The following is a 72,089-nucleotide window of genomic DNA, read 5'->3' as shown; positions in this document are numbered from 1 at the left end:
ACTGAAGTTTTTCCAGCTTAGTCTGTCCCAGGAGAGCTAGACGGGGAAAAACAAGACACTGTGAAGGAAGCAAAAAATAAGAATAAAAAAGAAACTGAATAGTCTCAGAAAGGGAGAAAAAAAAAAAGAAAAAAAAAGAATTTAACTTGAGGCAGAATGTCAAATAGATATTTGGAGTTCAGAGTGCTACACCATCCTGACTATACTAACCTTTGACCACCTACAGCAATTTTTATATCAGCAGCTTTGTGTCATTAAGTAATTAATGTTGCGGTGATGTGCCATTTTCTCCTGTATCACTGCACTCACTACACATCAGATGGCCATCATTTCAGCTTCTATTGCATTAAAGTACTTAACAGGAGACACTTCCTTTCTGACTTGATATATTCTGTGTATATGGGTTGTGTATTTTTTTTTTTGCTTTCTAGAGAACAAGAGATCCAATATGCCCAGGAGGCCTTGGAACCACATTTAGCCTATCTATAAGGCCAAAAAGCTCATCCTTAAGAAGGCAGACAAGAACGCCCAAAAGGGAGACATAGGCTCTTTTTATCTTTATTTTTTGCCCCATGCAAAACATATCATATCTTCCTACATATAGCCATAAAATGACACAGGGAAAATGAGGTTACTTACACACACAGGGTCATTTGGCTTTATAAAGCTGTGCAGCCCGGAGTGACTTTCCAAAAGGGCTATGCAGTCAGAGTATTACCCTGCCCGTACAACAGGCAGAGGAAACATCCTTGTTTTACATTTGAGATGGTGCCAGTTCTCCCATTTAATTTCATCTTGCCTCCCTCTCTAGTGCCCATGGAGTAATGTGCAGTAATTGCCACAGCAGGGTGAAACAGTTTCTCCATTGTGGCTTTGGTTCTTGCCATAGGAACCAAGGTGACTTTCTTTCTTTCCCCTACAGCCATCATACAGGCTGGAAACAGAGAGGTCTTTTAGTGGGGTTTTGGCTGACTGTATTTAGATGATATTTAATTTTATAAATTAACTTCAAATACTGTTAAAGAAATGATAAAAACTTGTCTGAAAGGGAACATATATATACATATATGTATATACGTATATAACATATATGTATATATATGTGCAAGTGTGTGCATAAAAGAAATCACAGCACCTTGCTGGACTGGCTGGTGTTAATGGCAGTGGAATAGGGGAAGTGTTAATGCCCCCTTGACCGACCCAGTAAATCCATACTTGAAAAGGAGGGGATTAAAATATCTTAAAAATCATGTGCTGGAAGCTGAGACAGCTTAACGTTTTCCTTATGCTGATGTCAGGTGACTTTTCCAACCCCTACATCGATTATACATACACCAGCAGGTCAAAACAGAAGCACATAAGTACTTCTATATTAAGATTGAACTGCTTGTAAGAAATGTTAGGTGTCTTGACATGGCATGGCTTTGCCTTGCTATCTTTGTCCAGGGACTGCCATGAAACGTCTGAACTGCCTTCAAAGGTTATCATCACCCTCATCTCCATTTTGACCACTTCTCCATTTAATGAGTGTGGGTATGCATGAATGTGTGAGAATCCCTGTGGAAGAGATCCTTTTCAGCTTCACAAACCAGTCATGCTGGTCCCTCATTCAGCTCTTCCTGCAAATGGAGTGGGAGATCATCCAAATTCCTGGCTTCGCTTATCAGAATAAAAAAAAAAAAAAAAAAAGATAAAAAGAGAAAATGCAAACATAGCTGTAACCTACCTGGTGGAAGAGGAGAAATATTAAACTCTACAAAGAAGTTCAAAAATATTGAAAAGTTCAGTGTGGTAAAAGGAGTAGAGATAATAATCAATATCCTAGAATGAGATGTGCTAACAATTACAGGGAAACATTTAATAAGTTCCAACAAAAAGGAAATCTAAAAGAGAAATTCAAATAATCTAAACTCAGAATCTCCCAGAAAGAAAATCCTTTTGCATGTTATTAGAAAATCTCTATGTGACACTGATAAAACCTTGTCTGATATTAGCAATAAATATGAAGAGGAGATAACATTACCCAAAGCATCAGCAATCTGCTTCTGTTCAGTCTTCCAGTAATGCAGTTATAACTTCTGTGACTAACATGAATGAGTGACGAATTTTACAGCCACCCTGTCTGCACAAGATACAACTGCAATGAAATTGCCTTCTTACTCCAGAGAGACACAAAATTTAACTTGTAGCCATCAAAAAGCTGCCTGCAGAGAGGCCAGAAACAGTGAGTCACATTCATACTGAGAAAACAAAACACAACAAAATCGCACACAAAAAATAGGCTCATATTTTGGTTCACATCATTTAAATTCTTTTGACATTATATCCACAGGATCTTGGAAATGACATTTATAACTCCTTATTACTTAATGTATGTGTGTACATGTATACATATGTATATATATAATCCTTTAGCTACAAATGAATGGTAATTTTGTCTGATTCCATTAGAAACCCCTCCAGTTCCATCCACTGTGACTGAAACCAGCAGCTGCTTCCTTGCCAAATTGGATGCAGATTCAAATCCCAGTTGCCCCAAACAGGTAGTATCCAAGGTAGCATCAGCTATTCCAAAGCCATATGAGGAATTCACAGCACCTGTTGGTCCCTTCTGCTCTATACTATGTGTACATCAATTTGTGGCTCACTGGCTGGTACTTACAGGCAGTTCTGCCACCTGTAGTTACCTTGAATTGCATCTCTGTGAATAGCCTTCCTGCAGCAAAGCAACCACCTGTAAGATCTGGAGCAGTGTTTGCAGAAATTCAGCATTGTTTCATCCTAATGTGGGTTTTGGACCTGAGCACCCAGCCACTATGGGTGCTAACCAGCACAGGCAGAGGACTGTACCTTTTGCTCAAAATCTGATTGCAGAGTCTGAACCAGAGAAGTCTGTGGGCTGTGGCCACATGAGGCTGCACTGTGAAAGGGCTGTGCAGAGTGCCAACATCAACAGGAGGCAAAACAAAAATGGGTTATGTTTTATGCTGCTAACTTTTGAGTGTGTTTTAAAAGTTTTTTTTTTTTTTTTTTTTTTTTTTTTTTGTTCAATTAGACTCAGTTCTTATTTCTAGTGGGGGTTGAAAATATTTTCAATATATGACTATTCTTCCAAACAGAAGAGTTACTTATTAGTCTGATATTCTTTACCTATAAGGTGTTTTTAATTCTAAACAAGACACTGTATACTGTACAGCATACCAGAAACAGTATACATATCTTCATAAAACTGCAGACATACAGGTCCCTGGATTTTTCAGAATAACCTAAAGCTTATTTTTAGGATGCTTGGTATTTCTCCTGTTTGGAAACTCAGTATGTCTTACTGTATTTGCAAGGGACTGGAAACAGCTTAAGTAGATACATTTTTGACAAATAACTTTTATCAACCATGGAGAAAAAAAAATAATGAAATAAACACCACTAAAAACTAGCACTATTGTAATTGTATACCTTGTAAAAATGAAAAAATAATTGTGTCTCTCTCTTTGACAACCATCCATCTTCAACATTAATCATCCTCAGAAAGTCACACAATAGTCATTTATTTGAAAAATCCTTTGAAGAGCTTCTCTACTGTCCTCCCACATGAGAAGACTTGGCCCACTCTGCTATACAAGTGCAATGCAGATCTGCATGCACTCTGTGGGAATTTGGGTAGCGAGGCACTGGAACAGACTGCCCAGAGTGGTTGTGGATGCTCCATCCTTGTAAGTGTTCACAAGACCAGGTTGGATGAGGCCCTGGGAAACCTGATATAGTGGGCAGCATCCCTGCAAGTGGCAGGGGGGTTGGAACTAGATGGTCTTTAAGGTCCCTTCCAACCTGAGCCATTCTATTATTCTCTTAAATCAATATGTGTTACTTTATTTTTTTTGTGTATTAATATTATTGTTGAGTGATATTCTTCACTTTATCAAAGGACACATACATCTCACTTCCACAAGAAATCACATTACAGCAGGACCTTACACATATTGTAAATAAAATGAGAAACCTCATTTAGTGGAGCAAGATGGAGCCACTGTTTGGATGGCACCCAAATACACAGAGGTTTGAGAAGTGGCTCCCAAAGATTGCAGGGAGGTGGGAAGGAGATTTAGGGCCGGCTGCAGTCATCTCTGAAAGAAGATGGTGAGTGCCTTGCAGAACAGGCCAATGGGTATCTCAGAGGGCTCCAGCTCCATTGCCTCCCCTACTGCGTGGTGGGGTGTGGATGAGAGTATCTTGTATGTACAGGGAAACATGATGGAGCTCATATTTTGACTGCTGTGAGGACAAAGTGTGAAGATCCTCTTTGTACCATGTACCCTGCTCTATGCCAGTGCCCAGCTCCTGCTTCCTTCCACCTTGAACTTTCCTGACACACAGGGTCTAGGAAAAAATGTGGAGGCCCCTTGAAGGAAGTATACAGTGCTGTTGCGAGTTGGAAAATCAGGTAGGAGTCTTTGTTTACAACCTGAGGGAGAATTAGAGATGCAGCTCTGCCATGGGAAAGAATTATAGGAAGTCTTCCAGCTGTGAAATTTTTAAAACTCCATATGACTTTCAAATGTTCTTATTGCTGTATTTTTGGAGGTCACAGTTTCCAGTTTTGTTTTCAGACATCACTATAATCCCATGTAGTGGACCCTGTTGACATCTCTTGCTGTGTTTCATTTGCAACTGTATGGCATACATAGCAATTAGCTACTCATACACTTTTGTCTGGTATCTAGTCTTCAGCATAATTGATTGCACTTGCATTCTCCATATGCCCTAGGAAGTTTGTCAAAGTCCTAATCTCCTTACACATACACACAAAACAAATATAAAACAAAGCAAAAATAAACATACAAAAACTGAACTCTAAATGCTGGTACCAATATTAAAATATTTCATGGAATTTCCATGGATTTGCTCAGATGTGTGTGCATGTGCCCATCTATGTATGTGTATGTGTGCATTTGAGAATGCACGTGTGCTTGTGTGAGGAGGACAGAGGGAAAACATTCTTTCAAATCCAACTGACCAATTCAGGAGAGCACACTTGTTTGTGCATTTGGCAAATATATTAAATTAAACTGAATAAATAAATTTGGGGTTATATTTGCAAGTATCAAATAGTTACCTTTTTCTGAAGGTGAGTTTTTATAATAAACATGCAGATTCTTTCAGAGTAATATAAGCCAACATCAGCGTGGCCCCAGCCTTGCATTAATTTTTATGACACATATTGTGCCTTGTAAACAACAATTTAGTGCCATGTCTAAAATAAGAATGTAAGAACAGGGTACTGTGACTAATTAAAAATTGCAAAAATAAGGTCAGAATCTTAAAAATGAAGAATATGGCCACTGGAATGTCTTTCATGAACAGGGTTATAAAGCAAAATATCAGTATATATATACATATATATAATAACAAACAATATGTGTATAAATAAAATATAATAAAATAACAATAATTAAAATACAAAATATAAAAAATTAGAGACAGCATCAGTTATATAGATGAACCTTTGATTCCACCAAAGCAAGTAGCAAAATTCATTTCTTACTAACATGTTAAAGAATAAAAGATTTCAACACAGTTTCCTTGTATAAGGACAATAAATGATTTTAAAATTGCTTTTCAGTAAGCACATTGCTTACTTAAAACACAAACTGGAAATACGTATAGTATTGCCTAGTGTTTTTATGTGTGTGTGTGTGTGTGATAGAAATAGAGATGAATGTAATCAAAAGTGAGGTAGTTCCAATAAAAAGGAATGAAATAATAATAATAATAATAATAACAATAACAATAACAATAATAATAATAATAATAATAATAATAATAATAATAATAATAATAATAATAAATATTTTTTCATTAGGTTCACTTTCCACTGTCTCCCTTGCCAATGACTTCCCAGCACCTTTACTTTCTGCCAGTGTATGGCTGGGACTTCTGATGAGGACCTTCAGCATCTGGACATGCTGAGACTTCACTGCTGCCTTTGTCCTGATGCAGCAAACTGTCTCCTTCATGACATGTGTGTGTTACCAGCAAGTCAGGAAGTAGTTGAGACCATGGAGGTGAAACCTTGTGTTTCTCACAAACGTGGTATTGAATACAGGTGTCACAGACAGAGGAAATCCTCCCTGGCAGCCTTTGGGACAGTCTGATTGTGTTCACAGTATGATAGGCACTCCCATGCCTTAGTCACCTCTGCATGTAGATGCCACACAGGCATTACAGGATTTAAGTTTCACAGCATCTTTGCAAAAGGATGTGCCACCTTTGTTTTATACAGAGCAAACTAAAACAGAGGGCAGACTGCAAGCAGAATTTATTTAGATAGAAGTATCCATCTGTGCCATGGATACCCAGTACAAACGTGGCCACCCTGGGGCTCTCTTTCCAGACAACAGAAAGAAGCAGTGTCCTCTGGCAGACATTTATCTCATCCTGTTAGAAGTAGGTCTGATGCACTGCGCTCTTGAAGTGTCCATTTCTCTTCATTTCTTGCTTCTGAAGGGAGACAGAAGTGACCAGCTTGGATGCACACTGTAGTCATTTATGGTGAGAGGACACAATTTCTGCCTTACACAGTGAACTCTTACAGAAAATTTGTATCCCAAGAGAGAAGTGTACCCTGGTCTCCTTAGTCCCAGACAAAAGCTGCCACCAAAACCAGTCCTCCTACTGCTTGGCAAAGGCATAAATGGGACTCTGTGGGTCCCTTGAAAGGCTCCTGGCTGCTCTTGCAACAACTGCAGTTGTTTCAAAAAGAGAGAGATGAGGGAAATCAAGAAGCTAATATTTAAAGGCCTTTGGGCCTCTTCTGTCTCTGCAAGGCTTTTAACAAAATGGAGGAGAGAGTTCGCAGCAGAGGGCTTGTGCTGGGTGTAGCCCTGCTACCCCTAGCATCCTGGCCAGGCAAGTAGGATGTGCCTGGACCAGTCCACCCATGTGTAAAACAGGGCACTAAGCTGCCACTGTTCTCAGCAGACGATGCATGTACCTGAAGTCTTTTCTCACCTCTAGCTTGGTCTCCCTGGTATCTGCTGAAGCAGCTAGTGGGAGATTGCAGTGCTGCTCCCTCTGTCAGTAGATAGTGTCTGATGCCAGCAGTCCCCACATGCCATAGGGATCCCGAACTTTACTGCAAACACTGAGAAGAAATGCTGAGTTTTAGGAACTGGATATTTTTTTATTTTGTGTCTGTAAGAAAGGCTGTTTGTCATGCTCAAGCAAGGCCACCACAAGAGGTTGCTTAGTTATATGTCCGGATCAGAAGCTATAGGTACAAAGACATAAACCCTTGGCTCTGCCTTTGTTACTAGCTCCCATCATCTTTCTTTCTTCTGGTATTTTTATTTAGATCATCTCTCTCTCTATATAGTCACATTACCTTGTCTCTCACTCCTTTTCTTCCTGTTTTCCCCATTGCCAGAGGAACTTACAATTATGCAAATGGGAAAAAAATATATTTTTCAGACAACAGCAGGAAAATCCTGTGTGGGCTCATCTTTTCCCTTCCCAACCAAGCAGATCCTGGACCTGTGCATACCAATGTGAAACCTAGCTGCATTTGAGACACAGAGAGCAGAGTTTGTGTCTTGTTTTCCTGTTCCCCCAGCAAGGTAGAGGCTGAAGGATGATAGATCAACTTGATCCTCACCTCATTGTTGGAGTAAAGGGCTGCACCTTACAGGAGAGACATGCTTCGTCCCCTCTAAGTATTGTTTGTTGCTCCCTCCCGGGAGCAAGAGGAGGGCTGAGGAAGTGATCTGGGCCACCCCTGAACTGCAGGACTCTTCAGGCAACCTAAGACCTTCTGTTTTTGAAGTATTGTTCTGGCATTATGTCTGTCTGCCCTGTTTTTTCTTCTCTACAGCTTTTCTTCCTGTCCTCACACACCCTTCTACCATCCCCTTCTCAGTAAAATGCCGCACAGGGAGGCGAAGCAGCCTGGCACTAGCCTCTCAATATATTTAAACACTAGCAATTCAGTGAGCTGGAAAATTGTAAATCTGCAATTTTATTAAAAAAAGTGGTCACCCTGTTCTTTGGAGCCATGTTCAGAGACAGCAGGATAATTAATGAACCCTGATGTGATACAGAGGCAAAGAATGGCAAATTTTAATAAAATTGGTAAGATGAGTTTTTTAAATTTTAAGAAACAGATTTTCCGTGTCTAGTTTTGCTTATTCTTACAAGAAGAGAAAGGCTGTTAAAGCCATTCTGTGCAGGTTAAAACACTGTCACACAATACTTTTTTCCTCTGAACTAACATGGGGAAGGGGGGTGGGGCTGGGACAAACAACAGAGATTCACATTGAGGCATTAGTAGTGTCTGATAACTGTGTATTCAGTGCCTACCCTGCACTGTGTCTAGACACCTTCCTACTATTTCATGTAACAGCATTTCAAACCAAAACAGAGACAGACCAGAGCTGTCATCACAGCTCATTTTAGTTATAAAGTACATCCTTACTTGATGTGCTGCTAGGAAAGTTAAGCAAGACACACAACCAAAGTAAAAAAGCTTTCAAGTGGGCAATATAAAAGGGGACGCAAAAGGCAACCAAATTGGAAAATAAAGGTGAAAGGTTTCAAAGGTAGGAGAGGAGGCTCTCACATAGAGGGGGAGCATAACTAAAATGAAACAGAACTTGTCATCATCCTTTTAAAGAAATGTGGGCATACTGACAGAGCTGTACTGAATTATGTATAGCGTTGTGAATTATGCGTGCAAAGAAGTATTACTAAAGTATTACTATACAGATGACATACCCCAGGCTGGTGGAGAAAAAGGCCATGAATCTGTATAGCTTGGCTACAAACATAGAAGAAATGGTAAGAAAAGAACTACCAGCTTCTTGAGGGAAATACATTTGAATTAAGGGCAGAGTATGAAGTTACAGTGGAGTACCTCCTCCTGAATAACTAAATGTGCATGTCTCGTTTTTTGTACTAGGAATACTTTTTCTGAATTATTGAAGCTGCTTTAGCAGGAATATGTCTTCTAGAATGAGCCCTTAAGCAGTTAAGCCCTGTGAGAAACAAAGGACTTTGCAGACAAGATGGGCAGTAAGGCAGTCCCTTGGTTGCTGATGGTCACTTGCCTTTGCTAGATTATTCCAATTTCCTAACAGCCAAATGAATAGTTGGCTGGGGCCTGCACCTTCAGTGCTCCTGGGAGGAGCTCTGCTGAGCAAAGAGAAAAGAAACGCTAGGTTGAAAACTTCCACCCTTCCTGTTTCCTTCCAGCTTTGTCATTCAGCTTTTTTTAACACACCCATCATTCAGGAGCTGAATCTTGGCAGAGCCAGCCCTGAAAACATTGGGCATAGCTGAAAGGGTGTGAGATAGTGGTAACTGTCAAGAGTAACTATTAATTCAACCCCATGATACTTAAAGTAGAAGAGCATATCATTTTTTTTCCCCACTTATGTTAAGCTGCATCATTTATGAATATAGTCTGTGTACTAAAAGAACAGCATCTGCTGTGAGCTTGGAAAACAAATTATCACCCATTAGCATCTTTACATAAATATTTTGGGAATTTGTATTTTAATTTTTTATTTCATAAAGGATTCTCTCTTCAATTAGCCCCACAGCCTCTTCGGGTTCTTCCTGTCTGTGTTCTCAGCAGTTATGCACAGCTATAGCAAATCAGACCTCACGAACCACAGGCGCTTGCACGCTTGTTTCCATAGCTGGGTGCAGCACTCAGTGAGAGAAGCCACTCAGGCATATGGCCTGTAATAAGGTGAGCTCCAGCGAGCTGGAACCTCCTGCTTCAACAGCTATTTGGCCATTTGTTTTCTTGCTGCAGCTCTTTGATTATTTCCCTCCCTTTGACAGAATGATGAAAGCAGCCACAGGGTTTATGTGCCACCTCCACCAAATGTTGCCCATATTCCAGTAATCAGGCACAAAACAGAGGAGATGTGCAGGGATAAAGTGCCCACTGAGTCTGGAAGTCCTGGAGATTAAAAGGCACATACTCTGCTAAAGGAAGGATTAATGCATGTACAATTAAAACTGCCCAAACCAGATAGCCAAATCAGGCTTAAAATGAACACTGAGGGTCAGATGAAACAAAAGTTTCATGGAGGCTGCCCATGCAGCAACTGGCAGTCTCAGATTTCTCTCTTACAGAGAGAAAGTCCTGTTACAGGACTGGTGATTATTATTATTTTATGGCATATCTGCTCATTATTACTTTTTTGTTGTTGTTATTTAAAGACATATAAGCTTAAAGGCAGTTGCATATTTCAATACATCTCAGTGAAAAATATCACATAAACAAGTGACATGCCTTGTGCAACATCGGAATTGGAAATAAGCCTGAAAACTTTCCAAAAAATTGGGTGAACACAACATAGGGCTTTAAACAACATAAACAGCTAAGGAAGAAACAAAAAGGAAGAAAAAGCTTCATCCTTGGCCTAAAGAATGGTAAGTTTTAAAATTTCTGAGGAGAATTCAAGGGGACTTTCGGCAAACTAGGCCTTGTTTTCTCTCCTCTCAAAACTATATCTTGAACACATAGGCCAATCAGACATTAATTGTTACTGAAGATACAGAACAACTGCTAGCTTGCCTTCTGAGCCCTGGCACAGTAGAGAGGAAGCTCTACATTTCTCCTAATTGGACACAATGGAAAAATGTTTACATCAAACTGTTTTGCAACAGAGTGGAGCTTTCAGTGGCAGTGAATTTTTCATTCAAGGTTTCTGCTTTCCACATAACTTTTCAATTTTTTGTCAAAAAAACTGAGCTGGCAAACCAAGAAAGTAGACAAAATACTTCAATTCTGAAGGACGATTACAGCACTCCAAAGGTCTCAAGTCTCTCCTGTTTTTGTTCTTGATCAGGGACCTGGCCCCTCAGCCAAACTGCATTTCCCAACAAAGTTCTGGCCAGGCAGCAGCACTGATGCACGCCCTTCCACCTGCACAAGAGGAGAATGTTGTTCATTATGGATGATGTAATGAAATCAAGGAGACAGCACTTTATGTTTATTTGTTGGGACTTTCAATCTCCTACCACCTAATTCAGTCACTGATAAACGAACAGGGAAGAAGAAAGCGTGAGTATCAGGCAACCTGGAAGAGAAATGGGCATGGATCCTTTTAGCCTAGTCAACTGCAGAAGCTATTTTGTGTAGGCAATGAAGCAGTGATAGAGGGCCCTCCAAAAATGAACAGGACAGCCACCGAAGTATGAAAAACCAATTGAGCGGAAAAAGAGGCCACTCGGTCTTGCTCAGTGACAGCCATAGGATGTGTCAGCCAGTTTTCATATAGAGACCACCTCAACACCCAGTCTGAGAGTCAGGGTGCAAGAGAAACGAAAGTGCTGGATGAGAGTTTACACATAAGAAGTGCAAAGAAGACCACATAAAATATGGAGAAGATGCAGGAAAACAGTCTTTGACATCCTCAAGCTGAAAGTGTGCACTGACAGGAGCAGCAACTTAAAGACAACTGATGACTGTACTTACTTTCCAGAGAGGATTGCTTTTGATTTCTCCAGCTAGAGTCTCAGCTGGTGTAACTTAGATAGCTGATTTCTGTAAAATCCATGTCAATTTACCTGTTGAGCCTCTTGCCCTTAGAGAACTGGCATATTATCTAAGGTGAAAAATACATGCTTGGGCTTTGCTTCAACTTCTGTTCAAGCAGAAAATACTGTGAGCTGGAGGCTTCAAAACTGACAATGCTTACTCACAGCTATGCAAAAACAGAGGTAAAAAGACACTTTTACTCCTGAGAACAAAAACAAATCTGGCATTTATTTTTGAAAAGAAAATGGAATCTTCTGAAGCAAGGTGAAGGGTAGGAATGTTAATGTAGGGAAGCTCTTAAACATATCTGCAAAGAGGATCAGAAATAAACATGCAAAAGGAACTTGACACATTTCTCGAAGGGAGAAGTTATGAATGACTGGATATGTTTGAAACTTGGTGAGATGACTTTCAGAACCAAAAGATCAAGAGACTCCTCATCAAGGGAATCTAGGAACAACAGAAAAGGAAGGAGAGGTCAAGGAATATAAGCCCATAGTGAAATCTCTCTTGCTGTATTTCAGGCCTATATTCTTTCTGGTTAGAGCTTGGAGGAAAGAGGAGAGAAAAGGACAGAGGTTTCTGAGCACCTGTCTTTTACAGCTGAGTGACATCCACTGAGCCTGAGGAAAAGGTTTGATTAGGCTCTGTTTGATGAACAAACTCTGATCAATTCTCCTTTGAGTGGCCCTCATTCACTCACCATTCTGTAAAAGGGAAAATAATTGGTGGGCTGATTAAATAAGGAAATGCCAAACAAGGTACCAGATTATAGCAAAAAGCTGATCTATGGGTAGGATTAGACTCTTGATTCTCTAAGTCACACAGAAAAGAAGAGAGAGACAGAGAAACTTATCAGTCACTGGTGAGGAACTTGCTGAATTTTTTTGACCGTATCCTGTGGTAGCAGTATACTGCAGGGCAGTATGCTCAACAGTGCTTCTAGTGCCGTTCCAAAAAAGCTTGGCATATGGCCCCCAATCCAAGTTTAACATCAGTGGACATGTGTGCAGATAATGTGGGAATGTAGGTGGCTCAGTCATTGGTAGGAGCTCAGTGATCATCAGCAGAGTAGTGCAGTAAGAGATCCATGGCTACCCTGCTTTTATCCGTTCCTGTTCCCTCAGTACTAGCTATGCAGAAAATAGCTGAGACAGCAGAGAAGTGCCTGGCATGACTGACATTGCCTACAGCATCTCCGTGGGCTGTTGAGATCTTTTACAACACAGAAGCCACAAGTCAGTGCTTCGGGCCTGGCTGCCACCTGTGGCTCCATCCCAGATTGAGGGCTCACTAGCTCAGCTGCTGCTGCTGCAGCGGCTGTGCTTATCTTTGATCACCTGATCTTAAAATACAAGTTACTATTGAACCAGGCACTGACTTTTCCTTCTCAAAGATGTAGATGCTGGCAAGTGTTTTAGAATTTCATGATGACTATTCCACTGTGTGTGTGGTGTCTGTGTGTATACTCTTGTGATTTGCAATATCCGCTTAGAAGCATTAAAGCAAAATGCCTTTGTCAGCTTTGCCTTTTTCTATTTGACAACTGCTGATGTCATTTTACTTTTGTTTGTGAACCTCAGCCTGCTTGCTGCTGAGTCACAGGAGAAGGCAAATGATAATAAATATAGTCCCTTATCTACCCAGAAAGCTGTGGACCTTTGGAATGACAATCAGAAGGGGAGCCTTTTTTAACCAGATATAGCTGAACAGAAGGTTAATGTTTCCTATGCAAATTCCCCTGTCACTCACAAGCTTTGACTGATGTGGGCTGTATCCTCCAAACAGAAAATGTGAATACCAAGAACCACTAGCTGAGACTGCCCTCACTTATGTTAATAGGAGCAGGGGAAGCACAGGGTTCAGGAATCTGAAACACAGAAAGACAACTGAACCTTTGACATCCATGTTCTGATTTCCACAGAAATCATCCCTCATCCAGCAATCCTCAGTCTTTCACCTGGTTTGCCTGAGCCAAGTAATACTCAAACCATTTTCCTAATTTTTAAGTTTCATAAAAACTCTACTAGCACATTTCAGATTCTCTGAGTAATGGTGGCATCACAGGAGTTGACTGTGTATCAGAAAGGTGCTGGAGTAATTGCTGCTTAATTCTCTGAGGCTGACAGCAAGCTCCACACTGCATTTTATCATAGAATCAAAGAATGGCTTGGGTTGGAAGGGACCTTAAAGACCATCTAGTTCCAACCCCCCTGCCATGGGCAGGAATGCCACCTAGTAGATCAGGTTGCCCACGGCTTCATCCAATCTGGTCTTGAACACTTCCAGGGATGGGGCATCCACAACCTCTGGGCAACCTGTTCCAGTACCTCACCACCCTTTGAGAAAGAAATTCCTTCTGATTTCTAGCCTAAATTTTCCCTCTTTTAGTTTAAAACCATTCCCCCTCATCCAATCACTCTCTGCCTGTGTAAAAAGTCACTATCCATCTTTTCTATAAGCTCCCTTTAAGTACTGAAAGGTTGCAATGAGGTCTCCCCAGACACTTCTCTTTTCTAGGCTGAACAGCCCCAGCTCTCTCTCTGCCTTTCGTTGTAGGAGAGATGCTCCAGACCCTTGATCATCTTCATGGCCCTCCTCTGGACCCATTCTAACAGATCAACATCCTTCTTGTGCTGTGGACCCCAGACCTAGATGCAGCACTTCAGGTGGGGCCTCACAAGGGCAGAGCAGAGAGGGACAATCACCTGCCTCAACCTGCTGTTGATGAAGCCTAGGGTGCAGTTTGGCCTTCAGGGCTGCAGTTGCACACTGCTGGCTCATGTAGAGCTTTTTTTGTCCACCAGAATCCCCAAGTCCTTCTCTGCAGGGCTGCTCTCAATGAGTTCTTCTCCCAGTCTGTACTCATGGGATTGCCTTGACTCATGTGCAGCACCTTACACTTAGACTTCTTGAACCTCATTAGGCTCACATGGGCCCACATGGGCACTGGTATCAGAATGGATCCTTGAGGAATATCCACAGGATATTCCTCAGGATATTCCTCATATTCAATATTCCACAGGATATTCCTCATATTCAATATTCCTCATATCCAATATTCACATGAGGAAGCCACATATCACTGGCTTCCACCTGGACATAGAATCTTTGACTGCAAATCTCTGGCTGCAACCATGCTGTCAATTCCTTATGCAACGAACAGTCTACCCTACAGATAAGGATGTCACGTGGGACTGTCTCCAAGGCTTTATAGAAGTCCAGGTAGATGATATTGGTTGGGCCTCCCTTGTTGACTGATGCAGTGACTTCAACATAGGAGGCCACCAGATCGGTCAGGTACTATTTGTCTTGGTGAAACCATGCTGGCTGTCTCAGATCACCTCCTTGTCTTGCACGTGCCTTGACATTACTTCCAGGAGGATCTGTTCCATGACCTTGCCAGGCACAGAGGTGAGGCTCACTGGTCTGTAGTTCCCCAGGTCTCCTTTCTATCTTTTTAAAAATGGGAGTGATGTTTCCCTTTTTCCAGTCACCAGGAACTTCACCTGACTCCAGAACTTTTCAAACATGAAGGAGAGTGGTTTGGCAATCACAAGAAGGTCTCTGGGGTACTCTGAAAAAGAGTGGTCACAACAGGGTAGCTTCTGGATAAAAGTATAAGAAGAATAATGTGGGATCTCTGGAGTGAAACTCTTGCTACAAACACAAGTCTCTTTATGGGTGTTTGGCTTGAAAATATTCGTTGTTTCTCATGGTCAGGTTTATTCTGCTATAAAGGATTCACTCAAGCAGGCAGCAGGGTAATGCACAGAGACTTCCCTCAGGGCACAAAGAGCAAGGAAGTATCACTTCCAAAACTGTGATTGGCAAATCACAGCAGTTGAAGGTTGCAGTGCTAATGTAGATTCTCCTACGTGCACAGCTAGCAATATAGCATGTTTGGAAGGCTTCCACTGCCTACTATTCTCAGCTCTCTCCTTCCCTCTTTTTACAAAGTTGCATGAAACACAACACAGTGCTACTACTTCCAAAGTCCAGTCCCCTGAGGAAGCCCAGAAAATCATTCTGTTGTTCCACATTTGATTTGCATCCACACTGATTACTCAGGCAGTAATTGAAGGTACATTGAATATGTATTAAAACTACGTTAAAGGTGCAGCACTGCTGTTTTCTCTTCTTAGATGACCTGTAAAGAAATATAAAGAAAGAAAGAAAAAATAATAATTACATTCATGTTCAAGTTATTTAGTCTGACGGCTTTCATCTGAATATTTTTTTGTAAAGGGTTGTAGGCTGAGTTTTGTTGTTGTTCTTGCCATGGCTAATTTAGTTCTCTGCATGTGTTTTAAGCATTTTGCTAAGGCACCACATTGTTTGTAATGACATTGATGGTGACAGAACATCAGCCCCTCTCTAAGGTCCTACACTGGCTGAGGGGAATGCTCCCAGAATCACAGTCTTCTTGTCAGGCCAAAAGGTACATTATAGCCCATCTATTTCAGAAACACATGCCAGCAGGATTGAAATCTGCAAGTTTGTCTGCTCAATATGAGCAGCAAAGAGAGGCTGATCCCCTGCCAAGCAGGAAAGTTGAAGCGACGAGAACATTAGCCCGCTAAGGCACAGTGCTAGACTTGATTGCAGACTTAGCAAGGATAAAACACATTTTATTCACTCCAAAGTGATAGCTTCAAACAGATATTCAAAATATATGGCTGAAATAATTTCTTCTACTCACACTCTAAAAAATATGTCATTGCCTCAGTGCTGGTGGAGCATGGTATGTTACATACTTACCCTTTTCATGGGTTTGACATTAATGCAACTTTAAGCACAGGACTGACAGTTCATTTATTTATTTATTTGAGACAATTCCATGCATTGAACAGGAAAGCATTAGCATCAGCTGGCCTTAGGGCTTTCTAACTGTTTACTCTTCCTAAAAATATGTGCAGTTTCTTAAGAGAGGTTTTGTTGTTCAGTGTGAGCTATGGATTTCCTTTGTTATGGGTTATGGTAGCAAATTTAAATAGAAGCACTTCTGAACTCAAAAGGAAAATAAATGATAGCAACTGAAAGTTTTTCTGGTTTCAGGTGCTTCAGTGACCTCAGTTCAACTCGTCCAAGGCTCAGTAACTTTCCCACTTAATACAGTGGTTAAACACCCTTAGATTTAATGGCACAGAACTCGAGCTTAAACAGAAACGCTTAGCACTGTCTGTCCACCTTCCACAACTGGTGTTGTGATACTTTACAAAAAAAAAAAAAAGTGTTTTCTTTTTGACTGTCCCTCTTACCCCAAGCACACACAAATAACAGCATTTTGGCTGTTCCAGCATGCCCATTGTGTTAGAGCACTGGTTTTTTTGTTTTGTTTTGTTTTGTTTTTTCCCCCATGAGCATCAGCCTGTATAGTAAGTGAGATTCATTTCATGTTACTGGAGCTGTGGAAAAAGTAAGGATGTCTCATCCATGTTGTTTGGTTTTCCTCCCTTAGGAGGGCAGATCTTTCTGTTTTAAGCTGTTTTCCAAGTAGCTGGGATTCATTAACCTCTGCAGCTGCCTTTTTTGCTGGTGCCTGAGAGATTATGGCAGACCAGACATCCAGCTTTTTGACAGCTGCGACTAGAGGAGATGAATCCCACTTTATGTACCAGTCTCTGTTTGGTTGTTGTTGTTAGTTGGGGACACTTCCAAGCCATTCCAGCATACAGTTCTTGCTCAACCTCTTTTTTTGTCTCAGACCTTAATCACAGCAAACTCTGTTGCAAGAAACTCAGCCCCCAGAACTCCGAAGCCATGTCCTCACCCCTAGAAAACCTCATCTGTGACTCTTCATTAAAATACATAAATAAAAATGTTGTCAGAGTTAATTCTGTGTGTGACATGTGCTATCTGAAGTTCTGTATTGCATTTTCATAGTTAGCCATTGCTGCATGCACTAACTGAAAAATATTACAAATATCAAGTGCTTTAAAACTAGCAAGTGTCAAAAAGAATGCTATCTTCTACATGTCGCCTTGCTGCTGGCAACCGTTATGTGCTGTAACAAAGATCTTTTAAACCTTGTCTAACTGTCTTCCACAACTCCTCCCTGACAGAGCTTTAGCTTTTCCATGCTTTTACTCAGGGTATTTTCTTCATGTTACTCCTGTTAACATATCTCTTTGAGAAATCGCTGGGCCGAGACATCTGAGAGAGGTCTGCTGCTGTCAGTGCCCAAGGCCTGACCGACTGGCACTGGGTTTTAAGAGTTGTGTGAGCTTCTGCAACACAGCACAGCCACCAATAGCACTGGCAGACAAGGGCTCCCTGATCCCTGACTTGTTAGTCACAGGTATGCTAGGGACTGATGCAGGTATTTTCTCTTTAAAGTATTATCAACTCTCTTGATGGTGTTATATTCCCTGAGCTGACACTGAGGCTTGTACTTTCATTCTGGTATATTGCATGCTTGATAAATATTTTGGTCTGGATGTCACAGCAGGTAACAAGAAGACTAGACGGATGTTGAGATCAAACTATCTGAAATAGCACCCACCTCTCTGCACAGGGCTGAGGTGCTGTCTGTCTGCATTGCAGTCCATGCTCCCATGTCTATCTGGATTGGGGAATTTGTTACAGGATGTTGTGGATCCCTCTCTATCTCTACCCAAAATAAAACTTTTTTTTTTTCTTTTTTTTTTTTCAGAACAAAAATATGAGGCAACAGATACTAAGATCTTGTCATGACATTGAGGGAGTGAGGCATCAGGCTACAATACAATAGTGTGGTGTCTGGATGAAACAATGTTTGGACGATATGTCCTATGGTGTAGAAACCATCATTGTTGTGAGTGAACACAAACTGTTAACAAATTGGCCCTGTAACTCTTTCTAACACAAAACTGTTGAGTTTCTGACTCTTGTTCTATGATGCAAATCCAGAATGATTCTGTTGACCTCACTTCTGGGGGTCACGGTCAGCTGCTGATTCTAAATACAACTGCAGTTGTTTGACAATTTAGGGATAAATCCCATGCTGGCAGAACAGATGGGTTTACACAGAATAGTGTAATTATTTCGGTTTTGCACTGCCAATGGATGATGAAGAGCAAACCACTCTGCCCCTTTGCTTGTTATTCTAATCAGGTTGCAGTATATTTGATGTATAAATCCAGTCCTCCATTTATACCGCAGCATATATCATTACTGCAACTAGCCTCATATCTATGCATATTTTTATTTATAAATGTGTGTACTCAAACATATATACATATATATTTATATATACACACAAAGAATCTCTCTCATACACACGAGTATATAACAGTATAAACACCTTTGAGCTCTTGTGACCTAAAATACAGATTTACAAATAAGACATAATAAGAAAAATATCAGGCAGAGAATAAATGCAATTTTCTCTCTCTCTCTTTTTTTTTTTTTTTTCTTTCCCTAGAACAAGTTATATGTCCTCTATGTGAATCTGTGAATGGAGCTAAAGTAAAGCATTATTTGCAGCATGGAAAGGAAATGGTTTTGATGTATATGAATCACTACTGTCAAATTTGTACAAGTAAAATACAGTACAGTGGATGTATATATGCAGCAGCCCCCTTCATGTTTAAAACATTCTGGAGAGCTTAACAAGTGATAACCTAAGATAAAGCTACTGTTGGGTCAAAGAATGAATTAAACAAGTGTTGCCTTTAGTCTTGACATGAAAGCATTTACAGAGCCAATGTTCTAAATCTCTTCTGGCAGAATATTCAGAGGTGGCAAACCAAAGAGCACTTAAGATGCACAGGCTCTTTCAGCTATGGATTTATAATGATATTCCTGTAGAGCATTTGTAGAACACAAAACCTGACTTGGGCAGTAAGGAAGTAATACTTCAGCTGGATATGTACAGCCTTGAGATTAGATAAGCACCTGGAAAACCTTCAAGAGTTAATGAAAGCCCAAGAACAGATCACCTTCCGGGGGACCAGTAGCAATAGCAGCTGACTTTGTGATCCTTCCCTCCCCTTTGCTGCTTTTTTAAATTCATACAACTCCAAACTTTTTTCCACTTACAAGCGAGCATACTTCCTGATTATACAAGTGCCAGACTGAAAGCTCCTAAATGGGTTTCACTGGCACAACAACCACAACCATAGTTAATCCAAGAAACTGCTGCTGTTATCTCCTGAGTGAATCAGCAAGAAGCAGGGAAGCAGGGAATTTACCCTCTGTGCCTGGTCACTGAATTTGGCTGAGCAGTTTGCTGTGCTGCTTTCAAAAAAATGGGTGTCTGTCAGCCAAGATTCAACCTTGGTAAGAGCTTGGTGGACACTCCTTCCCATAGAGCATCAGAAAGCTATCAGATGTTTATGACTTACAGCTGTTCCTCAGCTGGCCCCAACTCAATCCAGCTCTTTGCTGTTGATTATAATCTGCCATTCTCTTGGTCTCTCAGGTTGCGTTGGAGGGATCCATTTGTTCCTCCTTGAACCCAAAAATGTACTTATAAGCAATTTGCATTCACTTTTGAAAACCTCAGACACATTAAAAAACAAACAAACATACAGAAACAACAACAAAATAAACAAACAAACAAAAAAACACCCCCAGGAAAAGAGAGGTTAATACCATAGAGCTCTGAAGACATTAAGAGGTAGGCAAGACTTCAGTCCTAGACAGAAGCCTTTCCTCATTATAGTTTTGTCATGTAAACTGTAGTAGACAGAGCCATAGATTAAATTGTCCTCGATCCAAATTCTGTTTTGTCATATGTCCTTCTGTTTTGAAATGATGTGTTTCAGGAGACTTCTAATAAAAAGTGAAAGTGCCTGAAATTGGAAGAAAATGGATTTAAGCGTTTTTAAGTGATAAAGTCCAAAATTGCTATCAAAATCTCCCTTCCTGACTACACTCTATCAATGACTTGCATTTTGTTTTCCTTTCCTTAAGCTCTAGAGATACCCAAGGTTCTGTTTCTCTGACTAAATAAAAGCACCTTTAGTTTGAGCATAGAATCATATAATCACAGAATTATTTAGGTTGGGAAAGACCTTCAAGATCATCAAATCAAACCATCAACCTGACCTACAGAATCCCATCACTGAAACACATCCTTTAGTGCCACATGTACACATCTCTTAAATACCACCAGGGACAGGGAGTCTACCACTTCCCTGGACAGCCTGTTCCAATGCTTTACCACTGTCTTCATGAGCATCTCCATCCTAATCAGTCTAAAACCTACACAGATGAATACTTGTCTTAGACTACACCCCAGACAGAGGTACAGGTTCAGACACTACACAACAGAGACAGGCAAATGTATTTTGTATGAGAGCCAGCCCTTTAGGAAGCGGCAGGCATGGGAGTTATGCCCTCTATAGCCTGCCAGGGTTCAGGCTGATGTGTCTGTACTATGGAAGGGGGCCCTAACCTTGGCAAGACAAGCTACACTAAGCAGAGACTCTCTCCACTGGGCTTACTGCATCTATACCAAAAAAAAGAATATCAAAACTACTGGATGAGAGACAAATGTCACGGGAGGAGAACTCAGGTAGTCAGGGCACTCACCTGCACTCCTGTAGATGCTGGGGATTCAAGCCCTCACATGCCTAGGATGACAACAGACCTGCTACCTGTGAACAAACAATTGAATTTCACAAAACCAGCCCTTTGTGTAGCACCCCATTGCATTCCCAGATCTACTTAGAGTGCTGTTTCATTTGATATTTGTAAATGGCTTTTAGAGTGCTTACCTGAGCGGCAGATGTTTGCCAAGTGATGAGCAGCTGCTTGTGACATCTCGTTAGCACTGCACACCTAACACCAAGGAGCTCACCTCTAGACAGTGTCAGAGCACACCCCTGTGTGGTCACGTTACTGAAAGCCTGTGTATGCAAAAACTACTTGAAAGGCTGCTGCTAATATGTATTAGAGGTTAATTCCAGAAGTCAGGAAAGCTGATGTTTTATCTGAAAACAAACAGAATATATGTTTGTACTGGAAGTTGTAAACAAGGAGGCATGCTGGGTAGGTAGCCTCAAGCTAGCAGAATTTTTTAAAAATCCTGAGACCTGTCTTTACATTATTTATAGGCTGGAGAAGATTCATTGTTTGTGAAACAACAGGCAGCCCTTGTGCTACATCTATTGACACAGCGAAACCTTCTTGGATTGAAATTTGCTTTGATATCCTGTAGAGATTTTCTCCTAAAGTCTGAGTTTCTTAAATACACTGCACTCAGAAGCGTGTGCTCGCCCATTCTCTGGTATATGTGCTCTCTCTCCGTGCTTCATACATTGCATATGACACTTCACAGTGAACCAAACCCCATGTGGTGGAAGAGAATTATCAAGGGTGTATGGTATCTTTAAAGAGCAAATTAGTAAAACACTGATTCTTATTAACATGAATAAAAGCAGATTTCAAAAGAGCATTAGCAAAGAGTGAAATAACTATTTACACAAGTTTGTGTGTTCTATGCAAATCTCAGCATGAGCTAAAGACGCAACATTTATAATATTAGCAGAAAGCAGGGAACAAAGCAATAAAGAGCACCAAAAGACTAATTTCTCCCCCATGAAAACAATACAAAACACTGTGTCCTAAGAGGATACACTGTACTCACTGTCATCCATTATCCTCCATGGCAATGTGAGAGCAGACACCAAGGCTCAGTGGGACAAAGTCCATTCCATGTAACTCCTCTGAAGTCAAAGATATTACACCAGAAATTAACACAGCCCTTATCAGACTCAAAAATGGTTTTGCATTTTATTTACTGTTATTTATTGAACTGGAGTAGCCCCTAGAGGCTCTCAGAAGGACTGCTGTCCCGTTGTGCACTGAGAACTGATGGGAAAGGACGATGAGACACTTAGGCACTCACTTTGATTTCCTTGGGGTTTAACACCAGCTCAGTCTTCTTCCTTACTTCTCTTCCAGAGATCAGCTTCATGTCATCTTTTCGTACATATCAATGAGTGAGATCCTCCGACAGAAAGATCCCCAAAGTTGGTGGAATTACTACTACACACAGGTTGTTATTGGCTGCAACACCACCAACTCATCCTCGCCTGTTGCAAGCAATATCTCCATTGCCCAAGAAAAACAATGTCCCTGGCATATCATTGAAGGGCTTCACAGCAGAAGAGCTCCAAGGAGGAAAAAATAATAATAATAAAAAAAAAAATTCAAAGTTAGCAGTACATTCAGCTGTCAGAAAAGCACTGGGATAGTCAAACAGGAACCTCAGTCTTTTCCCCCTGGGTTCGAAAGAGTGATGTTTTGTCATGTGGAGCAGTTAAGAACAGACTAATTAAAAGCTAAAAAAAAAATAATAATAAAAGGAGACCCACAGGAGTACCCCCTCCAAAACAGATGTTTTAAATTGGCAAAGATTGCTTTTATTTTATTTGGGGAATGTCCTCCTCTCCACCCCCCCATATTAGAGAAAGTAGCTTCACTACTCCATGAAGATATCACTACATATTGCAATGCTGGATGCTTCTGGTGAATCTAAATATAGCCCTTACCCCTGCCTATTAAACATATAGGAAGAGAGCTTCTGGTGCAGCTGGCACTGGCTATTACATCTGACTAACAGGCAGTTTAACTTGCTCACTGTTGAATCATAAATCCACTTGTGCACAATTATAAATGGTCTGAATAGGGCTCTTCTTTCCACGGCATCATGAAGTGTTTTGTATAAGTAACATTTTCTTTTTGTAGTAGGCTTCTTTGAAGGATCCTAAATCATTTTAAAAACTTCATGCAAACCCTGAAGGTCCTGCAAAATCAGTAAATGCATTTTAAATTAATCACAGTGCAATAATTGCAGGCACCGTCATTTCTATCACTGAGATACCTGGAGGTAGATGTACTATAGTGTGTTTGAAATCCAGTGGGGGTTTGACATTACTGAGCATAGCTACTCAATTGGTTGGGAAAGGATGCACACAACAAAATTGCACACATCAAACTGATAGCAAAGGCTGCTCTTGTTTTCAGAAGATAACCTTCAAGACTAAAAGTGACCTGTAACAAGAAGCCTTTCTGACTAACCCAGTTTGTCTGAAACAATCAAGGGATCTTGGCAAGAATCTTAATTTTCTCCATAATCCAAAGATCGAGTCTTTTAGCACGTGGTTTTGTCCCGATCCAAAGGGATTAGGGCTTCCTAGTCACCTGCCAACATCACTTCTGCAGAGATTTCCTAAGTGGCTTCTTCTATTGCATGTCATTGCCTATCAATGCCTACTGAGGCTGGATGGAGCTCGTGGCTGAAGATATTCTGTTATGGCAATTTAGCACAAACTCCTCTGCTGGCTGTGACATGAGGGCCTCAGAGGGAGATGTCGAAGGCATTTCTTTGTATCTGTTTTTCTCAGTAGCAAGCCAAGGCTGGTTTCTGCTCCTCAAAGATAAGTAGTGAGAGGAAAGGATAAGACAAACTGGAATGAGAAGGAAAAATCATCCAAGCACATCCATGGGAAGGTCATAGTTAATGATGAGAAAATGTGAAGCAAAGAAGGATGTGAAGAGCACAGTCTGACTGAGCAGCCTGACTTAGAGTATCACTGCAGTAGGCCCAGTATAAGTACCTAAGAGTTTAAGTAGACAGAATGGATATAGAGCAATCACAGCTTTTTTTTTTTTTTTTTTTTTTTTTTTTTTCCCTGTAAATTTCTTCTCCTTTCAGTTACAGAAACTTAAATTTCAAATTAACTCACTCTATTCCAACCTGGCTCTCTAGCAGATGCTGTGGTCAGGTAAAGATAACTGACAGGTTAAGGACACCCAGGACTCCTTCCTGGGCACCCATGTAGTGCCAAGCACAAAACTCAGGACAGAAATTTGCCACAGACCAAAGTAGTGAGGAGGAAGTCTCTTTTAGTAGAGCCAGTAGCTCTACTTTAGTAGCACTTTAATAGAGCCGGTCTCTTTTCGGTTGTGCCCAGTGAGAGGATGAGCAGCAATGGGCACAAACTGAAGCACAAGAAGTTCCAGCTAAATATGAGGTGGCACTTCTTTACTGTGAGGGTGACAGAGCACTGGGACAGGCTGCCCAGAGAAGCTGTGGGGTCTCCTTCTCTAGAGATATCCAAAACCCACCTGGATGCTATCCTGCCCAATGTGCTCTAGGTGATCCTGCTCAGCAGGGGGGTTGGACTAGGTGATCTTCAGAGGTCCCTTCCCACCTTGGCCATCCTGTGATTCTGTGAAAATAACACAGAAAGTAAATTTATACTGACAATCCTTTCTCATGTCAATCTGTGCAATGAGTGGTATTAATAGCATGCCTAACGATTTTGTTAACTCAAAAAAGATGCTCTGGAGTGCTATTACTAATGATAGGACCACATTGCCATGTAGATAAAGCTTCAGGCCAAAAAAGATGAGTGGTGGAGTTCATGCTACATTTTGTGGAACAAGGATATAACTAGCCTTCCTTTAAGCCCCATTACAGGGCTGACTTATTTTGTCCTTTAGATCCAGGATACTTGGTGTTACCCTTGTATCTGCTGTCACAGTGTACTTAGTGAGCTAGGGAAAACATTAAGATCCAGCTGTGAAGCTCAGCTGTGGTGTGCTTGTGCAGCACAGTGCGAGGTGCAAGTTCCCTGAAGTGGCCACCAGGAGTCAGAGAGCTAATACACAGGTGCAGTGGCAAACATCAGCCTTTATAGGCAAGTTGATGGCTATGTGCTCAAAGAATTATGAAAGCTGCAAAGGTCCTCAAAGATGTGCAAGGACAGTGTGCCTCGGCCTCCAGTGGGCTCTTCTGAGACACAGAAGTCCCTGGAAGGAGGACTATCATAGAGATGTTCTTTTTCTCTGCATCCTTTCTTCTGTGTTTCCCACAGAGAGGAACCAACTGCCACAGAGAGGAACCTACTCCCACATTTTTTTTTTCATGTAAACTGAGCAAAAACTAAGCATTATAGTTGAATACCCCCTTATCCCCATCCACCACCACCACACTAATATTTCCAATGGGCTTCAGAGTTTTTTCATAGACAACCACTCAATGGGAATGAAAACCAGTTTCTTTAGCATGTGCTCAGAACTACAGTTAGCCAACTACTAAATAGATTTTTACAATCCTTTAGTCCCATTAGCATTGAGAAGTGCTCAAAAAAAAAAAAAGTATTCCCAGCAGATGGTGATACTTGGGATCTGCCTGGTTTCCAGCTCAGAGCTCTCCAAATCTGTGCCAGAATTGATATCGTGGGCCACTACAATCTGAAGTTGAGAGCAGCACCCAGTATGCATTCAAAAATAAATGTATTCTTTGGGAGTTTAAATTTTCCTTCAGCTCAGGCTGTGTAGCTAGTTTGCAAAACACAATTAGCAGGATTTGTTACTGCAACAGGAGTTTGCAGTAGTGGTTCAATCAGGAGATGTGAGCCACAATCGAATCTAATTCATTTTTTCCTAACTGTATGGACTCCTCAATGCTAGTGGGAGTAAAGGATTGTAAAAATCCATTTTTTTGTCATTAAAGTAAAAGCTTTGCCTATGAATATGTACACAAAGCACCCGTTGTAAAAGAAGCAGCCATTTTACCTTGTCACTTCTGGAAAAGAATTTGACTTCCCAGAGTTAGAGAATGCAACAGAGGATGATCATGGATTTTATTCAGGATAGCATCTTCAGCAATAAAGTGGTGGGTGTAATCCTTAGAGAGAGGTTCTACCATTTTAATCGCAGCAATAGAGTGGTATGACTCTGTGTGTAGGCAAGCTATAAAATAAATTTTGAGAGCCTGTTTTGAACTACGGCATCCCTGCATTCTCACTTTATACTTCTTTTTTTCAACCTCCACAAATTAGGATGAGTTACTGGCTAATATGAACTTGAAGGCAGAATTTGCAAGCAGTGCATGCAGAGAGGGGTTTGTATGTTTTGGGAGTGTGCTCTGTAACTCAGATCCACCGATTCATTTCTGACTTGTAAATAGCAAAACCATTTGTTATTCAGTTTTCACAGACAGCAAAATGTGTCAGTCTGTTACACACTGTAAGTCAGCTGCCAATAAGAACTTCTGAAACAGACCATCTTCACTTACTGGATAGTAAATAACTACTAAAAACGAAATGCTTGCTTTTCAAGTTAGCTGAGAAAGAAAAAAAAAAGATGAAAAAAAAAACAAATCTGAATATTAGCCCCCTCCATGGAGACTCTTTTTTGTGCTGGCATTCAACAAACTTTTTGTATATTACTTTTATTCTGGCATCATTAACTACATCACCATTATGTTTGTGTTCTGGATAGTGTGGTTAAATTACTGTGAATGCTATAGTTAAATTATTAAAGTTGCCTTGGTTGCTAATCCAGTGCTGACTGCCTGTTACCTTGGAGTGTGTAGCTGGTTACAGTACACTGCCTTTTGTCCCCATCTTCCCAGGGTACTATCTCTAACCAATTACCAAGTCTGATGCTTTCTTGTTGTTCTTGCTAGTTATTAGGCAGCTCTCTTAGCTTTCCCTTTGGCATCACAGTGACAGTGCTAATGAAAAGTGCCTGGATTGGGCCTGGAAAATGAAAGCTATATTTTTACCCAGAGAGCAAGCACAGCTCAGTCTGCAGCACAGTAGGTTTCCCCACTTTGCCGTGTCAAACTTCGGCCAAGATGCCAAAGTAGACTAATTAATGCTAATTCTGTTGCTGTCACCTACACCCAGGGAGGTAAGCTCATACCACACAGCTGAAGTCATGCTATCCACTTTTCCTTGTTCCCATGCAGGCCCCCTGGATTTGAACCAGCAGCCCACAACTGAAAGACTCTATAGCCTGCACAAATTCCTAGGGCTATCTACTGTCTTTGCCATGGATTGTTTCATTGGAGTCCAAAAATAAGTCGATAAACCAGTGTACAGAGCCAGCTGGGAACTGAAATTTTTGTTTGCAGGCTATTCCTCATTTCAATAACTCTAGTTTCCAGTTAGAATAAAAGCTACTTGTGGAATAAGTATTTCCTGCAATTGCAAACTCCTAAAAAAATAAATCAGTAGAGGACCATTTAAAAATATTTTGCCCTGAATCATTTCACTTTGGTTTTATATGACAATCTGTCTTGCAATAGTACATCTTTGATATGTCTAATAGTACACAGATAATGTATAGTATTAATTTACAATACTTCAACTGACATATCAAATGAAATGCTCCATCTTTATGGAAATACTGTTTTGAATTTTTGCCATAAAAAGTCAAGAATCAAACTTCTGAAAAATACTTTGATTTAAATGAAGCCACATTTTTAATGGAGAGTTGTTTTTCACCAACAGCTACAGGCAATACCAGGATATATTTATTTGGCATATGAGAATGAACTTTTTTTTTTTTTTTAAACATTATCTTCCTTAACACTGACAGGATAAGCATGCATACCTAGATAAGCAAAGGCTACTTACTCTATAGATCTAGAGTTTCTCTCCTTTCCATGTTATCTTCTGGCTTGATTTGGCTGGTGTCTGGCCATGCTGGACCTCAGAGCCCATGCCTCCTTTCTGATCACTTTCTGTCAGGCAGAAGCACAGATGTGACCGTCCCAATAGGCTGGCAGTGACCCTCCTGCACTGGGGCACTGAACTGGCTGATTGACACTGCCTTGCAGCCCAAGAGACCTCCTTTTTGCAATGAAATGTTTGTGCTAAGAGGTTAGTTTGTGTTTTGCAGCCCACCTAATACCTACTTGTTACTTTCGTATGCTAAGAACTCGTGGTCAAAGTGGAAGAGACTTACCTTGAAGTAATTTTTCTATATATGTACATGCATATGTATTTTTTTAATTTGTATGGGCATATTGATATAAAATCCTCATTGTATTTAGACAGTTTCAACCATACTTTATATTGAGGGAAAAGATATTTTAGTGAAACCCCAACCCTTTTTGCTTTCCTAGCTAATGTTATTGTTATTATTGATGTTATTCCTTGGTATACTTAGGAAACAAAAATTGGCAGCTTCTGTCAAAACAATAAGGAGGATAACCACAGTCTTCCAGAGCAAAGAGCACATGCCAGCCCACCCAGCAACACCTCTACTGTTTAAAGAAGCCACCCCAAAGCAGCCCATGCCGATCCAAGAGAGGCATCACTTTTCTCCTTCTCACCAGTCCATGTGCAACCTCCCTCTAGTGCAAGTTGTCTTCCTGACTCCTCCTCTTGGCAGGTGCCTCAGCTGGAGAAGATTTTGTACCAAGACTGTCAAGCAAGCCAGGATACTTTACTTCAGAGCTGCAGCTAACAGGAAAAATTAGCAAGAGCAGAAACTTAAAGGCAGAAGACAGGTGTATTGCCTCCAGCTACCAAGACGTTATCAAAGACCCACTGCTTGACATCTGTGTCCATAGGAAGTCCTCTGCTTTAGATGCTGAAGCAGATGCCAGGCCTTCTTGGATCTTTGACAAGAAAGAAGACCTTTATACTTGGCTGCTTCCTATGTCTTAGATGCACTTCCTTATCATCTTGTCTCTGCAACAATTTACTGCTTCATAAGAGGTGATAGCACCAATAAGTCAAAAACCTCTGTGCTTTGTCTTTCTCTGTGGGATGATTGTCATGTGAAGTCTGCTACTTTCTGCACTCTTGGCAGAGCAACTTTTGATGCTGTCAAGAGGATAGGAGCAAAAAGAGCATTTACTTGTAAAAGGGCAGGCATAGGGATTCATCTCAGAGGAAGTATTTATTTTTTTCTATTCCATGGAGAAGCAGCACGCTAAAAAGGAGAGCTACAAGATACAATTGAATTAATGGTGAACAAAGTTTTTTTGAGTGACAGGCAAATGATACTCAGTATATACAAATGTTAGATGCTACCTTGCAGTAAGCCGTTCACTCCAATCTGTACTTACAGACTAGCACCAGGTCCAGGGAGCCGTGCTCATCTCTGCAGTGAACAACATGAAGGACTTCTTACTGGTACCAACGAGAGCACTGACCCAACATCCCCCACTAACCTATGCCAAGTCACCTCGGTCAAGGCTAAACAAGAGGTCTACACTAGGTCTGGAGAAGAGAGGAACATTTCTTTGTCTCACAAGGAGCACAGGCTGAACTTGATGAGAGTGGAAGAGTGGAAAATGTTCCTGTCCAACAAACAAATTGCTTGGCCTTCAAACATATTTTGGCTAAATTTTTACAAGAAAACTAACCTGTCATTTTAAATGGATTTTTTTTTTTTTTTTCGTTTTTACTATAGAAAACTTGCCTTTGAAAAATGCTTATAGCTTTTTTTTTTTTTTTTTTTTTTTTTTTTTCCTAAGGAAATAAGATTTATAGCATCATACTGCATCCGTATCATTTTGTGTCTGCTTACATCTTTCCTCAAGTTTTGAATCTCTTGCTTGAGCTCAACCAAATTTGACAAAGATACAGAGTCCTCAGAAATAACAAAGCTTGCACAGATTTCTTGACTATCTTCAGAAGAGCCCTGGGTGGCTGTGCAGAAAGAGTGAGACCCTGTCAATGCTTCTGGGAAGAAGAGGCAGCAGTGTGAGTTCCCCCATTAGACTTCAAAGCATTCACAGGAGAAACAGATATTATGAATATTCCAGCATTTAGAGATTTTCCTTCACAGTTCTAAACAACCGCATATTCAAATCCATAGGAAAACAACCACACTAAATCTACATCTTACAGAACTTCTTTTCTCTTTTTCGTCATACTTCTTTTGCTTTCTATCCCTAACTGTATTACGAAAAATGAAAGGCACGTGACATTCTATTTTCTCCAGCTTCCTTTCTTTCTCTGCTCTTAGTTTTTCAAAACTCACCCCAGTCAGGAACAAGTTTCCAGATGGAAAAAATGTGCAAGAAGATCTGCAACTGATGTTTACTAACTTTAAAAATAAAATAAGATAAAATAAAACAAAATGTTTTTGAAAGAAGACTTAGAAAAAAATAAGCTTTGACTTATGGAACCTTCCCACCCCCCCTTTTTAGGTTAGGAAAAAGGTAAAATTTCTATAAGAAAAAAAAAAAAAAAAAAGAGAATTAAAATCCTTAGTTTCCAAAACAAAAATGAGATTGTGAAAAAAAACTAATTCAAAGGTTCATTTGAATGCCTTGAAGTGAATAAAATTTAATATATATATATTTTTAAAGTTTTAAGCAACAAAATTGAAATGCCCAAGATATTGGTCATTCCTTATTTCCTATATAAATGCAGAAGCATCCCCTCTAATAATTTTCCTGTGATAGGCTGTTCTTTTAAAACATATGCTTATCAGTGACACCTGATATATGTGACTGCAGCTTTCAATCCCTGAAGGCGGTCTGTTAAAAGTATGCAAGTTGATAATGGCTAACATGTATTTATATCTTAATTTTCAGTGCCCACAAGGCACCTAAGTCTTTCCCTATAAACAACATTTAAATAAAGTTATTGGATGCTAGTAGCTGTTTTGCCATTAACTTCTCTTGGGCCAAGAAGGCAATGAAGATTTTAATTATGCAGGTCATTTGTGAGAAGCCTTCCCAAAGCCCAGCGATGTATGTCTTGCTTATTGGAATTTTCATTTTTTCACATATCTGAATACAAGCCAATTTTTTTTTCTTGTTATGTGGAGAGATGATTTGCTTTTGGATCAAAGCAAGGACTGGGATATTTAAAAAATAGTTCACCTAATTCCTGTTTGTCTGCTCTTTTGTGTATCATTTTTTCTTTTTCTTATTTTTCGTATGAATATCTACTGTCTTAAAGATAACCTAAGTTTTCTGAGACCAACTGATCTGGGTAGCTTGATGAGATTATTTTCCAGGAAAACAATAAAGTACACAGTGCAAATGGATAACTTTAACAGCTATCAGGATAAGATCTGTGTAAAATTTCCCCGACTGTCTCAGCTGTTCTCACTATATGCCAAATCACAGTTTCAGATGGTTGAAATAGATTCATTTCTTCACACTTTGATTTGTCTGCTACAGAACTCTGTGCTTTGTGAAAGCGCCTTCCATAGTCTGATACAAATTCTCAAGAATTTGGATTCACAGCATAAAGTTGTAAGAAAGCAGAGTCAGACCATATGCCCTATGGCTCTTTCTCAGGAGTATCCCTCTTTGGTATTGCACTGGCAGAGAAGAAAAAAAGGAAGTGAAAATTCCTGAGTGCCAGGTATAAGCAGTTCACCTATATAGTCTGAGTACACTTCAGCCTCACAGAGTACATTATTTAGACTGTCTCTCTAGACTGTATTCATTGGTAGCCTGCTGTGGTGCTGACCAGCCCATGATGTCCTGCATGTGTTTTTCCACTCATTTGGCCTCATCTGCATCCCTCCAACAGCATAACTTCAACACCCCAACCCACAGGGGCACTGGGGCCTCTCAGCTCCCTCTTGCAGCCTACAACTCTGGACTGCTGAAATGGGCTGCATTAGACCTCAAACCACAGAGCCTCAATCAGTCTCATGACAGCATTTACAGCTAGCTCACATTGAGCTCCAGAAAGTCTTTGAAGTTTTGCTCTGTGCTGGTGAGCACCGTACTGGCTCTGAAGCATGTGATTTTCCCAGATAGTCCTGATAATTCTATTTTTGTGTCTTTCCCCCCCCCCCCCCCCCCACTGTCCATGAGTTCACTAGCTCCATTTCAGAAGATCAAGAGCCCTTGAATAGTAGTGACTTTTAATTGCTACCTACCCATATTAGATTTGAACCGGTGACCTAGAGAAGAAAAGAGCCATTCCTGATCTCGTTACTCATCTCTTGAGTCCACCGTTCCCTGAAGAATGTGACTCATTAACTGAACTGCAATTTTGCTGACTGTATTTTTCCAAGCACTTCATAACCTACATGAAATTACAATATTTTCCCCATTCTCACTCTATGTATGTCAAATACTTATATATTTCCAGTTCTTTTGCTAGCTGGCCTCGTAGGAGTTGTGTAAATGGCATTATCAAAATTGCATCTCCCTGATTCATTATTTCCAATTTTATAAAATAGCTGAGTTAGTGAAGACACTATCAAAGGGTTTTTTAAATAAACATGCTTAATCTTCTGGAGATTAAAAGAGATAGTATGGGTGACATATAATGATTATTTTACCCAGATGCCATCAGAAATACAATGTGCAAGAAAAACACATCAAACAAATAAGCACAATAGAGAGCATTTCAATGAGGAGATAATCACACTGCAGGATTTTCTTCAACACGATGGCCTAAATATTGCCCTGTATGAAAAGGAAAATGAAAATGAAAGAGGAATATATAAAAAAAGAGATTTATATCCCACAGTCTACTTAAAAAATGAACTGCAGCTAATATCTAAACTTGTTTATTTTTAAATTACTATCTAGCATTTAAATTTGTTCAACAGACACAAAAACAATTTAAGAATCTAGAATAATTTAAAAAATAATTTAAGAAGCTAGAAAGAAAAAATCAAGGTGATCAATTTCTAGCAAGATGCATGTTTTTATTGATAAAAGTAAAATGATTAAGCAATGTGTCTCTAACCAGATATCAAGAAAATTCCACCGACTGTCTGATTATCTTAATATTTTTCACAGAAAATATATTGGTGTGTAGAAAAAACACAAGATCTGCCAGTATAGAAATTCATGGGAGACAGTGTAGATTCAACTCTGTAGAAAAGGAATTCATTTAATAAATAACAAATCCTCCTGCTATTCATTCTGGCTACAAAGGGATGTCTGAGCCAGAATAATGCCCAATTTTCATACACCGTGCTGGGATATTAGGTGTACAGATGCTGTTAGGTTCTGTCCAGGTCCAGTTGGTGTAACTGATGTAAATCAACTGAAGTTAATTGAGCTATGCAGATTTACCAAGGTAGCTGTGAGAAAATCACATATTCATTTATAGCATGCCTGAGAAGCCAGAAGAAGAGTATTTTAAGGCATATTGTGTTCTTTGAAATTAGGAACCTGATTAACTCTTTCCAGCAGATGCAGCTTCTTTGTGACTAATGGCTTTTCCACTGACTAAATATTTGGACTCATACTCCATAGGGCTCAAGCTTCCTGCCAGATTTTCACTGAGAGAAGATCACATTTCTACTGTGTAATTATTCTGTTAATTAAGTTTTCACACATTTCAGTCATGTGCACTGTGGCATTTCATCTGCCCCAAATCACTCTATGAAAGTAAAAAGCCAAAGCAGGAAAAAACACAGAAACGCTACCTGGATATATGCTTTCATTTAAAATAAAATAAAATAAAATAAAATAAAATAAAATAAAATAAAATAAAATAGGTCATGCCTCTTGCCAGCTGATCATCCAAAGAGCAGTCTGACTAGCACATAGCCTAACTCAGTACCCAGTGTTTTCGAAATTGCCAAAGCCAGGGGTCCAAAAGATGCACAGATCACTCACAGTACTTGGGAAGGGAAGAGCTTTGCTTGTTCCTTGTAAAAGACTGGTCTGGAATCCACCCCCACCCTGCCCCCTACTACCCCACAAACCCCCAACCTCTGAAGCATTTCTGCTACAACAGCCTCAAGGGAAGCATGATTGTCCTCTCACCTCCTGTAATTTTGTTTGCTTATCTGGCATTGCAATAAAAGCCTCTCCTCACAGAGGAGCTCCACCACATGTTTCTTAATAGTCACCACCTATGATCCATAAATGCTACCTCAGCATCAAGGAAGGAGAAATAAGCATTAGGTCTCAAATAGGTCAGGGTCTCAAATATCCAAATTTCCAGTGTGCAGTTATACTTGAATACAAGGAGGGTACAGAACCTCATAGCTTTTGGACATTACTTCTTTTCATCCCCTATATGTTTAGGAAACATGAAGTAGACCAGACTTGACAAATACGTCTTGCCAGTGATGGTTGGACGATTCTTACAGAGTACTGGTTGTTCGATGTTGTCAGGCCAGATGGCTCTTGATAGCTAGTGTCTTCCTCTCCTATTAACCAGAGTCAAGAGATACCTATATAAACTAGATAGAGGAATCTGGCCTGTAGGTTTAGTGTCAGAATTTAATTTTCCTGTTGTTCTGTTTTATACAGTACAAATAGTACTTCTCAGAAGTAGTAAAATACATCAGATTCTTGTTGGCATGAAAAAAAATACCAGCTGTTCGATATTCAAACACGACAGTCACATATTTGCATTGACATGAATGAGAAAGGTTTCTCAGTCATTTCAGTGGAGCTTGGATGAAAGAAACAGATCTAAATGTTTCTTCTACTGCTTTTTTAACACTGCCTGCAAGGTACTTTTCTGACTTCTCTTTTTTTAGCTTATCAATATGTATTTCAGATTTTTTTACTTTTATGTTTAACACATCTTTTTTAAAAGGGAGTATGATCAGTTTCTAAGGATGTTACTTAGAGGTACAGTGGTACAAAAAGGCAGCCACAGACTGGGAGGAAAGCTTTCAAAAGCCCACGGCAAATGACAGGGATGGAAATCTGATCTTTCCATGGCAAACCTTTCCCTGGCACCTTGCAGGTTATAACCAGCTGGCACATATTGTAGTCTTTCATGGGAACCAGGCAGTGCTCTGGACTAGGATAGGTCTCTATTACCAGTGTGGAAGACAAGCCCAACATGGTACAGTATTACTGTCACACATCAAAATGATCACCCTGAGTTCTACTTTTCCCTTCAGAAAGCACTTGAGTTCATTTATCTCACTTTTTAATCAGGCACTACTTCTCTTTTGACTAAAGCTTAACGAAAGGGAAAACATGAGTACAACTGGGAAATGAATCCTACCTGACTGAAGTCAAAGAAGAGTGTTTTTCTTCCTGATTTGAGGCAAGAAGCAGTTTGATCTTAATAATATTGTGCTACAACCTGCTCTCAAATTAGGACACTCAGAATTCTTCCACTTTTGTTTCTGCAGGTCTGCAGTAGGTGGCTCAGGTTTGGAATATGATTACCAAGCTGTTCAAAAATACGAAGCTTAGAATAAAAGAGGCAATTAAGGTTACATTCAGGTAAGTGTGCTAGTCTCTAAAATAGTAAGAAATCAAATAATTATACAGTTCAAGGATAATACATAATGGTGTCTCCCCTGAGAATCTTCAGTTCATCTCCTGGTCCTTACTTCTAATTAATCCTTCAATCCTTTTGTAGGTTAATACAATTAACAATAGCGATAGACCCTCTGTAATGTTAAATCAATTGGATTTGCAGAACTTGCTTTTCCTCACTATGACCAGCAGGGGTCTGAGGAAACCCTGCCGCCCTCTTAAACCTTACTTAATTCTAACATCAACCAATGCCACACACTCAAACACCTCCTTTTAACTGCACCGAGGGTACTGAAAAGGGGAAATCAGATTAGTTCAATATTTCCTTAAATGAACATTACACAAATCATGTTTTAACCCCCCTGCCACCACACACACATCTTTAAATAGTGCTACAACTATACAAAATTCATTTCATATTACAGTTGCATATTTAACAATGAAAATTTAGATTTTCCTTTTAATCACCTACATATGTATAGTCAGGACCTGGTGTAGTTTTTTTTTTTTTCCTGATCACAGACAAACAGTATATGTAATATTGGGTCCCATGCTCCCTTTCATACCTCCCTTTTATGTTTCCGCTTCTTCCATACTCATTAAGTTATCCAGTCCTTCAGGGTCACACCAGACATCTCAGTGGAGAATCTCAAATGGCAAATGATTGGTAATAGGTCCTTAGGTCCTTTAGTTTCCTATGTCCTACTGACCTCAGCACCACGGATGAACTAATTTGCCTTTCCATCAGCTCTTAGGCATTCACAGCCCCCTGGATCACGTCCTTTGCTTCTAGATAACTTCTCGCAGGTGAGTATGCACCTCTAATTGAGTCTGTCTCCCATCAACAAGAGACAGAAAGAGAACTACTGATGGAGTACCTCTCTAAGACTCATATTTCCCCAAAAGGGACTGGTATTGTAATTGCCCCCTGTAAACTGCCCTGTCCTGGGGAGTCTGAAGGCCTGCAAGCAGTAGGTGTTACTTATTCTCCTTTTTGCAGAATCTCAGAAGGTTTCTAATTGGATGGTTTGTTTTTGCTGGCCCATGGTGAATCTGTGTTTGTTTGTGTGGGTTTCTCTACATGCATTCAATAAAAACAGCAGAATGACACTAGCTATTCTTACTTAAGAATTGGTTATGGAATATGAACACTGAAAATTCAGAAGGAAAAGAGACACTTTTAAGGGTTTTTGATTATCTATATCTCCACTGTCCCCTATCACTGTGTCCAGCCTTCTGTGGTTTCCTTCTCTATTTTCAAAAACATCTGTAGAGCAGTGAAGGACATATAAGGTAACAACCTTCATCTGTGTGGTTATACATTCACAATGTGACTGTGGAGTAGAAGCCTGAAATGAAAGAGCTTATTAATAGCATTTTTTATTCATACAGAAGTAAAAAAAAAAAAAAAAAAGTCTTTGCCTGTTCATCCCTTGATTGTCTTTTTCTTTTCAATTACCTTTTCTAAAAGGAAGTTTAATGTTGTCTCTGGATTCCTGCAGGTCTCCAGTCTAAAAGAAAAGGAAAGAAAACCAAACAAAACACTTTCATCTTCAGGTAGGTTTTCCTGTGACTTTTTCCCCATTATTTTATCTCTTTGCTAAAAAAGCATTTGGTATATACTAACTTGAATATAGAAAAGTTTATGTTTGTGGCGGCCAACAGAGCTCATGTCTCCTATTCTGGTGACACTCCCCCACACTGGCCACCTAAAACCAGGACATTTCCCCAGGCTGGGACCTCAAAGGTACCTGACACCTGTACTTACCAAACAGGAGACCGGATCCTAATTCTCCCCTCTCACATTGCTCCTTCTCCTCCTGCCTCCACCAGCCTCCACGGTTTATACTCTTAAATCTCCAGTGGATTATGCCCTGTAGAATTCTCACAGATCTCATGTTGCTGCAGTCCTGATTGTACCCTATCTTCTTCTGTGCTGGGGCAAAACAGGCCATAATTTGTGAGGCTTTCACAATGAGATGAGGGTCTGTAAACTCAGTGAAACCTAATTTGAAATTGTAATGCAACCTTCTACCAGAATACAGCAGGAACATGCCCAACCTACACAAATTTACTTTCCAATCAGCCTGTGTGCAAGACTATCCTATAAAAACAGTTCAGCAGGATACAGAAACTTTCCATTGAAGTAGGTCATACGCTTCAGGACCCATTGAGAATGTAAGGTGCCCCAAAATCTAATATAAATGAATATAAAATCTTCATGATTCATGGGCCTTGGATAGTGTCTAAAAGGAGATTTGAGTAGAAAGAGGAGTGCATCCAGACAGGTCTGTACAGGTGGTAAATGATCCTTGACCCATCATTTCAAACTGAATTTCTAGCCCAGGGCAGAACTTTCTGGCAGTATGCAGAAAGACATCTCACAGTACTGTGACACTGAAATAGATCATCAACATTAATTAATTTATCTTTAGAGTATTTCTTGTCTAGCTTTACTGTTTGTACGGAATTGACATTAATACTAGTTTATACATGTATTACAGCAGATCATCTATATTTCAGCTTAGTGACAAAGTCCAATAAGTGGAGTTTGTTGAATACTAATTAACACTAGCCCCCAGCACAAAACATGTTTTTCTTCTTTCTTAACAAAAACAAAACAAAATTTAAATAATATGGTGTTTTGACTAGTATAAGAGGAAAAGGCACTTTTTTTTTTTTCCTTTTTAATTGGGATTGTTAGTAAAATAATTATCAAATAAAAGTTTCTTAAATGTACTTTCTGGAAAGCAAACATTAAAAAAAAAAAAAAAAAAGGATACCTGTAAATGTGTAAAGAGCTGCAATCATTTGAGTGGTGCTGTAAGCTCTCCGAAGAAAATTATAGGCTCTTATCAAAGGGCTGTAAATGATCTTCTGACTGGGAATAGTCACGATACCTTTGAGGGATGCCATACTAGGAAAAGAAATGCTTTTGGGATGTGCAAAATATGCTATGTCCTGATTCCTGTATACCAAATGGAAGAATAGTCCACTTGGAGAAGAGTGACATGCAGCCTGAAAGTCAGATGTTAATAGTACATCTCAGCATCTCATTGCTCTTGAGCTAAAACAAAAGTTTGTATGCTTGGTTGTCTTGCCAAGGCTGCATGCTCTCAACTCTCCCAGAAATCTTGTTCATCAGTCTTTAATGTGTCCTGAGGGCCAGCATGACAGGGAAGGAAAAAGAGGCAGGAAACCAGCTGATTTCTGATGGGTTATTCTGTTTCCTCTCTGATTATGTTTTGTCAGATTGCTAAGAGGCTCTGTTATGGGTGAGCTTTGTATAACTACCTCCTTTAGAGAGACAGTCTAGATTTCCTTGGATATGTACTCTTTGCAGTAGAGTTGGAACCCTAGAGAAATGACTGCTTAAGCTGCTATTTTTATGGCTTTGTAATTCTATCTCACTTTTTATTTCCCGTAATTTTTCTTAAATTTGATACTTTAATAAGTAACCCACCTTCTACTTGCAAGTCAGAAAGCTATTATTTTTTAACAAAGCCGGCTGATTGCTGCCAGCCTTCTATTTAGTGGCTATTTCAAGTGTTTATCCCAGTCAACTTCTATTGATAGCTTATAACATTGTCTGTAAAGAAAGATACAGCTTCACAGTGAACAGGTCTATGTCACCTCATACTCTCTGCAGTTTCACTTGATTTTCTTGCTCTCTAGTCCAGTGTGCTGTAGGAAGCCCAGGTTCAACCTTTTGTTCTCATAAAAAATAATACAGTCCTTGTCATCAAGCCTAGACTATGCTGGGCTGGACCACCTTCATTTTGTATACAGAGAAGGATGGCAAACACAAGGATGGCAATACTACAGAAAGGAGTGACACCATGCCTTGCCTTTTTTCCTCACTTCCAGCATTTCCCATGTGTTGGCAAGACTGCTTAAGCTGCCACAGAGAAAGCTGGATCAGTGAGAGAATCTGAGTAAAAACTGATCCCACATAAAGAGAAGAAAATCAGTTTTAACTTCAGTAGGTTTTCTCTCTTTACCTTGAATGCAGCTGCATCGGGAAAAATTTCACCCAGGCTATTGTTAATGAGCACTTGCTAAACAGAATAATTAATGCATACACAATTTCTATGCTTAAAAGTACCTTTTCAGTTTGGCAACAAGCTTGTTTGAACACTATTTGTAAGAGGTTTGGTCTTGTGGTTAAATGCCAGCAGGTATGCAAATAAAACCTTGAGAGTAATTGCCTCAAGAAGCCAATCAGAGCATGGTAAAATCATCAAAAAACCCTGCACTTTCTTTTTTCCTGACATTGGGTGTCATTGAGGTTCTGCATTCACTTTGCTTTGAGAAAGCAGAGATAAATGACACTGAAATATCAAATTAATTGTTCTGCAGTGAACAGCCTCTCTGCCAGACGTATTGGATTACTCATTAACTGACCGTCATTCCTAAAAGACTTTGCTCTCTAAATTACGTTCAATTAATTGCAATTATCCTTAATCTGAACCTAAGACCCCTCTCCTCAAGACATTATCCACTAAATGAAAAGAAGTTTTGACATTAATCTCTCCCCGTATATAGTTTGTTTGTTTGTTTTTTCCTTTGGCACAGTAGTCCTTTAAAATCCAAGCAACATTATGAAGTAGTCCTTCATAATCCAAGTGTGTCATTATACTAACCTCAGACACAGATATCTGAATCTATATTGAATGACCAGATAAGATTAGTGTCTTACTACCACACACAAACTCCTCTGCAATTTTACACTGGGGCAGCTAAAATGGCAACCTTTTTGACAGAGAGAAAACAGTTTAAATACTGATCAACGCATCTGACACACTTAATGTAGTTTGAACATCTTGGCAAAATCATTAAAAATAGAATTAGCTGTTGAGTGATAGCAGAAATGTAGCACTGTAAAGGACTTCTCATTTCTTAAGTTTATCACATGCTCTGCTGGAACTCATTAATGTATCTATACTGAGAACTGTGATTTTAGAGAAACTGAAATTAAGATTTTGCATGTCTTTATAGTATATATACTATATACTATACATATAGTATTAAATACTATATATATACTATATATATTATTATATATACTATTATATACTACTTATATACTATAATATATAGTATTATATAGTATATAGTATATATATAGTATTTATATGCAGATTATTGCAAAGAAAATGAATTACCAGTTGTTCCATGAAATTCAGGTCAGGTGTTCATATATAAGATAAATAACTAAAGTGGGATGCGGTAAACAACCAAGGTAGTTTTATATCAGAGATTTTCTAGACAACACAGATTTTTATGTCTATTCCAATGGTATGGATTAAGAGTTTGTAGTTGACCTTGGTGGCTAGAATTTAGAGACAACAATACCTACATTTTAGGTGCCAGATTTTTACAGCCTATCTCTGCTTGGGGCACTAGAAGCTTTAGTCTAAATAAAACGGGATCCTTCCTTGTCACGGCACTATGCACCAGTAGCAAAGAGGGACTGGCTAGTTGGAGCATGTTCCTCAAGTGAGTAGTTTTCTTCCTCGAAAACCATTTGGGGCTCTATCTTTCTTTTCTTTGAAAGCCTAGTAAAAAGAAAAGGGCGAATTATGTGACAGTGGAGGTGGTGACAGCAGCATATATTCACTTTGCATTTAATGTAAAATACACAAGCATCCTATAGGGTAAACACTGATACCTGAAGTTTTTCTCCTCTTCTACTCATGTCCCGTTTCTCAAATATAGTATTACATTCCTTTTTCTCTGTCTTTCACCCTATCACTCTTCCAGTCCCAGTTAGCACGAGAGATGGAGAGTACCTCTCACTCATACATGGTATTTGGGATGCCTTCCTGGGTGGTGGCAAATGTAGTTTTGAATGTCCTCTGATCAAGGAGTGAACTGAAGCCAACTCTCCAGTGAGACACGACCTTGTCACCATTAAGATGAAATTATATTTTGCATTTTGGGGGAGCCAATAATGTTGGTAAAGCTAGATGAATTATGAAATCATCTACTGGTTAGAACCACTCAGGATGCTGAGGGGAAGTTTGGAGTTTCCCCATAGAGATCCCTATTTTCCTTCCACCTCTCAGAGCCTTTTCCACACTGAGGATCACACAATACTGCTAGTAGTTCATGAATAATTTTATAATTTAATAACATGAAAAGTTACTAGTTCATGAATAATTTTTAATTATCCCTGTGGAAGACCAAAATTTATCTAAGGATGGCAACCCAATTGCCAAAATAAATAATGAGAGCTTTTTTTCATGAGTAGGGGTAAAAAAAAAAAAAAAAAAAAAAAAAAAAAAAAAGTATTTCCCCTTGCTTTTCATAGGCGGGTGGATGGTGACATAGGTACATAGGTAGATGAAATAACTTGAGTAAATTCACACAGGAATTATAAAACAAAACTGGAAAAAGAAGCCAATGTTCAAGTCCCTGGTCGTGCCTTAGCCCCTAGCCCTCGCCCCGTCTATTGAACTGACCTTTTCTAAACAAAGTAAAACCTTTCTCTGATTTTTCTGATGCTCAGACAAAGTATGTAAAAAACAGAGGGCTGGCAGAGCTCCCTCCAGACCCTTCTAATTTTCAGGCATAATTGTGCTGAAATAAAGGATGCTGCAACCAAGGATTCAAACTCTGGTCTTTCCCTATCTCAAGAGTAGAAAAGTCTAGGCAGACTAGATGTCACTTGGCTATAACCCAGCCTGTGTGGCTGGTGCCTCCAGGGGGGGCAGCATACTCAGTTCTGCTCATGCTCCATCCCATCCTCTCTGTACACCTAGGGAATAGCATGAAATACTGGCTCCGTGTCTCTCTCTTTCCTCTGTGGCAGCATTTGCCATGGCATTGGTAATGAAGGCACTGGAAATACCACTGGCCATATGATGCTTCTCCACTGTCTTCCTTGTGCTTCAGTTTTCTTGTTTCTTTGGAGTACATTGGTGTGTTCAGAGTGATTGTGACATATGAAATTTTACAAAATTTGTAATATATAAAAAATATTTATGTGCATGTATACATACGTACACATGTATGTATAAATGTTCTTACTATTTGTATATTTATTTATTCTACTTCATATTTCATTTGCACTGTACAGACTTCTAAATCTAGTCTCAAATATTTCTTGACTAAGGCCCTGAATGTCCCTTTAAATTCAAATGTCAGTGTATTTGTTCAGGCCTACTTGCAGAACCAGCCAGCTGAGAAATGGAGCATGAATTCATTAGCAAATCATACCCACCAGAACTGACCTTAGAACCTGCATGAATCAAAAATAAAGACTTAGCTTGGCTGACTTCTTCAGTGGAAAAGGGGAGGCTAACCAGCACAGTCTGGGGGCATGATTCACAAAGAAAAAAATGTTGTTATCAATCTTGTAACATCACATCAAAAACAACGGTGAAAAAAATATAGGAATAAGTATAGGAATAAGTTTCTGAAAGTGTTTCCATAGGTATTACAGTTTCTTACTTTTTTTTTTTTTTTTTTTTTAAATGCACAGGTAGGCTCTATCAGTATGGAACCGGAGAGTCATATAATGACAGCCTACGCGTTTTCACTTTAGGGAAGAAAGTGTTTTACAGCATAAAAGAAATTGCTGCAGTGACCCAGGGGAGCTGCCAATGTTTCCTGGATGAGGACAATTAACCAAAACAATATCATTAATTTTGCCACAGGTTTTAAATGATCTAGAAAGCAGAATACAAACTTTGTCTTAATAGACTCAAGTTAGACTCTGCAACAGAAGGAAATTTCAGTAAAATCCTGCAGCAGCCAAGGCTGTGAATGAGAAACCAACACACCTGCAGGAATAGATATGCACGAATCTTAACAATGCAACTGAGCTTCTGTTATCTGGGTTCAGAAGGGACTAGCCTAGACCAGCACTGCTGTGTGCTCCACCTGGTACATGCATCCACCTGGTGTCACAGCTTGAATCCTGGAGATCTGACAACAGTAATCACCTGCACAGTGCCTTTACCTCCTACAAGGGTCTCCTGACATACAGATTTGCATCACAACAGGTATTTCCCTAAGTAAATATTAGCTCCACTTCACAGATAAGGAAACAGAGGTCCATGACTTATTCCTGCTTATGCACCAGTCTCCAGGAATGGCCCCTGCTGAAATTTCATTACCACCTAACTGTGTTTACAGTGATTTTAGAAATTAGCAGCTTTGTGAGCCCCTTAGCCTTGAAAGTTTGAAATCCACGAGAAGATAAGAGATAGATACAGAAGGCAGAAACCAACAGGGAGAACTGGAAAAATTCCCCGCGCTTTGGTTGACTCCAGGCAATGCCTTGCTCAGCCCCGCTGCTCCACAGGTACGGGCAGGGCTCTTCCTCAGGAGAACAGCCCTTGGCTACCTGTAGTGACAAGGCCTGTAGCATTCAGGCTGGCAGCACTCCAGCCTGTGCGATAGAGGCTGTGGTATACACAGATCCTAGCTAGTTATAATTGCAGTGCTTTAGTCAAATACTTGTGCCAGGGTATTGTTTCCTGTCACTGCCATTTGCCAGGGGAGCATGAGGTTGTGAAGGATGCATTAACCCCACCTGAGAGCATGCCAGACAGCTGAAGAGCCACAGCAACAAGATACCACTTTCCAAGAGATTTTTTTTTATTTTTTTTAATTTTTAATTTTTTGTCAGGAGTGGTTCTTCTTTCTCTTTTAACTAGATGTCAGGGACCAATTAAAGTAATGAGCCTCACAAAGTATCTCCCTTGGCTAACAACAGCCTGTATTAATGTTTGCAGAAGTGCAGGGCCATAAGCTTTCTTGTTAGATGTTAGCACTTAGCAACATGATTCAACATTCTGAGAACTTCTCCATCTATTAGACTAGTGCCTTTGTCAAGTATAACTCACCCACCTGTATCCCATGTTAGGGATACAATCCCCCTGATTGTATCCCACTGCTCCGGGATGTGAGCACCCAAGCAGTACAGCTGTTACTGCCCAAGGCCCCATTGCTGATAGAAGAGCCATGGAATCACAACCAGGCAGTTTCTCTTACATGAACAGAGCCTAATTTGCAATCATCTCATTTTAATGTTTTTGTTTGCACTTTAGACATATGTGATTTTTTTTTTCCAATGGAGGGGGGGGGGGGTTAAGCTAATAGCATCCCTTCAAGTTTGATCTCTCTCAACCTGCTAAATCAGTTTTGGAAAGGAAGCCACAAGTGTCTTTTTTTTCCTTTTTTCTTTTTTTTTTTTTTTTGCTAGCACTTTTTCATAACATCATAAACAATGATGAAGAAAATTTCTCTGCTGAACTTGACAAGCTTCTGCTTTCAAAAAATAATAATAAAAAAGTAACTGTTTACTTTGGCTTGGATGCTTCCAGCATGTTCTAATTACAACTCTTATTATACTCTTGTAAAATGCCAGACTTTCAAATGTGTTGTAAATGCAAACAGTGAAACGAAATTAAATGTGGCGATAGTACCGAAAAATAAATAAGGGAGTTTATTAACTTTGTTCAGCTCCTGTTCCACTGGTCAACCAGGCAGGTGTAATGTCGTGATGCATCCAGGCCCTAGAGTTTGGATCCAGATCTGAATCTGCTTGCTTTCAAAATCAGGATCATTCCAGACCTGTGGCTGCTCTCCAAGCTCATTGCTGAACCAAAAACTAAGGTACTGTTCCACATTCTAGACTCATTTTTCATAAATTGATTCTGGGCATTTTTTTTTCAAATTCTGGTGCCCCAAGTTAAACCCTTGGGGTGATATATGAGCCTTGCTGAAGCTAAAGGATCATAACAGAAGAGATACCTCAGGCTCCAGTTGTAGACTCATGCTATAACTTTCCTTTATGATTTGGGCCTCTGCTTCGTTATTACAATGTAAGGTCAGAATGAGAGCCAGTGAAAACTGTCTGGACATCTTAGTGGGAAGTCAGTACAGCAACTACCCAAGGATTCCCCTCTACCACCAGCTCTCACTCAAGGACCATGTGAGAACCATGATGGACAAAGGAGAAAACATACAAGAGGAGCACTGTGTTTAGGTAGAAGGAACGGACAGAGCACTTCAAGCATAGTCCAGCACCTTATGCAAGAAATCCAAGCTACAAATAAAGGAGTCTAATGCTCTGTTTACCTCAAATTACATGCCTACAAACTTCCAAAAAGGTTGAGATCAGAATCAGGATGGTATAAATCAGGACTTCTGCTGTTTTGAGGAAGCTTATAAGTTGTGCTATATTTCAACAGCAAAGTGTGCAGAATTAAGGCATTCCTTCAAAGTGGGAACTATTACTTCTCTTTGGAAGAAACTAGTTGACTGAAACCAGATTTCAAACTGAGGAAGCAAAAGCAATATGAACAAGGCTACAACACCTTGGCAAATTCAAGAGGTCTACAGATTGCTCCAGCTTTTCATCTTACTTTAAGGTGCATAAATATTCCTCTACTAATCATCATCCTCTCCGTGTATCATTATTCCTCAGTTTTAGATGGAGACTGCTACACACTTTGTGAAATTGCTGCTGGTAAAACATCACACTGGAACAATCTCCAGCTGTCCTCCACCTTGACAAGAAGGGACTTGGGACTCATTTAGAAAGTTCTTAGCACTTGATCAAACAGATAATGGAAATTCAATAACAACATCCAAGATGAGTACTGGAGTCCTAGCAAGCTAAAAGTCCTTCACATATGGAAATGACATGTCAATGTTACAATGAAGCCTTGCATCTATGTATCACTTCATCTCCAGACATCCCAGGCCATACAAAATGATGTAATTTCACACCATCTGCACCAGATCATCTTGGTGTTATTATCCATGTTTTAAGGATGAAGATATTTGCAAAGACTCTGGCCCTGTAACGAGTTGCCAAGATGACACACAACTGACTCCAATGGAAACAGTGTATGTGACATGCCAGGGCAGTGTCCTAGCTGATCATACCAAAGGCCCAGAGACAGTGCCCAGAATACAAATTTTAACTACAGAATGCTGCTGTGTTCAGCAAGGCAATTAGATATGCCCTTAAACTTGACCATGTGCCTTTCTGTTCACTGGAACAGAATACAGGACTCCTGATTACCAGTCTTTTGCTCAAAGCATTATTCTTGGCATTAAGAATAACTTAGTTAAAACTAGAAGGAAACAGCTCTTCCAGATCAATCCAGAGGGCAATTTCATCTTGGGTTTTGCTGCTTCTACTGAAGTGAGTGAGAATTTTGCCATTAAATCCAAAATGATAAAGATCAAGCTCTTAAAGCACATGATCAATTTTAGTTGATTCAGTAAAAGACTATTTTTTGCACTCACCTGAGATTTCTGCTAAACAATCCCTCTCATTTTACTGCCAGGTGTTCTGTACAGTCTGTGCTTTTCTACCTTAAAACTAAATGAGGAGAGGAGGGGAGGGGAGGGGAGGGGAGGGGAGGGGAGGGGAGGGGAGGGGAGGAGCTCTCCAAAGACATTTGCAAGTTTTGAGAGACTCCTTTCAACAGATATTCAGTAACAGTTGCAAGTTGCTCACAACAGTCTGAAACCAGCTATAGGCACTGATTGCTTTTATTGAAGAAATTAAAATGACCACAATTATATTAAATTGCATTCTCTTATACTTGGAACTTGAAATTGGAGCTGTGCTGAAAGGAACAGATAGCGCATAGATGTTAATGCAATATACACTAATACTTGAAATTAAAAGCCACAAATTACACCAGTCATCTTTACTTACATAAGGAACTATTGATCACTTAATCATTTGTTAATGATCATACCAAGACAAGATAGCCACATGGTAAAAGATATATTATTGCCATAGGCCAGCCCAAATTCCAATTTAGGTATTTAGGTCTGCTGTTTTCTTCATTTCAACTTGCATGTATATGCTGTTATGGCATGTTGCTAGGCATTATTAAATGCTTTGAGATGGCAGTCCTCACATTTTCATAGCAGGTGATATCCTCTGTAATGTAAAATAACACCGCACTGCTAGTGTCTAAGGGAGCTACACTAAGCAGCTTCAGGCTGAAAATTTGACCCACTGGGCTTAGGTATACAAAAGAATTAATTGGTATAATGTAATAGTGATGAGAGTTAAAAAAAGGAAAACAAAACAAAACAACACACCTACAGTCTCATAGTAACTTTAGCTTGATAGTCACACTAGAAATCACAACTTTGGCAGTAAGTTGCTGGAAAAACAAACAAACAAAAAACAAACAAACAAACAAAAACACTTTTTTAAACAAAAAGACTATATCTACATTATATCTATTTGAGCTGTCTTCCTCAAATCTTGCTAGCACATGAACTCCCTGAAAGATGGACCAATTTTGAAGCAAACTAACACAAGACCCCACAACTCTTCAGGGCACAGAACACTCTCTGCACAACCCAAGGGGAAGCTAAAGGCACTGATAACCTTGAGGTACACTCTAGATTAGAGCATAATGAGAAAATTTATAGGAGTCTTTATTTCAAGTAAGTCACTGTCCTATAATCTAGTCTAAACCTTTCCATTACTTGCATATCCCTCCCTACATACATGTATATACTCTTACATGCACCTGTCAGCAAATTAAAGCAGAGACCTACTGTTTACCCTTCTGTACTAAGGATGTCATTATAAGACTGTTGTGTAGGATACAAGGCCTGCCTTTTCTGATTATATTCCCTCCCTGATTAACTTAACTCTTTCAAAGGTTAATTTGTTCCATTTCCTACAACATTTAACAAACAAACAAAAGAAAAACAAAAACAAAACGCACGTAGTTAGAAAGAGTCAATAGAGACCAGAGACCAAGTAAAACCCCTTAATTTCTAAATGAAATACAACAAGGTTTGCATATTGAAAGAGAATTTTCCATTCTTTTTTTTTCACAAGACTGCCTAGTATCTTGCTCTACCAAATTGTCCTTCTATGTTCCCCCTACTGGCAATTGGGACAGAGATGCAACAGTGTGGAAAATCCACCCCACCTACTCTAGAAATTTGTACCAGAGAGAAAGGATCAACTGATTTTTAAAGGTGCTTGTCTCTCTCTACTGGTCACAGAGGAAACTGTGATGATATGCTTAGACTGGACAGTCAGCTTTTCCTAAATTTGTAAGGGAAGAACCCCTCCTTAAAAGATTTACTAAAAGGCTCATGGTTTAGATGAGCAAAATGAGTTTCTTAAAAAAATCAATAGATATACTACAAGAAGCTGCACAAATTTGTACTGTCCTGCTCTACCTTCTCACCCTGTCTTTGCTTGAGAAATAACATCCAAAAGATGACAAGATTTTTTGGACAATGTGACTTTTCAGTATCCCAGCCATGAGGGTTTGTCCCTCAGAAGAGCCCATTGGCATTGTTTCCTGAGGAATGGATGCACAAAGGACAAAGTCTCTCAGTACATTTGCATACCTTAAAATTAGATTTATTGAAGGCTTTGACTGCTTATTAGATAGACCATAATATCAAATTACATTGCATTCCTGGTTCCCTTTAAACACATTTTTGGAAGGAATTCAGAGAGAGAAACTACAGAATACATTGGTAGTGCAACATCAACTAAGTTATGCTCTCTATTTACTTTATACTGTACTAGTTTGTGATACACATACTTAGCTACTGCTTAGAAAGACCACATACATGAGGTCACCCTCTTAAGGATGCAATCACTTGTATAAGCTTGTTTTCTGTCTTGTTTTCTCTGATTTCCTGCAAAATCCATCAAATTCCCCTCTTCAGAGATATCACTTGCTATTAATCTCTTTTGCAGGAGAATGCATATCCTCACACACACACTCATAAAAGTTGAAAATTAGAGCAGGCTGGAAAACAAGAATTCCCTTTTTCAAAAAGACTGAAATTTTTGCCTTTCAAACTTATTCTCTTCTGAGTAAAAGAGAGTAGAGAAATCATCTCACCAGCTGAAGTTTACAACCTTCACCTGAAAGGCACAAGACCCAGCCACTGGATGGACTTCTTACAGAAGCTTTCTGAGTCTGCCACTTTTATGCCAACTGGAGGCTCTGACTCCCTCACTCAGCCGCTGTCAGTGTCTCCCTTTACAGCTCTTTCACTTTGTACACAAAATTAACTGCTCCTTCACCAAGAAACAGGATCATGCAAAGCTATGTAAAGCTCATTTAAGTCACTCTCCCTTGTCCAGTCTTAAGCAAAGTGTTTGAGGAAGCACAGACATAGGGAAAGGATTGTCCAGTTAATCCAGATATATCAAGACAAAAAAAGAAGAGAAATATTTGTAATCTGTTACTGCAGTCTGATTTTTGGAAGGCATTTCTTGAGCTGAGGTGGTTTGAAGGTGGGTAAGAGCAGTCAAGAATACCTATAGTAACTAAATCCTGACAAAGTGCTTTGGGGGAACTTTTGTACCTTGATGAGCAGCATGCATTTTAGAAAGCTTTGGGTTTGTTGTTTGTCTTGTTCAAGATCCCTTTGGATTCTGGTGGCTGCAGTTTTATTAAAAACTGCCCCTATTGTTGTGAGGGCTCCTGAGCTGAAGGCCTCAGGTTGAATGTGTGCCTTTACAAGTGGCTTGAAATCACTCAATGTCACACTGACTCTTCTGTTTCATTTTCTGCTTACTGAGCACAGAGCGGAGATGGATGCTTTCACTGGATCTGTCACCTGCAAAGCCTTGGAGGAAGCGCCCAGAAATAAACATGGTAATTTTTCTTTCTGCCCTACTGATCCCAGTGGAACTCAACTTCTTCCTAATGCTCCTAGAATGTTCCGTGTTTAAAGGAAAGAGATAATCTTACCTATCCTTTTGCACATATAAACACTACATGCCTTCTTTCCACCAACTCCCAGTACAGAAAAAGCTCTTTCTCTTGAAAGTAGCCAGAGCCACCTTGTGCCATTTCATGACTTGAATATTTGCCCTCATTGGACTTTCGGAAGAGTTCAGATCCATCCCTCTGACAATAGGAAAAAAAAACCATTCTGAATTATTTTCATGTTATTCTTCTCAACTCTTCAATTTGTTACCCTGCATTTTCCTGTATTCATTTTTTTCCCCTTTGGATTTGTGTAATGCCAATGATCAAAACTTGCTCCCTTTTGACCATGGAGGTATACAGCTCTCAGAGAACATACTCTTCTGCAGTGCCCATCAGGAGCCTCTATGAAAAGCCAATTAACTTCTCTAGATTTTCATCAGATGGTGTTAAGTTTAAAACAAATAGAGAGTAACAATTTTGATTGTCTCTGGATGTGCAGAGTTAAAGACTATAAAGGAAAAGGCAGTGAGAGATCTCTTCATAAAATGGAAAGATGGAAAGCAACAGGAGAACAGAGATGACTCCTCTGAGAATAGTATGTCATTCTAGATAAGGCCAAGTCAGAAAAAAGCCGATCTCTAGGACTGTATTTTCCCACATATTCTAGAATTCAGAAATTGTAAATGTACCCTCGATCTCAATAATTTTCTTCTATCTCAATAATTTTTGTTATTTGCTTTCTCTGCAGAAGTTGCATGGATCATGGGATTAAAAGACCAGTCAAACCTTTCCAAAATGCATGACCAAAAAATGAAACAAACAGAGAAGCAAACAGACAGACAAAAAAAAAATCACTAAAATATTCACACATTTCACTGTCAATATTAATACAAAGAAGATGATATTTTACTGTCTAATTTGTTTGTTTGTTTCCTCTCCTATGTCATCTCCTTGTGTGGCAGCAGTCACTACCATTTGTGATGCAGGGTTGGTTGCTTTGCAGTTTTCTTTTTGGTGATATATGCTTTTTTATTAAGAGTAAGATGAAAACCAGCAAGTACTTTCACATTAATCATCAGGTAGCTTCCCATTCTCCTCCCATCTGAGTGGTAAAAAAACTAAAAATCTTATGTCCGTTCACAAGAACTTCTGGGTTCCCAAAATATTTTACCACTGTTCCTCAAGATGGTGTTAGTCACAGTAACTGCAGAATCGATTATTTCTGACAGCTAAGGTTTTGACCTTTTTCGTGTAACAAATACTTTATCTTCCACTTCACCAAGCAAAAAAAGATACCAAATTTAAGTAAGAAATTAATCAATTGGACAATGTATCTCTCTCTCTCTATTTTTTTTTATTTTTTTTTTTAGTTTGGTAAAATTAAAAATCTCTCCAAATAAGTCTCAGGGACCGGTGGAAGCGGCCATATTTTTAGAATTAAGGAGACATCTTTGTTGAAGTTCTGGAAACCTTGAGGGAAGAGCAATCATTGGTATGAGAAGAATTTAGAAGTCCTAAATTACATTCACAGCAACTACAAAGTGGGGGAAAAATAGGAGTGAAAAACTGTTGGAGATGCCTCTTGCTATGTAGAACAATAGAACACTCAAGATGAGGCGGTGAGCATTTAGAAACCAAACCTCACCATAAAGGTATTTTAAATAGCTTCAATATCTCAGTTTCTATTGAGTCACCCTGTCCCATCTGCTTGTTTTAGTGACAAAAAAATCATCCTTCAGTTCATACTGTAGCTCTCCTGCAGATGTGGAAGAGCAACTAGATTCTAGCCTGCTTCATGCATCATTGACAAAGTCGTCAGCTGAGTCCCCTGCTGCAGATTCTTTATTAGTGGTGATAATTTGAGAAGCAGAAGGGAACACAGCTTGACTTTCAGAGCCCAAGCTGAATTCCCATTTAGAAAAATAATCCCTTTACTCATAGACTGAGCAAGTCTGATGATGAGTCATCAATAGAAAACAAATGGGGAACCCCTGGCAATTGACCAGAAAGAGGTCCATCTGACTCCACAGAATCTGTGATAAGGAATAAATAGATGAAGGGAGAGTTCAGTGGGATCAGATTCATTGACTACAGCACGTATGTCCTTTCTAACTGTGGAGCAGTCATTAATTATCAGTGTGTTGTTGGTATGAGAAAAACAAACAACAATCACAGCTGAGATATAATCCTGCCTTACTACTCACCTCAAAAGGTCAGCAGTCAAGGATGGTGACTGTCTTCAAAGTCAGGAAGAGCCATAGAAGCTTGACCATCTGGTCTGTCCATGGGGAATTTTTAAATGGGAGAGAAAGAATGATTCCATCTTCAATGAAAAGCATACATTTCTAAGTGTCTTACAGAGAGAATCTGAACAACAACAACGTTTATTTATATTACAAATAAGCAACTACAAAATGTTGAATTTTGAGGACTTCTAATTGGAAAAGAGTTCTGTCAGCATCCACGACTCAGATGATCAAAGTCACCACTGAACAGGAAGCCTTGGGAAGTAAGATTAAAACAGAAAATCTTGGGGGAGTCAGTCCCCATTATATGCTGATAGCTAGAACCAAGGAGTTTCAGTTATGGACTAGTCACTTAATCCACCTCTCTATGAGGCTTAAGAAGATCAAGAGTTTTGCTGTGGGAAGAGGAGTCAAGCTGTAGACAACAACCACATTACCTTGTGCAAAATCATGTGCATCCACAGCCAAATAAATGGTGAGATTTTCATTCAATTTTCTTATTTTAAGCTCAAGAATAACAGCTTAAAATCCATACCATTTTACTCCATCCATCTTTTCTACCTGGAATAGAGATTATTACTGCACTGATGTGTTAGAGTTTGTTGAGCTGTTTCTTAGAGTTCATCTCAATGCAGTTAGCAGTCCTCCAGCCTCAATCCACTGTTGTAATGCTAGACATAGCAAGTGCTCTGTAGAACACTTCAATAACTTCTGACAAATTCAATAGCACAGAAAAACAGTGTAAAACCTAGCTATAATTACTTTCCAGATAAAAGTGATAGATTTAGTTATTTTGTTTTAACGGTTAATGTTTCAATGTGCAGAACTCTGCACAACAGATAATTTCGTGCTTCCTCTGTACTTTGCTGTACTTTGTACTTTTATAATCACTATAGACTGAATTAATTAAGGGAGTGGGGGGTTCAGGTTAAACTATGCTTTGTCCTGCTCCACTAAGATGTTACACACATGGATCCATTCCCTCCTACATCCTCATGCTCCTCATCTCTAAGCAGAATTTCCAGTTATTGATCCTAGAAATATATACCGGACCCTCTTCTCAGCTGCAGTCCTGAGTGACTTCTGGGGTGTCTATTGTAAAGTTTTAGTTTCGAGCAAGGTGCACTTCTGAATTGAATTTTCAGGCCACCCCCACTTAGGATGTTTTGCTTCACATCACATAATTGTCCTGGTGTGCACAAACTGAATCACCTGCAGAGGAAATGAAATCAGAAGACGTGCTCCAGGAGGCCATCAAAGGCTGCTGATCAGCATTCTGTTCATAAGATCAGACTAGAGCTACTGCAAAATAATTCTTCCCCCACTTCCCACCTCTGAAAATGTGTGCTGTTCAGAGGTCACAGTACCAACCATTTGTCTTTCTGAGCTTGCTTCTGTTATGTTGCTATACTTGGTAATACAGGTAATCTTATACTCTCCCCACTCAGCCCAAAGGCGTATCTGGAGGGTAAGTTTAAAGAGGACTGTAGAATGTACTGAAGACATCAATCTTCCAAGTCCCTGTAATGTTGCCAGAGGCTACTATAACAATGTTTAAGTTTACCACTTTGGAAACAATTGAAGTTTCACAACGAAAAAATTAGCTTACTAGGTTTTGGGTCTTCCTTGTTCTGTCCAAAATTTCTTCAAGACTATTACCAGGTAAGAAGAGTTTTCACTACTGAATTAATTGTGATAACTAGAAGACAAAAGCACAGAAGTGAAATATATTCTAGGCTGTTAAATACCTTTTTAGTTTTCCCATGAACATTATAAAGAGAGATTTTTTTTCTATTTAATCCAAGCCAGCTTGCCCATTCCTAAATCAGCACAGACACATTCAAGATCCATTCACATGTGTGCAGAATCTTTCTACATACTGTGTTTAATTTCTCTGTTCAAGGCCATCATTTAAACAAATAAATAAAAAACCTTTGTTCCTTCATCTGCGTTCCAAACTACAACTTTTTCATTAAAAAACAGCAAAGACTTTCTAGGTAGGTCACACCCTTAAACCTACAAATTAATTACTGATAAGCACTCCTGCTGTCAAGAAGTGCGCTTCCCTAGCTGAAGCCCAAATAACACAAAATTCATTCAGACACCATTGTAAAGCCATGTTTTGAACTCCTCGTTGGTGTACATTGTTTATCTTCAGCTTTAACCAAGTCCTTTATCATTTTGAACCGTTTCTCTAAGTCACCTTGAAATCTTCTTCATTTTTTTTTTTCAGTGACAAATCCATCAGCATTTGCTTTTTCTCTCCCTTCATTCCCCTGAACAAATATTTCCCATTTATCTCAAACTGCCTCTTTCCAATCAGTCTCACAAAAAGTCACTCAAAAAGGTATAGTGCAGATGTTCCACAACAAACCACTTGTTAAAAAGATTTTTTACTTCCTTTTCTGGTTCTGAGCCTTCCCAAAGCTACTTGGGGGTCTGCTTTTTGTAGCTGTTTTAGGGGCATTTTTTAAAATTGTGCCATAAATTTTGCAGTAGGTTCTTGAATGAACTCTTTGGAGAGTTCTCCTTAAAATAACAGCAGAGAGATAGGCCCTAAGCATTTGTCATTTACTGCATTTTCATTGCCATAATGTGCTTGAAACTTTCCAAGTCAGTTAGTTAAGACTTAAGGCTCCTTTTACACATGACTGTCTCTAAACAAATTTTGTGTTTTGAATTGCAAGGTGCTCCATCCCTACAGCCATGCAAACAGTTCTAGTACTGTAACTGCAACTGATGCTTAGGAAGCTTGTAGAGCTTAGGGATATGGTTGTAGAGCTTAGGGATATGGTTGTAGAGCTTAGGGATATAGTTTAGTGGGGACTGTTAGTGTTAGGTTAGAGGTTGGACTCGATGATCTTGAGGTCTCTTCCAACCTAGAAATTCTGTGATTCTGTGATGAGACTCTCTAATTATTGGATGCATACTGTGGATCTGTTTGTAGGCAGTGACCAAATGACACTGTTCACTAGAATGAATCTGACTTATCCCCAGAAATTTTCAAAAATGTAGATGTAGGGCCTTGCTAATCGTCACTCTCTTTTCTCTCAGAGAAGCAATTTGTGTGCCATAAGCATAGTCATCTCAGGTCATTGGAACTGGAACAGAAGCATGACCTTCTTGCACTTTTATTTATTTTTTTGTCTGACTTGTAGGGGAAGCTGTGTGGTTATTATGACATGTATGCATGTGCAAACGCACACGGAGATCCTTTTAAAAAAGTCAATATTTATACAGTAACCTTCAACTACCTATTGCTCATAGCGCAGGGAATTTCTGTGTTACTTCTATCATCACTGTGTGGCAAGGATGGGGAGATAATGACTTCTTAATGGGCACTGCCATATGTGCATGTACAGAACAAACTGGATAGGATTATAAATAGTTACATACAAACAAAAAGACTACTTAGAACTTAAACAGGTCATTCCATTTCAGGATTTTGAAATCATACTGACAACACTTTACAGGTAAGAAACACTTTACAGGTAAGCAACTGTTTCCTGTACCTTCTGATAGAAGACCCTTGAGATGGAGCACAGCAATGTATATTGAGGCTGTGTCAAGCAGCTTGGTTTCTGTGCTCACTCAGAATTTCCACCTCTTGGAGAATCTCTCTAAACTGACATAACATGCATTTGACCAGACTGAAGCCCGTCACTGGGAACTAGAAAGAGACTATTGCCACATTGTGCCCTCCTTAACAATCACGTATAACCAAGCTGTGAGCTAAGAATAGTTCCCCTCACTGCTGAACTGCTGTGAGTTTTCCTGAAGATCAGCTTGGAAGGTACTATTAATCTTCCCATAATTTCCTGGTTTAGAAATTGGAGAATGCTCTGAAAAAGCTGGCAGTATAATTTTTCATCATTGTGGCTCTCTTTTGTTCCTGCCATTGAAACACAACTAGTTCTTATCACTTTATCTATTTTTCTCCTGTGTTGTGGCTTCTCTAGTGTGGGTACCCCCTTCAAACATGTTGAAATATTTTTGCCTTCTTTCAAAGTTAAAAATTAAAATAAAATAAAAAAGCCAAAGTCTCTATTGTTTCTTTTCTCTTACTGGTTTTAAGATAATCTCACTGTTTAAGGTCCTTGCTCAGATAAATGTCCATTAATATATCCAAAATGGCTTGTGATTTTGTAGACTGCAATTAAAACTAATGGTAGAAGAGAGCAATTCTTTAAATAACTACAGAAAAGTGCTCCCTTCTGTAGGGTGCTCATAGTTATTATTGTGAACAATGTAAAAGTCATTAACAACACACACGCCCCCACCTGAGATCAAAGCTTTCACCTTACAAGCTTTTTCATTTATTTATTTTTTTTTTCTTCTCTAAAGATCTTTCTGATACACATGTCCTGCTCTAGGGAAATATAGGGGAATCTTAGTATAACCTGACTATATTCACAGTCCTGATTTTTCACCAAGCTGTCTATACTGGCAGCAGAGCAAAATTATATACCTCTTTTCACCTTACAAAACCCATGATATCTTAGTAGAGAAAAGCAGGCTTTGGTTTTATACAACATATCTCACTCATGATATCTTAAAGACGCTTTGCAAGCAGAAGTTGAATAGTGATGACCCAGAATTCACGTCAACAGATGAGTTAGAATTCAGTCTCCAAGAGATGTCTGATAGGAGTAACTGTCTGAGATCCCTTGAGCTTGGATCTAGGCTTTATACTAGAAGAGATATGGACTATAATGGTGCTTTTCCAGTAATATTATTTTCACATTTTAAACTGAGTTGCTTGAAACAGAAAGTCAGGAATCTAGTCTATTTAATGGCACACTGAGATGACGCAACTTTTAGCCAGAGATGCAATATGACTTTTTGTTGTTGTTGTTGTTGTTTTATTTTGTTCTGTTTTGTTGTTAATAGCAGTCTCAAACACTGAATCTGAATCCTGGTACAGAAAATAAAATCACAGAAATTCTGTTTGGGAAGGAAGAGAAAAGTAGTACCTTACTTACCTGATCTTACTTACCTGACTATTTAGGCCACCACTCCCACTCTTCTACATATTCAGTTCATTAAACCTTTTGTCTGGTGAGTATGAAACAGTGGATTAAATTGTGATACGGCACAGCATTTAAATATGTCTAGTATTCCAGTCCAAACAACTATATTTTTGTAAACAGATCTGGAATAGCACTTAGACCATGAATGTAGATAATACCATTTGGTAAAACAAAATATTTTTGCTCCTCTTTATTGACTTTCCTTTGGTTTACCTTCTAATCATTTCCTACAATGCTAACCATTGAATACAGTACCAATATCTTGGTACCTCTAAATTACCTCTAAGCTCTCTTTTCTCCCTCTTAGATATTTATACACTGAATTAAAATCACAGTAGGACATCTATGACTTTGTTTCTACTTGCCAAGATTTAAGTTGCCTCTCTCTTCTTTTGATAGATGCACGTACCATAATGCAAGCAGGATATTAAAAAGCTAATTCTTTTTCTTTCCCCTCTTTAAAAATCTTGCCTTTTTTTTTTTTTTCTTTTTTTTTTTTTAAGGATCAGCTAACTCAAGTAGCTCTTTTGTAGCCCTTTATTAGCTTGCAGCAAGCTTTGTTAAGCATGACATAGCAGCACAATTTAAAAATGTACAAGAGTGGCCATGATCAATGTGTCATTTTGTTTGATTTCCCCTCTCTGGTTATGGCTTTTTTTTAAGTGGGCAAATGGCAAAATGACTTAGGAGATTTCTGCAATAACAACAATTAAAATAACAAGAACTCAGCTTGTGCCTGTAAAAAATGACTAGAAAGACCAGATTGATGGCTAGGTTTGTATGTCCTGAAGTAAAGCGTATTTCAACTGAATGTGTGCTATAGATACAATCCAGTCTTGTTTGGGCATTAGCTGGAGTTACACTAAAAAGTCAGCTAAATCTTACATTGACCTCCTATGCCCAGCAGGAGAATGTGACATTGTAGTGGGGGGACCACCATTATCATCCGTGCTTGGTCATTAGTGTTGCACCTGTGCAATATGGGAGCATCATCAGTTTAAAATGGCAGCAGATACAGTGCTAGGTCCATAGCGGGGACTGTGCAAAATCATGGTCAATGCTGGTTCAGACTCCACAGACTTTATTTTCAGGGGTTTTCCATTCAGGACAACAATTCTTCTCTGGTTTAACATTGGAGTAGCTCTACCAGATTTGATTAGAGATCATAGAAACATAGAACAGTGAAGGTTGGAAGGTTCTTCAAAAGATCACCTGGTTGAACCTTTTATGCAAAAGAGTGCCTACATGATTATCTAGATTATCTAGCACCCTATCCACAAGTATATTGAAAACTTCCAGTGATGGGGATTCTACCACATCCATACTGAGGTTGTTCCAGTGATTGATTGCTCTCTCTGCAAAAAATGAGAATATATCTTTCACATATCACACTGAAACCTTTCCCAGTGGAACTGGTACCTGCTGCCCCTTGTCTTGTCCGTGTAGCTACTTGTGAAGAGAGAGCCCCCATCCTCTTTGTAGCCATCCTGTAAGTACTGGAAAACTGTGATGAGATACCCCCTTTTCTTCCCCAGGCTGAAAGGCTATAACTCCTTCAGACTTTCCCCAATTCAATTGTATTTGTGTCCAAATCCAGTCTGTGCACTTCTTTTTTGAATTGTGGTGATCAGAACTGGACACAGTACTCCAGGTACAGCCTGACAAGTACTGAGTAAAGTGGGATGACCAGATTTCTGACTGCTAGCAATGGACCAGCAGATACAGTCCATGATCTGATCTGCCTTTGTTGCACAGAAGCAAAGATGTACAGATTTTCATTAGCAAAGGATCTGATGCAATTAAGTTAAACATGGCAACAAAGGGAGGAACTGAAGAACAGATAATGGTGCTGATGTCGAAGGTCATCTAGTCCACTACAGATCAAACAGATCAATTAGAGCAGGTTTCCCAGGACCTTTCTCAGTGAAGTTTTGGATATCTCCAAAGACATAGACAACTATTGCAATCCAGTAGGATATATCAGTAGAATGTCACCCTATATACTTGCAGACATGAGCTAACAGATAAATCACTAGAAGTATTTCCAAACATGCACTCATTCCCTTCACTGAAAATCTGTCCTCACCCAGACTAGGAAAATCTCAGATTAAATAGTTTGAGATTACACAGGAATACCATCAGCAAATTTGTTCTTGGTCCACACAGCACTTGCAAACTGTTTGTTTTACTGATTACCCATCCGCAGTTCACACTCTGTTGCTTTGCTACATAGGTCAACCTCTTTGTTTCTGGATGATTTATGTAATTCTTCAAACCAGCACAAAATCTAAATAGGAAATTTTACACTACATGAAGTAATATCTCCGTAAATATTTGTGCATTTCAGCCTGACATTTGCCTTACACAGTAACAGAAGACCTCAAGCACTCAAATGGTTGTGAAATTTAGACACAAATGGTTTGCAAATGAAGCCATTAAATCTGAATTTACTCTTAAATGTGAAAATATATTCACAGAAAAACTGATCCATTCACAGAGCACTTACTAATCAATGGTTGGGAAGCATGTTCGCTTATGCTTCTCTCTGGTCAGTGCATGATTTTGAAAAACACCTTGCTCTTCTTCCAGTTGTGCTTCTTGTAATTCATGGCAAATGAGTTTCCTATTGACACTGCATAGGATGTCAACAGCTGCTGCAGTTTGCCCAGAGTTGGTCCTGCCCCACCTCCCCCTCAGAGGACTTAGCTCTGCAATTGTTTGACTTCCCAACAGAAGAAGGTTGGAAGATTTTTGAATGTCACTGAACAAATTCTCTGTTATTTTAGGAACTAAGGCACGTATCTTGAGAAATCCTCTCTATTCCAGATATGCAACATAGCTGTGAGTTTCTTTCAAAGAATGAGGTGGCAAAGCCTGTGCTGACACATGGATCATGTGTCCTGGTAGCTGACCCAGATCTCTAGCCCCTCGCCATTCATGGCTGTCTTAGGCAGAACCCAGGGGTCCAGAAATGATGCCTCATACTACTTTGGGCAAAGTGCCTCCTGGTCCATTTGTCCTTTCCCTTCATTAGCACCTTTCTAAAATTTAAATCTGTTTTTCCCCTTTTATATGCTCATTGCTTTCTATGTTGTTGTTTTGTAACAGAGGCCAACTAATTCATTTCCTAGCATTAGTAATCTTTATGTATTTATATGGAATTATCAGTTTCTTCCAACCAAATATTTATATATTTGTTTTAATTCCCATGTAAATTCAACTCTGAATTGTTCCCACCTCTCTTTATAGGCTGTTTACCACATTTTAGTCCAATGGTCCAATGCATCTCTGCTCCCCAGAGGACTGAACACTGATAAGGGCACCACAAGTTCTGAGGTCATGAGCTCTCATTCCTTATTTTAATCTTTTCCTTCTTTTATACTCACAAACCTTGCAACCTTTCTGGTTTTCTACCATTCCTTTAATCAAGTTCATTGTAGTCATCATTTTGTTGTTTTCTCCTTTATAGCTAGAAAAAGCTTTTTTATTTTTCCTTCAGTTTGCAGCTTATTTACTTCTGAAGAAAAAATAACACACACCAAAAAACAAACAAACAAAACAAACAAACAAACAAACAAAAACAACAAAAAAATCCAACTCCAGTGACCAGAAACAAGAATTCTAAACAGTGCTTCGGATAAAAAAATGGATACACGAGTAGATCTGTATTCCTAAGTAAGATTGAACCAAATTAATAAATGATGGATTAAGCGATGAATACTCTTAGTTTAATGGACATTAATAGAAATTGCTAGATGTTCACATTGATGCAGAGTTAAGCCTTTTATTTAGGAGCCTAATAGGTATCTATGATCAACTTTATTGAAGTCTCCAATTAGAGAGAAAAAAAGTGAACTGAAAATATACCGTGGGTGACTGTAATCCACATTTGAAGAAAAAAAAAAAAAAAAAAAGCAGCAGCTACTTCACAACAGACAGGAAGATTCCCCTGAATTTAAGAGGATACGAAGAAAAAAGAGAGAACAGGACACTTGTTTCATTACTCAAGGTTGAAGTTTCACAGGACATTTTTATCAGGCTTCTACAAAATTACATGGCATTACTTGCAATGTTGACAGACATCATTTAGAGTTAACACATCAAAAAGGGAATTGACACTTTTTTTTTTTTTTCCTGATTTCTTCCCATAAAGCAATCCTATAGATCAACAGTACTTCCAAAGAACCAGTGAATAAACCAAAGATGTTTGATATTGGCTTCAAATTCCCTGATGATGTTCTAATGCTGCACTGAACTATCAAAATATTTTGACAGCAGGAAAGGGCTGGAAATATCATTAAGTCAGCACATCTTGTTCAATTTTACATTTCCCTGTTTCTGGTCATTTTGCAAATAGTTTTTTTTCCTTCACAGCTTATTGAAATGTGTGAGTTTTACACCTTCCTTGAGCTCAGAAACAGCCCTAGAGTGAGCTTTCTCTTACATTTTGACACTTGCATTTCTGCTCCCAACAGAAACTAGGAATTGTAGATCTGTAGTAACAAAGGTTCCCAGAGAGGTAATTGTCATTTTGGGGATTCAGAAAGGCTGGAATCAGGAAAGTGATTAGGTGATTGTAACTCCACCAGCAAGCAAATTCCTCATTAAAGGCACAGAGGCAAAACAGAGAGGAGAGAAAAAAAAAAAAAAGAAAAAAAAATAAAAAAGAAAAAAAAAAGAAGATCCCGTTTCAAATTTCTGCTACTATCTGTAATATCTATGTAGCTATTGAAACACACAGATGGTCTAATTGTAGTTTACAACTCCATCCTAGAGGAGCCTAACCATACAGTGACCCTCCTTCAGTCTGTGCCCAGATGGCACTTCTGTCTTACATCAGGTGCTGCAAAAATGCACTTACTTTCTGTAATATCATTTTACCTTTCTCTGAGCCTCCACAAAAGAGCAAAGAAATTGCAGCTCAGACACTGATCTTGTTATGTGAACAATTCTTGAGTCTCCCATATCATAAATGAAGTTTTGTGAACTCCATAGCCAACTGGAGTTCAATTCACTGGCCAGATAACCCTGTTAGACTGCCTCATCACAATCCGAAATACTTTGCTTCACACCCCTGCGGTGACTATAGGCCCAGGCAGACACTCTGGCATCAGCTTACTCCTGATCTCAGGCAGGCTCATCTTGCAAGTGGAAAAGACTTCTCAGATTTTTTTTTTTCTTTTATTCTTTAATGAAACCTAACTTTGCCTGATTAATTCATCATTAGAGAATTCAAGAGCATATAAAAGCTAGTGTACAAGGGAGAAAGGAAAGGTAATGTGTGGAAATGTTAAAGGAGAAGGGGAAAAAGTCTATGCTTTGTTGTTTTTTTTTGAACAAATTTCAAAATATGAGGGAAAAAAGTGAAGGAAAAATGTGGTTAACACAATGTACATAAAACGCCACATCGAGGCAGGCAAAGCTTAACTTACTTCTGGAATGCACCGCTGTAGTAAGTCTGCATCTGACTTTTAAATATGAGTATTTTGAGCTTCTCAGGAATGAGTCACATTAGCTTCTATGAGTTCACATTGGAAAAAAAAAAAAAAAGAGAGAGAGAGAGAGAAACATTGATCTATTAGAAGTCATGAATATAAGCTTAAAGGCTTTCTACAAAGTTGATTTTTCAGGCCCATTGTGTAGATCTATTTCAGTGCCTGGATCATTTAGCAGATAAAGGAGTTCTGACCTTCTTTCTCATCAGTTTTGCTGCTAGAAGTGTATAGTTAATTCACATGCTAAAAATCCTAAGGACATTTTTATGAGTATAATAACGCAGCAATGCAGCCACAGTAACCAGCTTTTATACTGTAGGAGAATGGCTACCTTAATTAATTTTCTCAAAACATTACCAGATATCAAAATTTATTAAACTAATCACCCATTTGTGTTATCACTCAAATCCACTTCAAGCTATACAAATGCAATTTTAAAGTCTCTAATCTATAATATTCTATTTTAATTATTTATTTAATCAGAGACATGGAGGAGGCTTATAGTTTAATATTATAGAACTAGTTTCTACTGAAAAAAAATATCATCCTATCCCACCCCCTTCATATACTGCTGTCTTCAAAACAGCAGATGAATTTCCATTACTTCTACAGTTCTTTTACAAGCTTATAGACTTTCTTACATCATCCTGACCATATTCATGTTGCCCTGTGTGTGAAACATGGTAACAACTGGTACACACCTCTCTCTGGTCTCAGAAGAGATGCAAAGGCTTGAAGTAACATTGTGATCAGTCTCACAGACTGCACATTCAAATCTGGAGGAAGAGAAGCAGGCCAGAAAAACTTCAGTTGCTGCTGTCTATATGGATTGCTTTTGCACATTAGCCTAGGATAGCATTTTGGACGGTTAGTATTTAATTCCTTTTTGGAGTGCTATATTTACTTTAAAGAAAAAGTAAACCAGTTTTTTTTTTTAAAGTTAATTAGTAAGATTTGTCTTTTTTTGTTAAAAAATGCACAAGCCAAATGTTAAGAAATTCCAAATGAATGCAAGGCAAAAGCCTTTTTGGTAAGGGATTTCAAGGATACGAACTATAAAGTAATGAAGATGCAGAACCCACTTTCATTCTCGCATTAAAACTACTTTTTTTCCCACTTTCTTTAAATTCTTCTGTGACAGACTAGAAACTGCTCAGAGAAACAGATCGTATAATCAAAAGAAAATTGTTTCACAGTATTTCACATCATCCTGGGTCATGTCAGTGACTTCTGTGGCTCAACATCTGTGATGAAAAAAAGTCTAAAATTTTAACCAGGTTCAGACACCCAAAACTTCCATGTCCAGAGATGCTTCCTGACTGTCCTTATGTGCCCCTGCTCTCTATTTATAAGTCTTAAGACACTTCAGATTTTGTACTCTAATTTGTATACTGCAAGCCACCAATGATGACAAATGCTTTCTAAGCTGCAGTTAGCAAGATAGCATAGATTGAAACTCTTCCTTTTTATTATCTTTTTTTGATGCACACAAATCCTTTAAGACAAATTTTGGCAATTGTTCTGTTATTACATGTCCCCTTTCCCCTCCAGATGAATTATTCATACTTTGTTGTCATAGCAATCCTTTCTCTCTCTGAAATGTTTAATAACTAGTCTTGACTCCAAACTAGACAATGAATCAAGGTGTAACAAAAGCTTTATTAACTAATGTGCTTTGAGGCACATACATTGTTTGTCTCCCACCTACACTTGCCTTAAGCAGCTGTCAGTCCAGTCACAGAAACATAGAAACATTAAGTTTGAAAAACACCTTTGAGATCATCTGGTCCAACCATTACCCTACTACCAATGTCACCCACTACACCATGTCCCTACACACCAAGTTCAACCTTTCCTTGGCCACTAAATGGCAGAGGGCCCAGAGGGGAAGACATATGAAGAGCAGCTGAGGTCACTTGGCCTGTTCAGCCTGGAAAAGAGGAGGCTGAGTGGAGACCTCATCGTGGTCTACAGCTTCCTCACGAGGGGGAGTGGAGGGGCAGGAGCTGATCTGTTCTCTTTAGTGACCAGTAATAGACCCATAGGAATGGTGTCAAGCTGCGACAGGGGAGATTCAGGCTGGATATCAGGAAGGGGTTCTTCACTGAGAGGGTTGTCGCACACTGGAACAGGCTCCCCAGGGACATAATCATGAAGGCATCTAACAAGAAGGAGATGTGTCATGGGCAGAGGGATGGCGCCTGCAGCACAACTGACACCAGTGCTCAGGGAACCTCTGTCGCGCAGCTCACAGACACTTACAGGTGGTACCACTGGCACCGCAATGACGCAGGGAACAGGCTGCCCCCTCAGCCATACAGTGACAAAGGGCCTGGGCCTTCCCAGTGGCACAACGGTTGTGTGGGGTGAAGGCAGGAGTGTCAGGCATACAGCTGGGTGGAGCAGAGGCATGCCCGTAGTCCAGCACGCAGTGTGGGACCCAGCCATGGCTGTAAAGCAGACAGCAGCATCAGACCCATGCATAGAAATAAACCTGACAGTGGCATGGGGCCTAGGGGTGGAATCAGATGACCTCCTGGTTCGGCACCCTGGCCTGAAAACACTCCTGATGGAAGGCATCCCATTTGGGCAGTCCCGGGCAAGGACTGGCTTGTCCTTCTGCCAAACACTGTAAAGCCCATGGAGTGGATCCTCCAGAAGATGCGGAGGAACCCATGGAAGTGGATCCACCTCGGCCAGATCAGGCCTGCAGCTACCCTGGCATGTCTTCACTCTCTGCCATCCGAGTGCACCAACAGCGTCTCAGGAGTGCCCGGTGAGCTCCCTACTCATCCTGCAGGCTCCATCACAAGCATTAGCTTGGAGACACCAAACACCATGGACATCCCACAGGCTCACCTGCAAGGTGTCCTGGCAATAAAGAACTCTGTTGCCGACTCTCAGGGGTTGTGTGAGTGCTTCTTTCCCATCTCCCAGCTGTTGTGAGAGAGGTGGCATCCCTTCTGCACAGAGCCTCAAGGGAGAGCACAAGAGAGGACCCAGGCTGCTGTGCTGGGGTGACAGGAGGAGTCCTGAGGGCCACCATGCACCTTTAACATTTTTGAAAATAGACTTAGGGGTGAAAATAGTAGTGCGTAAGCAATTATAGTTGACTAATTTCTTATATTAGTAGTGGATTTCTATATCTGAGTAATTGGTAATGACAGACAACATGGAGAAGGCTGAGGTACTCAACTTCTTTGCCTCCGTCTGCACTGATAGACGGGCTTCCCAAGTCTTTCATTTCCCTGAACCCATACATGGAGGCTGGGGGAGCAAAGTCCTACCCACCGTAAGTGAAGAGCAGGTTTGAGACCTGATGAATCTAAACAGGTACAAGTCTATGGGACCTGATGACATGAATCCCAGGGTCCTGAGGCAACTAGATGATGTAGTTGCCAAGCCCCTCTCCATCATAGTTGAAAACTGGCAGTCAGGCGATGTCCCTGGTGAGTGGAAAAAGGGAAATATCATCTTCCTACTCTTCAACAATTAAAACAAAGAACTGAACAAAGAGCACTACTCTTCAACAATTAAAACAATTAGGAGACATTTCTTCTCAGAAAGAAGGCAGGCATTGGAACAGGTTGCCCATGGAAACGGACAAGTCACCACCCCTCAGTCCAGTGATATTAATGATGACAGCAAAGACGTCTATAAGAAACACCCTTTACATAAGCCATTTTCTTAAATAGTGTCCCTCTCCTTTTCAGAGTAATTAACTACTTTTCTGTTAGTCATTCATTTCAAAAACAGCAGTAGGCAGCTGCTGCTCTCTGCAGAGGACTCCCCTTTGTGACGGATGTGGAACTGGGGATCAGGGATACATTATAAATCACAAAAAGCATCAGATCTTAATAGGGAGAAGAGTGACAGAAGATTTTTCTCACTGTTTTAAGCCTGTGTCTAAATTACACCCTGTTTAACTGTGTCCCACACTGCATACCAAGTAAATGTTGATCTAACTTACTTGTTTACTCTGACCACTACAGTGGGCAACATGATCGATATTTACACCTGAGCACTGTATAGAACTCACTGTAATCTTTCCACCTACCATAGACCTGAGGAGGAAAAATATGAATGCAAGACAGTATTCAGTAAATACACAGATTTGAACTTTTTCTACCATTTTTTTTACAACAGTCCCTTTGGGGAATATAGTCCGACAGGATAAACATCCCCTTTAATTGTTATTTTCTCTAGCAGAAAAATGTCTGCTTCTTTGTCAGTGGTGCCACCTTATGCATTTGAAGACTTGAATACGTACTAATGGTGACATTTTCCTTTCCTTTAATGAACGCTGGAGAGCCAGCATCGGTGACCACCAGGGGCACAGCACTGCTCTCCTGGAAGCTGCAGCTGTTCCTAGCTTCCAAGCCCAGATTCACTCCAACCCAACTGATCTGTTTCATCCACTACATGCTTTTTTAAGGTCAGCAGTAAGATACTTCAAAAAAACATCTAGAGCTCTCTGTATGGATTATATAGTCATTTCACTTGGTCCATTTTGCATTGATTTTATAGTTTACAGGGGCCTTTACTTCGGTGTGCTATTCCTAAAGCAGAGAAGGTGGCACCGTCCACAAGAAGAGATGGGCAGGTCTGGTGTTCCAATTCAGTTTAGTGCAGGCAACTACATAATCTGTACCAATACTAATTTTGCAGTTTCACATATATCCTGTACTGTTTTCCCCTTGGCAGATACTGTGGACAACGTTATTCTTATATAGATGAAATGCAAGAGTTATAAGTGGTGGACAAATAACCTACATGTTGAATCACATGGCTGTATTCTTCTGTAGGGTTCAGAATGGGCACTGAAGGGCTCAGCTCACAGTGTTGATATCAGCAAAAAGCTACCTGTTAACCAACTGAAGCCTTGTTCTAAAACCTCAGTGTTCGACCTGTAAGTGGTAAATCAGCTAATACAACAGTCTATAATAAACAGTTCTTCTTGATGAGAGGCCTGACAGAAATGCAAATCACTATAGTTTCTGATGCTGGTTCTAATTCAAAAATTACAGTCAATTTTCTTGGAAGAAAGTTTATGGGAATAACAAAGGCTTAGATTTTAAGACACCAGCTGCCTTCAAGCCTGAATAAGGCACTTAGGATGAGTGCCTTATTTTTGCCCAGCTTGTCCAGATGAGAAAAAAAAAAAAACAAAAAACAAAAAACAAAAAACAATGTCCCAGGCCAAATCCACACAACAAAAGATTGCTTCCAGGGATGAATATGAAACCAGTTATGTTCCCCAGAAGTTCTGCTATGTTGGCAAAACTCCCACTAGACAAAAGATGTCATTCAGGAAAGTGATGCCAGGAGAAACAAGGCCTCCTTTTGCTTCACTTCTATTTGCAGTGTCTCTATGGGGAAAAAAAAGAGTAACTTTGCCAATACAGGGATGATAACTGCTGTGGAGACCAGTTGTTACACTGAAATACGTGCTCTTTTTCAAATTCATCCCATTTTTTCAATCATTTTCATGTCTCATTATTTATTTAATTACTTTACCCTGCATTTTGTTCATTCTGCTTTTAGTTTTTGCAGCACCTACACCCAAAATACTCCCTTCAGTCAAGCAAGGTCAGAAAAGCTCCTCCTGAGTAGGCTCTTCCCCTGTAAAGCCTTTCATTTGTTTTTCTATCCACATGGGCAGCGGTATATCCAGCATCATTTATTCTTCTTTAGTTTTGTATACATATTTGATCTAACACATGCTTAGTCTATTCAATGCCCTATTGGAAAGGTCTCCAGAGTCCCTGTGAGGCTTCTGAGATGCATTTATTAAATAAAAAGCTGAATTTGCATGACCAGGATTGAGAATAGTTTGTAATACTAGTATTCATTTGACCTATGCCAAAATTAATTTAATAGTTTTTCATAAATCATCATTTGCTATTGTGCATTTATTTTATCTCATAAATGTGTAATGAATAATCTCTGGGTTATACTAAATTTGACATTTTATAGCACATTAAAATCAAAACAAGAGATGTAAAAGAACAACATTTGAAAATAATTTCTCTGGCTCAGACAAAATAATGAAAAAGGTCCAGTAAATTTAACAAAAATATCTGGATGATTTAACAGTTACTTCAGAATTTTGAAACAATCATTTTCCATGCAAAATAGAATGAATAATATAGTATGCAATATGTGGCTGTGCGTCAATTTGAATGAAAATCATGTTGTGTTTTAAATCACACAAGAATACAGGGCTTGTCCAACAAAATGTACCGGCTTGTAAATTCCCTGGATGAATTCAGCTAGTCTCATTGAATCCTTAGATAAAACAACATGGTTAAGTTCTGTTGACCGAGACTTACCTGAAAAGCCAATATCCTGGAGTTCTAACCCAGTTCCTTAAAGTTGTGGGTTTTTTGTTTGCTTGTTTGTTTGTTTGTTCAATTGTTGTTGTTTTATTATTATTGGTTTTTCTTCAGGTCTCTCTTGCCTCTCTTATTTTCCTGTTGGACTTGATTATTTTTTTTCTTCCCTGGATCGCGTACTAAATAAAGTAGCAGAATGGTTTTACAACTCAATTCTAGCTCCTGCACCCCAGCTCACCAACATTGTAACACTTATTACCACCACATTGATACACTGATTGGTTCTGAGTTTTTTTTGTGATCCAGTGAATTAAAAGAAGATTTATCTTTCGTGGAAATCAGGTGTCCTGTTACTTCCATGGACCAGGCAGTATCTTGTAGGATCACTACTGTGAGAAAGGACTACAAGTAATCTCTTTTGCAGTGTGTCAGATGCAATCCATCAATACCTTGGGCCTTGTTAATCCTGCCAGACAGCTCCAAAGCCATAGGACTGAGCTGAGAGCTGAAGTCCGGAAACAAAGCAGTCAATAGTTTCATCCCTTTTTTGTACTGCCTCTATGGATATCAATGTAAGTCTACAGTGGGGAACAGCCTTCTGTGGTCTGAAATGCTCTTAAGTCTCAGCACAAACTTCAAAATCTCTTCTTATCCTTTTTTTGTTTCCTGGAAGCAACAAAAAAGTTCCTAAAAACAATTCTGGAGTTGATACTCTCCCTAAATGAGTTTCAGCAACAAGGTACATTTCTGTGAGAAGTGTGTGATCTATGAGTCAGACATACACAGCTTTATTCTTTTTATCCATTTGTTCTGTCCCCAATCGATATTGAAACCTGACTGCAAAAAACAAAGAAGCCCAAGGAGTGTGGCCCCAGCTTCTTTGCTGTGCACCACCTCCAGGGTGCAGCTTCTTGTTTGTGATAGAACATTCTTCCTTTCACCCCCTAGATGCATGGAGTTGCCTAATGAAGCAGCACCCTGAGCTGCAATTTTTGAAGTCCAGTTCTCCTTAATACCACAGCAATGACTGTCCAGGGCTTAAAATCAGAAAAGAGTGTCATCCTCTCAAGATGTATTCACTGTCTCTCTCTGTTACTGTCTCAGACACATAGCTTGCAGTTAAAAGTGGCTAAATATTTCGTAACTGAGGGGCAGTTTAGTTTAGGGCCTTAAAAACTCCTTCAAAGAGTTGTAAAAGAACTTTTGAATAAAAGCACCACAGACAGCATTAGATGCCTCTGCTTTTCTGAAAGCTGCATTTCATCAGAATGGATTCATCTTTTCCCATCCTGGAGGAGAGACACCCCTCTATAGTGGCCCCTTACCTATGGAACATGCTGCTGAAAAACACCATGTTGCATTCAGAAACCAATGTGTCTGGTTCAAGATGGAAATCCTGTACACGGTTTTTCATGGCCTTTTCTCTAAAATGACTCCTTATTTCATACAGGAAACCAGACTGCTTTTTTGGAGGGAGAGAGGAGGAATACCTCGAGTTGCCATTCCACAACTATATCTGACATGCTTTAAAAATTCCATCTCTAGAAGAGCCAGAATGCAGCCTGTAAATGCTGTGTGGCTAGTTACCAGCATCAGCAACTATAACCCATAAAGCAATGCTTTGCCACAAGCAACTGAAGACGCAACTGCAGGAAGGCAGCATCACCACTAGTTATATTGCTAAAGGGGTGTGGGTCTGCAGCCCTCAGCTCCCCTGTATTTTTGGAAGACTTGCAAGCATTTTTGAGCCCCAGGAGGTTGCCAGTTCCAGCCCAGAGCAGCAGAGGACAGCAGGAATGCCAAGCTGACACTGACCAAAATGTGCTTTGGCCCAGGGGCAGCTGATCTCTCCAGCTGTGATGACTGCTTAGTCCCATCTACATACCTGTCCCTCCCATGGAGTTTGTCTATAAACTTTCTTCCTATTTCCAGTAAAGGAAAAGACTGCAGGCAGAAATACATTCATAAACATAAGCTTTAGTCTCCAAGCTCCCTTCTGAACTGACTGCTCTTATGGCTTCTGCCTGCAGGATCTCTCCTGTCCCTTCTTTTCTCCCTCTTGCCTCAAAGAAAAGCTCAGTATTTATACTTCTGAGTTAATGAGCCTGCCTGCCTGACCTGACTGTCAGGATGAATCAGCAGGCTAGTTCTGCACCTCCATGCCTAACCGACACTCTCTCATGGATGTAGCATCATTTAATAGTATTTTTTTTTTTCTGTATTAACCCAGTGGCAATTCTAACATACCTTAGAAGCATGAGGCAATCATTATTTTCTTAAGGTAGGTCTCATGGTCTACCTGCATCCTAGATGTTTGTAATAATCTGGATCAACAACTGGATGATTAATATCTGGATCAACAGCTAGTGTCTGGTGGGTAACTGTTTCTGACCTTTTGCATACCTCTGTAAAATAGATCCTGGAGTGGAAGCCTACGTTCAAACAAGATTCCTAATTTAAATTTAATATACTTTTGCTAGTAAACCTACATAAAATTAAAACTTAAATACCGACAACTCATATCCATGCCCTCACTGTAATTCAAGAAATTATTTGTATTACATAAAATTAATAACCCCATAATATGTATGAACTGCTGAAGGCAAATCACTGAGCCAGGTAATTCAGAAATGACAAGCCCTAAATCTAAACCTGTGAATGTACTGAAATAGTTAAAAAGCTACAGCCTCTTCTGCAACTTCAGGAATGATATTTTCTGCATTTCTGTTTGTTTAGTTACTTAAATTCAGTGACTAATTTATTCATAACGGAGAAATTTTTGGCTGCTGAAAAACTGGATAGCTTATTATCCCCTCACAATCCATAAATATAAATGA

General features: G+C 39.5%; 4 long non-coding RNA genes across 6 annotated transcripts; 1 reads left to right on the top strand and 3 right to left on the bottom strand.

The window, feature by feature from the left end:
• Positions 1-14,569: 14,569 nt before the first annotated feature.
• Positions 14,570-36,310, bottom strand: LOC137854016 (uncharacterized). 3 transcript variants are annotated; one of them, XR_011094881.1, is made up of 7 exons: positions 27,913-36,310; positions 22,383-24,711; positions 22,122-22,200; positions 21,250-21,465; positions 21,065-21,129; positions 19,873-19,978; positions 14,570-15,695 (listed from the first exon to the last, which is right to left on the bottom strand). It is a non-coding gene; the product is annotated as an uncharacterized lncRNA (long non-coding RNA). The 3 variants fall into 3 exon arrangements; XR_011094880.1 differs by having other exon boundaries at positions 22,122-24,711; XR_011094882.1 differs by lacking the exon at positions 19,873-19,978 and having other exon boundaries at positions 22,122-24,711.
• Positions 36,296-44,903, top strand: LOC137854017 (uncharacterized). Its single transcript, XR_011094883.1, has 3 exons — positions 36,296-36,427; positions 36,959-37,017; positions 42,947-44,903. It is a non-coding gene; the product is annotated as an uncharacterized lncRNA (long non-coding RNA).
• Positions 44,904-52,239: 7,336 nt separating this feature from the next.
• Positions 52,240-60,933, bottom strand: LOC137854013 (uncharacterized). Its single transcript, XR_011094878.1, has 3 exons — positions 57,389-60,933; positions 54,002-54,091; positions 52,240-52,424 (listed from the first exon to the last, which is right to left on the bottom strand). It is a non-coding gene; the product is annotated as an uncharacterized lncRNA (long non-coding RNA).
• A 1,921-nt stretch (positions 60,934-62,854) lies between these two features.
• LOC137854014 (uncharacterized) lies at positions 62,855-63,695 on the bottom strand. Its single transcript, XR_011094879.1, has 2 exons — positions 63,619-63,695; positions 62,855-62,940 (listed from the first exon to the last, which is right to left on the bottom strand). It is a non-coding gene; the product is annotated as an uncharacterized lncRNA (long non-coding RNA).
• Positions 63,696-72,089: the final 8,394 nt, after the last annotated feature.

This window comes from Anas acuta, chromosome 3 (genome assembly GCF_963932015.1).
Source record: "Anas acuta chromosome 3, bAnaAcu1.1, whole genome shotgun sequence".
In the NCBI taxonomy this organism is placed as follows: domain Eukaryota; kingdom Metazoa; phylum Chordata; class Aves; order Anseriformes; family Anatidae; genus Anas; species Anas acuta.
The sequence above is the reverse complement of the archived record's forward strand: the minus strand, read 5'-3'. Positions and strand labels throughout refer to the sequence as shown.